This window comes from Akebia trifoliata, chromosome 7 (assembly GCF_017979445.1).
Source record: "Akebia trifoliata isolate Shusen 1 chromosome 7, ASM1797944v1, whole genome shotgun sequence".
NCBI classification, from domain to species: Eukaryota; Viridiplantae; Streptophyta; class Magnoliopsida; order Ranunculales; family Lardizabalaceae; genus Akebia; species Akebia trifoliata.
Window position 1 is genome coordinate 6,836,165 of NC_141381.1, and position 72,089 is coordinate 6,908,253.

General features: G+C 32.8%; 1 protein-coding gene across 1 annotated transcript; it reads right to left on the bottom strand.

The window, feature by feature from the left end:
* Positions 1 to 17,013: 17,013 nt before the first annotated feature.
* Positions 17,014 to 31,084, bottom strand: LOC147398139 (uncharacterized). Its single transcript, XM_086447293.1, has 2 exons — positions 30,809 to 31,084; positions 17,014 to 17,517 (listed from the first exon to the last, which is right to left on the bottom strand). The coding sequence occupies exons 1-2, from the start codon at positions 30,917 to 30,919 to the stop codon at positions 17,167 to 17,169; spliced, it is 462 nt and encodes a 153-aa protein (XP_086303419.1). The 5' UTR covers positions 30,920 to 31,084; the 3' UTR covers positions 17,014 to 17,166.
* Between the last annotated feature and the right edge of the window lie 41,005 nt (positions 31,085 to 72,089).

Sequence of the window (72,089 nt, forward strand, 5' to 3'; positions counted from 1 at the left end):
GTTATTACTAAAACTTAAGCGTAGATACTTAAAATAAAACTAACCAAAAATAATTTCAAAATATACCCTGAAAATCAATCAAACCAAGAAAATTTGAGCACGAACCACTGCAACACTAGGATATCTTATGATTTTATGGACCCCTAATAGAATAAAAAACACAAATAAGCAACAAAAACTTAAAACTTGCACTTTGTTTATGTCAAGACCATTGTAATAATGTGGTGCTAAGGAATGAGCCTAACTATATATATAATTATATCTCGCCATCCCATAATGTTCAAGTTATAGATGATGGTAAAATAAAGAACAAAAGAAAACCTTAACAAGTAAAGGTCGAACCACTAATACAATGTTAATCCAAAGCATTTTTACTTCCAATGTAATTCAAGTTTATGTAATCGATTAAAAATAATTTTCAAGAAAAATTTATCTAAAATAAATTATTGAAATAAAAATTTAAAAATATGAAAGAGAAGTATAAATCAATTGGATCCACCTTCATAAGCTTTATCAGTGAATTTTAATTCTCTTTTTATCTCAATCCACTAAACAAAGTTAATGTTTATGGATTGAAAAATCAAATAGTTATAACATAAACAAGATCAAAAGTATGTAATAAATTGGGTCAAAACTATTAGATAAACATTAACTATTCTCCGTATAGCATGATTCTTCTTGAACTAATCAAAAAAAGAAACCATCAAAACTTTGAGAAACATTCAACATTCAATCTAATAATAAATAGTTACACTATCACAATAAATCTATTAAGCCATTATAAGAATAGTAAAACATAACAAATCTTGCTCAGACTTCCTCAATCAATCTAACGGAGATTTAACCAACAATCATCATAAGAATAATAAAGTAAAATAAAATATATATTATGTAAAAGAGAAGAAAGTGAAAGAAAGAAATATCTTTATTGCTTTTCGATTTGAATCTGACAGTCTCCTTACCACTTTTGTAAAACTAAGAAAAATAAAATAAAAATCTAAAACTAAAATAATATAAAAAGAGATCTCTAGGGAGATAAGAAATGAGAGATCCCTCCGGGGGAGATGATCTTGAAGATGCGATGCCCTTTAGTCTAGTCTCCTATTTATAGAGAGATCAGATTAGGATTTTTTGGGTAATTAGAATTTTGAAAATATTCTGTTATTACAAAAATACCAAAGTCCTACTTCAATACGAATATTTTTCAGCTGCCAAGCTTTAGTACAAATTTCGAGGCTTGACTTTTTTCGTTGATCGTGTCGCTGTCATTGACTCTGGTGCCACAATATAATTTTGCTGAATTGACTTGAATTTTAGTCCACGTTCTTATTTTGGATCTTGGAACACAGTGGTAACTTCAGATTTTCTTGATTCGTCTTGAAATTTTGTGAATAATTCCTGTTACACGTAAATAACAATAATTACTTTCAAATTACATAATTTAATTGAAATCAATGATAAATATGGACTAACCATGCATTATGTCTAATGAAGGGATTTAGTGTTCAATTTATTGATAAAGTCTATATAATTAGGACTCTATAAACGACTTTCTAGACCCTAATCACACCCCCAAACCTAGATTTAGCTAGTTCCGAGTAAAAATAAAATAAAAATCACTTTTGTAGGCTACACGATTGCATTTAACGGATGCAGCAAGCCCTTAAACCCCTAGGTTACCCCCTAGTAGATGAGTTTGACTCATGAGGATTTGTAGAGAATATATTTACAAAATTCTAATACTTCACAAAAATATAAAAATTAAACTCAATGGATCTAAGGAAAACATAATGATATTTCACAAATCAGTCAAAGGTCCATACGTTTTAGCAAAGTTCTAGTTTCCACTTCTCAGTTTAGAAAATTTCAAGAGTAACTTGAGTACTTGTGCAATTTTTTTATATATTTTTTTGTGTAAAAGCAACAAGTTTAATAACAAAATTTTATCTCCTAACTGCTAAGAATGGTCGGTTCTACCTAAGTTTTAACTCAAAACTAAGCATCTTCTTTAGGATTATGAGAGGTGTGGATGTTCACTTTAATACCTCTAAGGGACTTTATTTGTGATGTTTAAGCTTACTCATATTTTTACCATTGATGACTTTTACCATATTGAAACTACTTTATTTGACTACATTGGACTCTTTTCTTTTTGTACTTTTTCAACTCAAGCATTTTTACTTTGATTTTGATCTTTTTACATATTTCTACTTTTTCTTTTCTCAATTTTTTCACATTTTCACATTTTTCTGATTTTATTTTCTCAACTTTTGCACACATCACCATTTTTCTAGTGTTCTTTTCACAAAAAATAGGTAGTCATTTTCAAGGTATCTAATCTAATCCTATGGTTGTCGTCAAAGTCATACTATCTCCAGTTCTATTTTTCTTCTAACCAATCAACCAAAGGACAAGGAAGTCATAGTTCACTAGATTTGGTTTCCCCTAACACTCTAGATAGAGAAGAGGGTCAACACCTGTTCCATAAAATCTTATTTTTGACTAATCAGAAGTGTCGTGAATTTTTAAAATATTCTTTTGATTTTTTTTATGAGGACTAATAAAAAAGAACTTATGATAAAAAATTAAGACATGAGCCTGAAATTTGAAATTCATATGTAAATAATACATAGAAAGAGTTTGAAGAAAATATTTTGCAAGTGTTAAATATTTTTCATTTTTTCACTTTTTTTCTAAAAACATGAATCTAAACTTCTTAAAACATAAATCTAAACTAGCAAAGAAATGTAATGTAATTGTGAGATAACTTAATACCCCTAAATCTAAATGACATATTATCCTCAATATGCAAGCAGTAAGGAAAAAAGAAAAAGATTAGATCACACCTGAAGCGAATTGGACATTAATGTGCAAAGTCTTATTACAACTAATTTAAAAGAGTTAAAGTTATAACAATGATAATTTCTGAAGTAATTTTTACATAAAAGAAATCCTACCTAAAATATAAAAAAAATAATCTAACTAAGAAATTAAAAATATCATAATCTAAAATTTAAACTCATCCTAATCTGAGTTTGAACTCTCAGCGGTCCGCACACTTGCATGTGTCTTCTTTTTCTCAATGTATGTCATTATCTATCTCTGCTACTCAATCAACAATTGATAACCAGTCTACAGTCTTAGTAACGCTAATTGATTGGTTTGGTTGAGAGTTGGCTTGGAGACGAAAATAAAGATATGTAGATTACGGTCTACGTGAAAACCTAAAATTAAAAGAAATCCTAACTACACTATTCAAAAATAAAAACACATGAGTTGCCTCCCAAGCAGCGTTAAGTTTAAAGTCTTTATCCAAACCTATAAAAAAGTTTGATTTCTTAAAAATTTCTTAACATCTAATCTAACAGATACAACGATTGATTTCCCACCCGAAATGATAGGCAGACAAATTTTGATCATCATTAGGACATGAAAATATTTTTTTTAAATGATCAACATCCCTTGTTTGTCCTCAGTTCTGAGTGTCATTATCTTTTTAAAATAATTTTCATCCATCATATTTCCAAAGAGAATGAAAGTTGTAAGATAGGGAATGTTATTACAATCTTGCGAAATGATAAGTTGGATGGGATACGATGTTGGATTGATAGTGGTTGGAATTGGTGTGACTAACAAATTAGAGTTCATCCTTAGTTCCTCCTCAATAACAGTCTCATCTGATGTGGATCAATTTCCTTAGTCAATTTTGTACAATCATCTTGCTCATTAAGAATTTAAAAAACAACTTGACTCTTGGAGATTATCTTATTTGAAATCTGATCATTCTTTTTTTCTTCTAAAGGCACAGTGAACGAATCTAATTAGACTTCTATCATTACTTTTGTTAGAATTGTAACCTCATTGGTTTGTATTTGAACTTCCATTGAGACGGTGTTATCAATTATTGATAGGCAATCATCGACATCCTCAAAAGATTGCTTTATAAAATCCATGAACACCCAATTGAAAATAATACCTAAAGGTTGAAAATGATTCAAGTTATTTACTAATGGATTGAACATCCTCCCATATTAATCATTCTTTTAATGGATGATATATGATGTGAGGTTTCCATGAAGATTGGATTTCCAATATTTTTAGAGTCACTACAAAATCGAGGGCTTTTAGAGGTAGTTTCATTGGAAACGCCTTTGAAGAACGAGGAGCATCTTCTTTAGTAGATCAATGGGAGACATTTCCGTTGGAAACACCTTTGACGAAGGAAGAAACAAGGCTCCTTTGAGTTAACTTTAATGAAAAAAATTTGAGGCACTTTTCATGAAGCGTCAAGATAAGCGATAAAAGGGAACAGTTTTGTTGGAAACACCTTTGAAGATCGATGAGCATCTAATACAGTAGATCGATGGGAGGCATTTCCGTTGGAAACACCTTTGAATAAAGAAACGAGGCTCCTTTGAACGGATTTTAATGGCAAAAATCTATGGCCATTTGGTGAACTGCCATAACAAATCCTAAATTGAGGCTCCTTCCAAAATGCCATTAAAGAGATAAAAAATCGAGGCGTTTTCAATTTGGCGCCTTCGCAATCTCCAATTTGGTGGTTATTTTTCGTTTCCTCTTATTTTCTCTCCCACTTCCACTATATATCTTCGTTCCATTCTCTAATGATCCCACTTTACCACGATTTCTCAAGGTTAAAAAAGAAGAAATGAGGGTTTTTGTTTAAAATCCAAATTTGTTAAGAGTTGGAACAAGTTTTTTTTTTCTTTTCTCTATATCAATTCCTTGCAATACAATTGGTTTTGAATGACTTTTTTATCATTAGGTTACAACGCTAATTCGAATTTAATTTTTTTCAGAAAATTTGATTTAGAATATTTGGTTGATCCCATGTAAGTAGTCACCCCTCTTCTGAAATCCTTTCTTATTCTATTTTTATTTTTTATTTATTTTTATATAAATTGTTTTAATTTGTTTCAGTTTGATTGCCTACTGTAAAAAAGTACGAAGTTTTGAATTCTAATTTTCCCTTTTCATGTTGTTTTTAGCATAATTTATAAGGTAATTTGTGTTGTTTTTTGAAGAAAAATTAGAGGTGTTGTTATTCATATTCCTCATTTAGTTTGTTGTTTGGTCTTAGTGGTGACATGAGGATTAATCTTTGTAATGTTTGAAGAATGTATTTGAATATTTAATTGTCATGTGATAAATAATTTAGGAAATTGGGGTGTAATAAGTTAATGTTGGGTACCAATAGTAGTTCTCTAAACGTATGAGTCCAACTAGCCTTACTAAGTTAATAAGGATTTCACTCTTACTAGGGGTCCTTGGGCTCACTTTGTGGCATCTAAAAACATGATCTGGTTTTCTAAGGTTAGAGATGACAAAATTTTATCAATTTTGAAAAAAATTCCAACATCATTATTTGGATCATCATCTAGCCAAGGCACCTCCTCATCCACAGATATCGAGGAGCTTATCACTTTAAAGAATAAAGTGAAAACTTTAGAGGATCGACTAGTTGAAATGGAGAAACAAAGAGAAGTTGATAGGTTGAGGTTGTACGACAAAAATAATCTGATAGGGAGGCGCATGAAGAGCTCGAACACTTTTATGGGAATGGAACGATTAGTAAGTATTTATTCTAATTATTTATGTTTTATAATAAAGTAATACAATATAATTCATAATTTTTTTTTTGCAATTCGAAAACTCATACTCAGCACCACTTGACTCTTCTACCCAACCTTCGGATGATGATTGATTTACCATAACTTTTAAGAGTTACTCTTTATTTTAATGTCTTTAGTAAACTTCTTTGTTTTAAATACTAAGTAACATATGTAATTTTTGGGATTTTTTGAACTATTTCATCATAGGTAAGAATTACTTTTTGCCCCCTTATCATACTCTTTATTTTGGAATGTGTAAGCTACACATACACTAGTATGTTGCTATAAGACTTCATACACTTTTCCTAACGCATATCATATTTTTTGCTTGTTAGTACCTCATATTTTTTTTTATTGTTAATATCTCATATCTCATATATTTTTATTTCTTACTATATCATTTTTTGTACTTGTTACTAACTCATTTTTTTTTTTCTTATTAGGTGAACCTTTTTTAACTCTGCCAATGTAAAATTAAACATTTTACATTGCCGATCCCTAACCTGGATAAAAGGAAAAGGAAAAAGGATGAAACAAGGAGTAGTTCGCTTGATGCATATGGCTAAGAGGTAATTCTTTTATATAATCTGAAATAAAAGCTACTTTACTATTAAAATAATGATGTTTTAGTAGGTTGACGCTTCTACTTATTACAAACTGCCCATTTATTTTTTATTTTTGCTTACTGAGGAGTTTGAGGAAAAGTTGACGAGAATGTCGAGTTGCAAAGAACACTGTCCTAGCTGTACTTGCCATAAAAGCTTTCGTTGGAGAGGCAATATTTACTCGTGTATGAGGTTCACTTTGATAAACTCTCTAAGTTACAATATTTGGATATGAATTCCAATTCTTTTATTTTGAAAGTAAATAAAGACTGGGTAAGAAGTTTTATTTCATCTTACTAAAAACTAAAGATGGTGTTTGTTAGGAAATTTGAGTGTTCCTTAACTTTGTATTAAGAGGTTTTACTTCAAAAGTACTAAGAATTTTGTGGATTTGTATCAATTAGAATTGATATTAGTAATTTTTTTTTTAAATGACCTAAATTAATTCTGACATTTTGCATATCTCTTGGGATCCATATATTTTCTTCCTTGTCTAATGTTGACATTGTTTTCTCAAACTAATATATGATTTTATCCACAGATTTGGACTTCAATTTTTTAGAGATGAATCCATTTACACTGGTGAATGGAGAGCCATACCCATTGGATATGAGGGGAGAATTGGATGACACTATTACTTTCAAGAACTTTAAGAAGTATATGTATAGTTTGTTTGATGATTCACTCCCAAAGTTTTTATCTTCATTAAATTGGATAGCGGATACCATTTTTAATAGATTGTGATACTGTGTATATGGGGTAATATATAATTTCCATTGCCTTTCGGTAGAGTTATGAACCCTACAGAAAGTTTTATTCATGTCTTGGATGAAAAGGTAGCTACATATATATACAAACTTGCGTTTTGATATTTTATCTAGTTTTCTTTTGATTGTATGCAGATCATATTGTTCAAGATATCTCTATTGTTAGATTATGAGAGATTTTCCTGTCACAAAGAACAGTTGATGACAAGATATGCATGGAATCAAAATAGTGCTCTAATGCATGAAAGTCAAGATTGTATTTAGTTTTTATGATGTTCTAGTAACTCCCAATGAGGTTTGTTCACTTGCTTCTCTTCCTTATTTCTGTTTAATCCTAGTTTTGATTTCTAATGAAGGCAAAGGAAGGTATGCTACTATATATACCCTTAATGATGGTTTGCATTACTATTGGCATAGGAAGGTATGTTTTATAATTTTTAGGTGCATATCCCTGATTCAAGCAGATATTGGATTGCACATTCTTATGAGGAGCACTTTAAGATTGGTCCGGAACTGGAAATGATGATAAGGTCTGTTTTTCCTGTTAAAATAGCACATTTTATACTTTTTTAATATGAATTATGGCTTAATGTAGGAAGTGTGGTTTGGTTGGAAGTTTGTGTTTTCTATGTGCTTTAGTTTTTTTGCTTTCTTAGTTGAGGGGAACCCTTGATGGGTTAGCAAGAAATTACTAACAAATGAATTGTGATCAGGAGTTTTTGAGGTTGTGCTTTAAATATCATTGCAATTCATACAAAGACGAGGTGACTCCTTAATTCTTGTACCATCTCAAGAAAAAACTATTAAGGTATGCAGTGATATTATTCTCATCTTCCATAGTTCTTATTGCCGGTTTCTATTGTATTTAACTTAAGACTATTATTTTCCTCATCCATCTCATTTGTTTTTCATGATGTAATTTTTTTTTTTTTGAAAGCTAACTCCGAAATTTGGGATAAGGCTTTGATGATGATGAATTTTGTTAAAAGGGATATTGTTCTCATCTTTCTTTGTTTCATGGTGTTATTACTTATTTTGCTTTATTTTATGCTTGCCTTACGATCTTTCTTAGGTACGATCGGGGTGCAAACCTCTCAATGCTCTTGGATTACACATGGTGAGCATACACTCAGGTGCCTTATTAGATCACTAGATTCATGAGTGAGTAATAGGATGTGAATTCTTTCCAATTGCTTTTTTTTTTTCCTTTGGAAAGCCAGACACATGTATGGAGAACTGATTAGAAACTTAATGAAGGTTCACATGGACGAAATTTTATATTACCCATATTATACTAATCAGGATTTTATTATTTTATCAAATACACATTGGTTCTTCAACTCATTAAATAATTGGAAACTCCTAGTTGATTCTAATTAAACAAGCTGGTTAATGGTGTTAGCTAATGAGCATGCCAATAGGTATATATATGATGCTAAACATTCTTCTTATACGTTCAATATGTTCCCTTTATGGAGAAACATAGGGAAATATACATGTATTTACATAAATACTATATATGTATGTGTGGCATTTCTTTCAGGCATGTGCTGTAGATGACTACCAAGCTAAAACATCAGTGCAGGAGTTTCTTCTTCTGCCCTTATTCTCCTTTTCTTTTCTTTTCTTCTCTCACTGATAACTATTTTTTATTCCTCCATCAAGTAAAAGAGTTGTGAACCTGAGTTCCATGTTTCCACACCTGAGAGACTTTTGGACCTTATTTCCTTAAAGGTAATTGATATATCCAAGCTATCCATATTGGTAAGGTTCTATCATAGTTTGTTGGCACTTGGTATTGATGCTCATGCAATTCATTAAGGTTCTACCATGACCTAAGATTGTTTTAAATGAAGTGCAACTATATTTAATACTTGAGTAGGAAGTGAAGTGTGTAGAAATTGTCCCATCCAACATACCATACATGACACAGACCTAAGCTTCATTGGACCTGCCTTCTGGTAAGCTCCACCAAATAGGTCTCCCGAATAAAAAACATGGCTCCCATCAGATTGTACTTGAAAAACCATGTTATTAACCATATTCTTTTGGGACATTTAGGCATACTCCTCCATGTTATGACGAATAGTGAGATACCCCTCTTCAAACAAACTTGATGGGAATTTTGGAAAAGTATAAGATGATTGCTTTTTGGGTAGAAAATTCAAGGATACATACAATAGGTTGAAGACAACGTCAAATAAGTTAAAAATAATTTATCCTAGAGGTTGAAGAGCATGAAGAAGTGGATTTTTTAGAGAAAAATCAAGGGTTTTTTTTCGCTAGAGGTTGAGAATGAGGACATTTATGTAGTTTTCTTGTAGTCTGTCATAGTAGACCAATGTTAAAAGGGAATGTGATCAATTTGAAAGTATGGGGTATCTCAAATATTCACAAAAATTGTGTGTGTGTGTGTCTTGGACAATCCAATAGAAGTATAGCAAACTTTCACAAAGAATCATAGATCTTATGGTGTCAAGCACAAATTCAGAAATTTTAATTGTAATTTTCACAACTGATTGAGATGGTGCATTTTTGTATATTTTTTTTATTTTCTTACAGCTTATCTTGGGTGCATTTTTGTTCAATTTGTGCAACTAGCATGAGTTGTTTTTCGTAGGCTAAATGAGGCACATGGAGTTCTCCATTTTGAGAAGTTCTAAACTGCTTCATATCTGCATTGATATTTTCTTGCCTTTGAATTATATTCTTTTTTCTAAGCGACGATTCAATCTTTTTTAGTTTTCATATACTTTTCAGATATTAAGAAAGCATTAAAACACTATTTTTTTAATTTTCAAATGTTTCTTCAGGCACAAATAATACTTGGTATTGTGCAGGCTTTGTAAGCCTCAATCATGCTAAAAAACTTGTATTTAGGTGAAAGTAAAGATTCTTGGGATTTTGAGATAAATGGTTTAAGATTCTAGGTTGAGGAGGCATTAAAATTTATTTTTGTTTGTTGGATATTATTTTTTTATATGCTTTTATTGTGAAATTGTTTGAACAGAGTGTGATAATGTTTTGTAGTGTGAATGTTGTGTTTTATTCTATTTATGGTGTGATAATTAATTGAAGAAATTAAAGTGTAATAAGTAAAATGTGGGGTGCCAATAGCCTTTCTAAAAAAATTGAAGTGTGATAAGAGAAATTTGGGGTGCCAATAGCAGCTCTCTTTCTTTAAATATGTGCAATTTTTTTTTAAATGAAAATTTATTAAAAATTTCTAACAACATTAGGAGCAGTTTTGAATCGCCTAAAATAATAGTCATTTCTTATTTTTTATTGAGCTTTGAATTCTTGGATTTGAGCATTCATCATTCTTCAAGATCACTAAGAAGAAAGCTCAAGTCCAACAAATAGACATCAATCAATCTAATCAAACTCGGATAAGTGAACACTTCCAAATTGATTCAAATGGATTTCGACATCAATATATGTAAATAAATAAAAAACCATGTCAAATTGAAATTTTGTCCAAGTTACCATGTCCATACATAGTTGCTTTATAAGATCTATCAACACCCAATTGAAAATAGTACCTAAAGGTTGAAGAGGATTCAAGTTATTTACTCATGGATTGAAATCCTCAAAAAGTGATATAGTTCCTTAATATTAGCGGTTAAAATTTTACATATTTATTTACTAATTACTACAATATATGGGTTTAATGACTAAAAAAATAAGCTCGTTAACTTCGACTAACTAAAAAGATTGTAACAAATTTACATAAAAATGGGACCATTTTCCCCAATTATTAATGAAAACTTCTCAAAAATCATTCCAATAAAGGATTAAAAAAAAATTGTGGTACAAACAAGTCTATATCACATTGAAAAAGTAGAAAAGTTCAAATAAAATAAAAAATCGATAGAAGAAAAATAATTTAAGATGGGTGAATCAGTACCTCTTTCTTTTTCAAATATGCTAAAGATGACCCTAGTAATCCGAGAGAGATCAAAATCCTAGAAAGTTTAAAGTCAAGTCTGTCTGAGAGAGAAGTTGAGAGATATTGAAACCATAGATAGGTGAAATCCGATTGAGTCTGAGAGAGAGTGATTTAGTTGAATATTAAAGAATTTACCCTTGAATAAGATAAAAACTAAATAATAAAGAGTCGAGTGAGAGATCGAAACCCTAGATCAATGATTTTGAAATTTGATTGCGTCTAACGAGAGACATCGACCTAATTATCTTTATTCAAAATCCAAAATTTTGTGAGTGAGGATCGAGTGAAGACCTTTCGTTCAAAATCTGATTGATTTTGTGAGAGAGAGAGAGAAAGTTGAACAAAATTGAGTATGTGAGTGAGTGAGAGAGTGAGTGAGTGATTTAGTTGAATATTAAAGAATCTAACCTTGAATAAGATCCAAAATAAAGAATAGAGAGTCGAGTGAGAGATTGAAACCCTAGATCAATGATTTTGAAATCTGATTGCGTCTGATGAGAGATATCGAAACCCTAATTATCTTTCTTCAAAATCCAAGATTTTGTGAGTGAGGATTGAGCGAAGACCTTTTGTTCAAAATCCAATTGATTTTGTAAAAAAAGAGAATCGAACAAAATCGAGTATGTGAATGAGAGAAAGAGAGAGAGTTGAACGAAATCAAGTCTGTGAGAGAGAGAGAGACTCGAGTATGAGAAGAAAAAACACCTGGAGATTGTGATTTGTGGATTTAGCAACGGTTAGAATCCATCGCTTAAAATGACCACATAAAACTGTGATTTTTTCCGCAAAAACATAATCACCTTTTGCCCCATTATGATGTAGTGAACCCTTAGAACAACCTTCCAATATAAACAACCTTCTCACTTGACCCTCTATTGCCCAATTTGGATACCTTTCAACTGCTTTAAGCTATCTTAGTACTACAACCTCTCGTCGTGATCACTTATTTTATTTCTTTTTCAAGTAAACACGTGAAATTATAAGATTGATCAAAAGAGATTGGCTTCAAAAAAAAAAAAAATTAATCTATAGGCCAAAATTATAACCAATTTCTTGCTCCCCCTTTCACTTTCTTGCTCTTTTTTATCTCAAAATTATAGATTTTTTTTTTTTTTTTATTCAGGCCCTATTTGATTCCATTGTAAATTTTTGCATGTTTGGTTGCCCTTTAGTAAATTAGGGCACATTTTTATTTGTGCTTGGTTGTCCTACACCTTCTACGAACATCCAAAGTTTTTGAAAACGCCTATGTTATTCAATCATAAATGAAAAATAAATAAAAAATTACAGTGCTAAAAGTAAAAAAAAAAAAAAAAAACACTTTGTGAATCTAAGACTTCTTGAATGCTACAAAACATAGCCTTAGTAAATAATTGTACCAGAAATTTGTACCACAATGTATTAATGTAGTTCATTTTAGATGTCATAAAGTATAAAGTGTTCATTTAATTTATCAACAACTCATGCTGCACTTTTTAGCTGTCAGTGCTGACTATGAAAAAGACCCATATGCCCTACTCACAAGGACTGTCAATGGATTGGATTGGGTCAATCTGGGACCAATCCAATAAGGACCCGATCAGCTTGAAACCAATCTGACAAAAATTGTTTCAGATCCCTATTGGATTAGGTTTATTGTTGGATCTCAATATTAGAATCCAAGTTCAATCCAATAACAATCGGACCGGTTCCTAATGTAAATAAAATTTATATATTTATTGGATCCAGACAATCTAGGATTAATCCAATAAGGATCGGATTAATTAGATTCAAACCGATCTAATTTTCATCAGACCCGTATTTGATTAGATTTTTTATATCGAATCTCAATATTAGGATCCAATAGCAATTGAATCAGGTCCTGATCGGATTAAATCCATTTATTTTTTCATATATGAAATAGAAATAAACTTCATACATACTCAAATATATAATATAATTTTCATAATTTATCACATTTTATTGAATTGGAACATGTTTGATCCAGCACTGATCCGTTAGGTTATCAAATTAGACCATTATCAGAACCCAGATCCATGATCCAAATCCGAATTTATCAAATAGGAATAGATCCGATCCGATCCGATTGACAGCTCTTCCACTTACCAACCCTTCTAGTCGTAGAGATTGAATAAAACCCACTCCTCCTACCTACTTAACTAAAAGAGAAAAGTAATTAAATAAATAAAAAAGCAGACTTTAACTTATTCTTATAAAGTGTAAAAGTAAAACAAAGTTTTAAAAGCATTTGTTCATGGAAGGTTCTATGCTATGAAGCATTTGTGCAGACTGTAATATTCTTTCTTTATCGATGTTCTTTTCCAGAAAAGGAACATCATTAGATAATAAATAAATAAATAAAAGGGAAAAAAATTATTCTTCCCTTTTGAGTTATATATGTCCATATTATTTAGGAGAAAGAAGAATGTTGTTTTAAGAGTTTATTATAACCAAACAGTGGTTGAAAGAGCATTACATCCACTCCTTTAACGTGAAGGACACCTAACAATAATTCCCAACTACCATTAATTAATGAATTTTGTAATGGTTTCAAGTGTTGATCTCCTCCTTTGGAAACAATGGAATATAAGACCCTTTCACCGGTTGAGAGAAACATGAACAATCGAATCAAGAAATGAATCAAAAAACAAAACACAAATGACACATATAAACATTGATTTTTACATGGTTCCCTCAAGATTGAGTTACATTCAATGATCACACTGATTCCATTATGAAGAGAAAACTCGCAGTTACAGATTAGAGCCTTTTACCAAAATGAGAAATATATATATTTCAGGAAATCTAAATAGGATTTTGCATAATATTAGTGAAATTAGAAAAATACCTTTGAAAATTTTCTTTCGGCGAGCTTACCACTGAGCTTGACCAGCGTGCAGGCATGACTTGATTTACAGTACCTCCTTGTTGACTAGTACTATCAAGCTCCACAAACCACAACAGGAAACAAGGAAATGCTACGTTGTATCCCAATGCAGTTGTCCTATCCAATATCCATGCATAGTAATTCTTTCGATAGTTCGTGAATTATATTCATATGCTCAAATGATACAAGAAACGATTAAGACTTGTGATCAATTTGAAACAATTGCGATTTTTAAAAAATTATTCACAATATATTTTTTTTCTCCTAATTAAACAAACCAAAAGAAAAAAAAAATTGTGTAGAAAGGGGGTAAATCACATTAACTTGTTTTTTTTTTTTTAATATATATAATTTCTTTTTATCTCAATCTTGATGGTAATATGTTCATTATTCTTCCTTTACACTTCAAGGCTTCACCATTTGATGATCCCTAACCTTTTTAATTTATTGTATGATATTTTAGAACTAGAATCAAAATGTCTAATAAATATGTCTAGAGGTATCTAAGTGCTCTTGATTTGTAGAAGTTTTAAGTTCTAAATATTTGACAACTATAAGTATAGAAATATTAAGTGTTCTTGATTTTTAAAGGAACTTTATTGGGTTTCACTTGTTCTCTAATGCTGATCGTATTCAAAAGATGTTTATTCATATCTCAATCATAATGATATAGTTCATCGGCTTGTGAGCGAAAGTAAAGTATTCTAGTCAGAGGAAATAGAATGATGATCCCATAATATCAATAAATCAACTTGCAAGGGCGAAGCCAGGATTTTTGGTCAATGGGAGCTAACTGTTGACGATGATGGATCTAATATTGGTTTTCATTTACTTGAATGTTTGGCTCGCCATCTTAAACGATGATTGTCCATAATCTTCATTAGAGTAATAGAAGATTCCCTCTGATTTATGATTTTGAGAGAGAGAATGGATGCTTAGAGAGACAAAGAGACGATATAATAACTACTTAATCTAAAAAAATTAGGGTATAAGCATTTAATCTTGAAACACACTTTCCTTAGTAAAATTTGATTAAGGGTTGTTGAGCTCAAATGAATTATCAAATTGACAATCCAACACTACAACCCTCTAGGTTTTATTAAAAAGTTAGATCCAAAAATAAAATAATTTTTATGGGCTTGATACAAGGTTTTGAAAATGGACGGTTAAGAAAATCCCACAAAACTCTCAAATTTAAAATTAAAATTTAACACGAAAAATATTCTTTTTTTTTTTTCTTCAAAGTTTATCGAATTTTGTCCTATACATATTTGTGGCATCAGATCAAATTTTAGTAAGATTTGAAATCTTACAAATTAGTAAGACTAGCCTTACTTTTTAATCTTTTAAGAGAGATTACTGATTGCTGCATTTTATCACAAAAACTCCCTTAGAGTTGTCAAAACTCCAAGGGAACCTTACTTTATAAAATTTATTACTCAGCAAAGCTTACTTTATTAGTTTGTTACCCAAAAAACCTTAGAGTAGGGGTCTGCATCATAAAATTCAAATTGATGTTGGTAATTTGTTACTCAAAAACCTTGGAGTGGATCCTAATTGCATCAATTTGTGGCATCCAAAAACATGATCTCATCTGATGCTATTGGGTCATACAGGACAAAATTCTAAGAAGTTTGAACAAAAATTCGATAAAATGTTAACTTTCACCATTGAATTTTAGTTTTAAATTTGGAAGTTCAATAACCATCCATTTTCAACACCATTGAATAAGGTCAAAAAGTGTTTTTTTATGAATTTTTTCTTTTTCTTTTGTATTTTTGGTTGAACTTTAAACAAACGGTTAAGTGTACATTTCAATTGCACTCACATTAATTTTTTTTGGGTACAATAATTGCTAACTTTGGTCCCATCTAGGGCCAACAAATTAATGGGTCAGGATGTATGTGACACGGTTCTAGTTTCGACCAGGATTTTGAGGACCAATTAGAATCGGATCATATATGGCCATGTCTCAAACCGATCCATATAAGTGGCAAAGCCCTCAATGAGCATTGAGCCAGAGTTCATTAACCCAAGCTCAACTTGAGCTTGAGCTTCTAAACTTAGGTTGAGCTCAGGTTAGTCCGAGTGAGACTTCGAGTTATGTAGTTTTGAGCGGATTGGGATCATTGAACGAGTTTAATTTTATTTTGATTAGTAAATAAATTTTATATCTTAAACCAAGAAATATAATTAATATACTAAATTTGTTTTACCTTAAATAAGAAATAATTAAAAAAGAGTTTTAAAATAAATATAATTAATATAAAAATATTTATATATTATTAAGAACCTCGGGGGTTGCTCGAATCCTCAACCCGAATTAAGGTTGGTTTGAGTTATTCTAACCGAGGCTCAACTCATGTTCTACATAACTTGTTCCAAGCCTGCCCATCAACTAGGTTTGACACCGGACCTATCCAGCCCAAGTTGCAGCCTTAGCCAATAGCCTTAGTAATGGGCTTTTAGTTCATTTTAATTCAAGCCCACAAAATATAAAATATAATAAAATAATAAGGTAATTTAGAAAGACCCTCCACATTTTGATGAATATTTGAGATAACCTGTTATTTCAAACTGAAGACATTACACCCCTTAACCCTGGTCTTCTGTACCCTACTCTAGTGGAATACTGAATAATGATCTAAACAACATAATTTTTTGATCAATAACATCATCTTCAACTTGTAGCCAAGAATTGTTTCTTAATTCCCAATAGCAGTCACATTCAAACTCTTGAGGGAAATCTTTTAATCTCAGCTTCAACCTTAAGATTTTGTTATAAGCTTCAAACCTTAAAGAACAATAAAGGATTTTTGGAGAAGTAGAAGGGGAATAGAATTTTGGGTAGAAAAATTAAGGATTATCTTACAAGAAGTTAAGACAACGTTGAATATGTGGCTTGAAGATAAGGTTGAATAAATTAAAAATAAGTTGCCATACATGCAGAAGAACTTGAAGATGACAGTATTTTGAAAGAAAAATAAAGTTTTTTCTTTTTAATAATAGAGGTTGAAGATGAGGGCATTCAAGTCATTTGCTATTAATCTATGAAAAAAGGCCGAGGTCGAGGTGGGCATGTCATCAGTTCGAAAACCATCAGACAGCCATATTGTTCATTGTGGAAAATTAACAACTTCTCATTGAGAAGTTATTATGAATGAAACCAAGGTGTCCCCAAATATGTCCTGTGTTCTAGAGACATTGTATTAGACCATAAAAACAGTGAATGTCATTGAAGATACATCAAAACATGATATCATTTGAAGTCGAGAGAGATTCGAATTTCAAATTCAGTTTAACATCACTTTATGAAAGGGTCTCACTACTGCCTATCATTTTGGGAAATGGTTGCTTCCACTAGCGGTCCTATTGGGCTATTTTGAAGATTTGGTGGTGGAAGTGGTGGTGTTTCTATTGGTGATTTCTCTTTATCAGCACCATCCTTGGTTTTTGATTTCGATAGTCCAGCTTTTTCCCTAAGAAGCTCGAGCTTCTCCATTATTTTTCTTCTGATCTCGGGATTCCTAATACGTGCCTCAGCTGGGGCAGCAGATAAGAGGGGAGTTGCAGTCAGAGACACAGCACTCATATAGAGCATAACGTCTCTGCGAGAAGTATTTTTGAGTGCTTTCGGTGGTGGCTGATGTTGTTCTTGAATCCCCTTGCATCTAACCTGAAAGAGTGGGAAAGAGAAAAGTTACAATGCAACAAAAAGAAACTGTAGGTGTATAATTACACATCATGACATGGACCAATTATAAAGAACCCACATGGCCACTACTGCATGGACGAGTTGAATCATGACAAACACATGTTAACCTCTAGGCGTAAGAATTGACTTGGCTGACAAGTAAGGCCGAGCGTTATGTGGCTAGAGCAGAGCACTTGGCTGAACATAACTCTAGCTGAGTGGTCTCCAATGAAGAAGAGAGCGTAGAGGCTTTTGAGCAGATCAGGACGAATCATAACGGAAGATCTTCCCAAGATTTTACAACTTTAGTTACAGGAAAGTTTAAGAAAAAGCGAGATCAATTAGGAAGAGGTCTTTTGGAACACAGAAATTATGGAAAGATTTGGAGGATCTTCACAAGGAAGGTTACCAAAAGAAGGAAGAGAAACACGAAATTTTTACATGCGGCGTATCCCCTTTGGCTATATAATCGTACAATTTCTGGTAATTTAAAACCCGATTTCCTCCATAAATTCTCCGAGACAAATGACAGAAGTTTCCATAGTTATACCTTTTCTTGTTGGAGTGGTGACCGTCTGTTAGTTGGGTATGGAATGAATTACTTGATTAAGAGTGACTCATTGCATAAATAAGGGATCCTCCTAAGGAAGTTGCTTCTTGGTTATGCCTAAGGAAGCCAGGACACAGGTAAAGCGACTTCGGACTCTTTCTCCAATTTTCTTATCTTTCGGATTTTTTTGCTAATTAAGCATTGGAGGGTCTCGATCTGGGAATCCTTCACAGTTCTGAGACTTTTTGCAGTGGAGGAGGATCAATGAGATACGATCTGGAGATGAGGTTAAAAATTTACCTACAAAAGCCATTTCAAAATGGTTTACCATCGATTCCTTTTCTCCATTCTAAAGCCAGATAGTAATAGTTGCAATCCACCAAAACATGATATTTTGTCTTAGGTTTTTTGCTTGACTTGATATTAATTTCGGAATTTTTTTATATGTAAAAATAATACATATAGAAAAAAAAAAAGAGGAGGTCAAGGAGACCACCCTACACAGAAAACAAAAAAAGAAAAAGTAGGAAAACCCAACAGCCAATAGAACCCCATCCAAATAAAAGGTCCATGAAGAACCATACTAATAACACAGCTTGTTTATGAGCTTGGCGAATCATCTTTTTCCATTAAAGGCAGGCCTAAGTTCTTTGTTGGAGAAAATATTGATGCTCAGCTTTCAGTAAATGCAAGTATAGTGTAGATGAATCTCCCTGTATTTTAGACAAATGACAAAAAAATTTAAAATTGACAAAAGCTAGAATTCTAGAAGTAATATAGGAGGCACCCAACTTGTAGGCCCCACCCTGGTTGAATGAATAGCCTGCATTGGAAACCAATTTGCTCCAATAGAACATTGAAGTTCATTGAAACAAAATCCTAATTTGCTCCATGACCGTCAGTGTCAAATCAGTACATATGGAGCACATGTCAAGATTTTGATGTGAGAGCTGATTTTGGGTGGTAATGCGTTCAGGCAAATGCAGTAGCTCCAATAGGTGATACATAAAGAGAATGACGGCTAAGATGGTTTGGGCATGTTCAATCAAGGTTGATCACAGCCCTCAAAAGAAAAATTCAAGTTGAAGGTCCTAAAAGAGTGAGTAGTCCCAAAAGAACTTGGACGGAGACCAAAAGACTTGGCCTTGGACAAAGTAGAATGGAGGAACAAAGGGCTTTGGCCTTCTGCTCCCAATTCAAAGGGGATCTCTGGTCTTATGAAAAATGAGAGAAATCTAATTTTTCAGTATTACTTTTTTAGGTTGGGGAAGGTCTACTTTTATCAAGGGAGCTGAACAAACACTTGACCTGATCAAACCTTATGGTGCCATCCAGGTCATCTTTTAGATTACACCATATGTGCTGCCTTCATCCTGACTGAGAATATTGAATCTTGGGGGCCAAAGACCAAAATTCTCTGAAGCATCACACATAGTAGGGATGGAGGGACAATTTTTTCCTAATGCATAAAACATGTGCTTCAGTCAACAAAAATCAAATAAGTTTTTCTTGATTTTCTGGTCTAATATTTTCGCGATTGATTGATTTCTAGCTACAGCATTGGATTGATTTGAATATGCATTTGGGGTATTTAAAAAAATTCGGAATATTTGACACTTCACATTGTGAGTATTTTGAAAAGCTTCCTCTAAAGAACGGGTGAAAGTTGAGTGTGCATAATTTTCTCCCTAAGGTTGTATACCAAACTACCTGAAACGATGATCAAATGATAGTCAGTTTACTCCATTGGAAGAAAAAAGTTTGCCGTGAGGGTGTCAATCATATGTTTGGGAAGGAAAGGACGAAGGTATAAAGACATAATGACTCCGACCTAGTGACATGCTTTGTACACCTTCCAATTAAAGATATGGTCAGGGAGGATTTTGTTGGTGTAAGCCAGAAGAGGTACTCATGAAGCAAACATCTTTCCTAAAGGAAATCATTTGGTTATTATCGCCTATTCTCTGTTTGAGACCTTTCACGAGGGCTTTCTTGTCATGAAGTAAGCTTATCCAACTCCAAGTGCAATTGAAAGTATACTTAAGCTTCAAGAAATGTGTAGTGTTTTGGCATATTTATGCTTGGAAACCTTGGTGCAAAGAGCCTCATTTTGGTGGACAAAACACTTGGCAGTTTCAACTAATAATGCGAGATTGAATTTTTTGAGGCGAAGGCATAGTGTCATTTAGGGGGTTAAACTTTCTCCATCTAACAATGTAAATCTTCATGGGGTTGGTAAGGCTTCAATAGTTAAGAATTTTGTTGTTGGCATGCGTAACAAGAGTAAAAATAATCGAAAATGCAATCACACAAAAAACAAAGGATTTTTATGTGATTCGGCAAATTGCCTACATTCACAGAGGTGAGGGAGATCAATCCACTATCAAGGATAAAGATTACAAGCTCCAAAACTTTGCCGCTCTCTCAGCCGCAAGGAACCTCACAGAGCAATCAAAAGAGTGAAAAACATCATAAAATCCTAGCCTGAAAAATACCTATACATATAATATATATATATATATGGGGAGCATTCGTCAAATAATCTTACTGGGAGACAAAATTTGTCCTATATGGCTTAAAAGTTTTGGATTGGGCTGATTTTCTGTGAGGATGATCTCTATAGTGAGGAAACCATCATCACAAAAAACCAGCCCAATCTGAAAATTCTATACTCATCAAAAGTGGTTTACAAAGTTGAAGAATTGTAGACGGTTGATTTTTATTGTTAATTTGTAAATTACTTTTGGTGGGGTTAAAAGTTTCAGATTGGGATGATTTTTTGTGAAGATGATCTCCTCACCATTGAGCTCATCCTCACAAACAATCAGCCCATTCCGAAACTTTTAGCCCATATAGGACAAAACACTTTGGCAGTGTTATTGGCTGTTGAACTCGACCCATATATATACACACACACACAATAATTTTTTCCTTGGGAAATATAAATGATAGTATTGAAGTTGTCTACACTCAACTATGAGAGTGCGAGCCAAGATACTTAAAAAACGAGAAGGATGCATTTTGCTAAAGCTGGGAAGGGATTTCAAAAAACTGGTTCGCTTGTTGACCCCCTAATAAAACTTGTCCAAAAGGGTTCGAGATTGAGAGTGGACTTGATTGTGGTGGAAATGTAAATAATACAATTATCTACAAATAAATAAGTGGGAGATTTTAAGACCACCCCAAGACACTGTTTACGTATAATTCGTGTTTGGGTGTTGGCCTAGTTAAGGGCTTTTGACTGAGTGAAGTCCTCAAATAGGATGGATATAATCCATGAGGAATCATTTATCAGGACATAGTGCGAGTGTATCGAAACTCCATAACATGATATTCTAATTTCTAAATGCCCTGAATCCTAAGTAAGAGATACTATTATCAACAAATGACCAATACAAGTGATCAAAGGCCTTTTCCAAACCGAGATTGGCACTTCTGACCGTGTTTGTTATCAATTTACGATATTCCCTAAAGCTTGGATAACATGAAACTAGACATATGCATCGGAACAGAACCAAAAACAAAATGTTTAAAATGGTTATCAACATTTAAAAGAAAAAGATAAATTCTACTCAAGTAAAACTGCGAGTGCTAGATGAAGAATAGAAAAACACTTCTCCTTTCCTGATGTTTTCTTTGGATATTTTTGGATACCTGCATTGCTGGTATTGCAGCAAATTTTTTTGAGCTTAAGCAAAACACTTCTCCTCTCCTGATGTTTTCTTTCCCTCAACCCCAAACACCATTAATGTGCGCTTTGATACACAATTTACCTTACTGTGATTAGGGGTTATGTTGTGAATTTTTTCTTATTTTTTTTGTATTTTTGTACTTTTATCTCCTTTTAGCCATCCAATTTTCAATTTTTGCCTCCAACTAACTTCTTTAGAGCTAGTCAGCTTTTGAAATTCAGACTTCAGATTGATACTTATGGCATTTTAAAGACAGATAGAGCCATGAATTCTTCCTTAAAATCCAGGGCTGTAACGACTATTGCAAAAATCTAATCCCTTGATTATAACTCATAAGTTGTCCATTGGTCGATTGGTTGATTCTTACAATTGTCAGGTTCTAGGCTAATTGCTATACCAAATAGAAGATTTGAACTAGACTTGCGTCACATCATTGTCGGTCTTAGAAGATCAGGATGATCAAACACCAAGTGCGTCAATATTGATAGACTGATCACATATATTTACACACCTTAGATTCTTAGGGTATATAATAAAATCCTTAGAGAATACCTCAAGCACTTGAAAGAGAATGACTTCAATCTATTGGGCTCTCTGCTCACAAAAGTCCTCAAAGGGATCCCTTTATATAGTGCATGTTAGAACTCTATAACGTGTGGCCCATTGGCCTCACAATTTTTTTTGGTTGTTTAATTGCACAAGGATTCTATATACATAATGGATATCAATATTAAAGAGTCCCAATATCATTAGAATTATAAATATTCTTTAAAGTTAGTAAGAGACCTTGATGGATAGGATGTTATAAAATTTATGCATTCAAATCTTCAACATGACTTACATTCTCCCAATAGAATCTAATCAACACGTATCTCAAACATACCATTCACGTTAAATTAAAACAAGGTTATAGTTACTTACATTGTGCCATCGTTAAAATCGTTGATTCAATATATTGTAGGCATATTATTCGATCCACGTTTCTTGTAGCCTTTGAAACCCCGATGAAGTTGATATTTTCTTACTAGACTCACCTTCCTCTTTCTCTCTATGTGGATCGGCTGGATTGGTGATTAATGGATATCACTCCTTTTATTATTCTCTTATTTTGGTGTTCTCCACAATTCGTTATCAATTCAACTTTTTCAATATGGTGTAGCCGATCCCTTTTATAAACAAAGGTTGAGGGCCTAGAATCATTCTTTTAGTAGGTTTCCTATCCATCAAGGTTTCCTACTAAACCTTAAAGAATATATTACTTCTAATTATATTGGGTTTCTATTAATATTGATATCCCATTATATTATAGAATCCTTGTGTGATTTGGAAACCAAAACCGTGGAGGTTAATTTGACCAAAGTCAATAAGGTCACACGTTACATGTGGGTTCTAACATTCTCCTACTTAACCCAGTAGACCGATTGTGCTAATAGTGAGTTTCAAAAACATTTTGATAAATGACTCAATTTTAGAATTATATAATCGAGAACATTTTATACGTGATCACGGCTTTTAAAATCATCAATATCCCTAATATGTAATTAGATTCCTTAATACCATATTTTGATTAAATATTAATGTAAGTCATGGCGGTTGTATGTTATCTATGTCATACTTCCTTCCATGAGCCACGTAATACCTTCTCTGATATAGCATTTAATTGTGTCATTTTCATTTGTCTTGTCAAGACATTCCTGTATCATTTAAATCCAAACAAAATATGCATAATATAATTGAAAACAAGAAATAAATAGAAACTAACTTTATTTAATACTAATGTTAATGTCAATTACATAACTTCTTTAAAGTAATTTATTCCATATACATAAAAGATTTCCCCAAAAAACCCATCCTGATAACATGTTCTCTATAGTCTGAATCAGCTATCATTTGCGTGGTACTAATACTTTCATGTGTTTCGCACCGTTTGAGTACTTTTTATTCTTAGAGAAAAACACGACTGCGGTATTATTACAATATATCTTTAGTGGCCTGGCTATAGAGCCGAAAACCCCAAGTCTTGAGATAAAATTCCACAACCAAAAAGCATGATTCATGGCCTCCAAACATGCCACGAATTCAGCCTCTATAGTGGATGAAGCAGTAATGCTCTGCTTCATGCTCCTCCACGAAATAACTCTTCCTACTAGCAGAACTATGAAACCTGATACAGACTTTCTACTATCGGAGCATCCGATAAAATCTGAATTCGAGTACCTAATCACATCTAGATGATCTGATCTCTTGTAAGTGAGCATATAGTCCTTCGTCCCTTGTAAATACCTCATAACCTTCTCTGTAGCTTTCCAATGATCCATCCCCGGGTTACTTTGATATCTACCTAACATTCCAACTGCAAAACTGATATCCGGTCTAGTATAAGTCTAAGCATACATCAAACTCCCAATAGCTGAAGCGTATGGAATATCCTTCATCTGCTTCCTTTTTAAATCATTCTGCGGACATTGCATCAAGTTGAACTTATTTCCTTTGCCGATAGGTGCGTCACTATTAGAACAAGATTGCATATTGTATTTTTTTAAAACTCTGTTAATATAACATTTCTAAGACAACTCTAATAATCCTTGAAATCGATTCCTAAGGATTTCTATGCCAATGACATATGTTGCTTCACGCATATTAACCATTTTAAAATTCTTAGTGAGATAATTCTTGGTTTTGTACAACAAACCAAGATCACTAGTAACTAATAGAATGTCATCTACATGTAGAACCAACATAATAAACTTGTTCCCACTGATCGTCAAATATATACACTAGTCAACAGTGTTTTCTTTAAATCCAAAAGAGGTAATGGTATCGTTAAACTTTATGCACCATTGCCTTGAAGCTTGTTTAAGTCCATAAATGGATTTCTTAAGTTTGCAAGCTAAATTTTCCTTTCCCTTTTTTGTGAACCCTTTACGTTGTTCCATGTAGATTTCTTCATCTAAATTCACATTCAAGAAAGCTATTTTCATATCCATCTGGTGTAACTCCAAATCATATGAGCCACCAATGCCATAATGATTCTAAGTCAGTCTTTCTTTGAAACTGGAGAGAGAGTCTCAATGTAATCAATACCTTCCTTCTGAATAAAACCTTTGGTCACAAGTCTGGTTTAAATCGTTCGACATTGCCTTTTACGTCGCACTTGGTCTTAAAGACCCACTTATAACCGGCTCTCTTACATTTAGGAGGCAATTCGACGAGATCCCAAATACTGTTCTAGTCCATAGATTTTAACTCTTCTTTCATGGCATCCATCTACTTGATAAAATCATTACTTTCCATTGCTTGTAAAAACGTAACCAAATCTTTATTTATCCTAATTTCAAAATCAGATTCTTGTAGATACACCATGTATTCATTTGAAATGATAGGTTTTCTCTCTTTAAGAGATCTTCTTAGAACTACCTGTGGTGAATCTTCAATTACAATGATTGAGTTTTGATGGAGTGGTAAACCAACTTGCTGTAACTGTTGTCCATTCTCCTCAAGTTGTTGAACATCTTGAGAACTAACAGTTTCATGAAGATTAAGAGGTGGTAGGATATCCACTCTTATTTCTTCAAGAGTTATTTTACGTGGTCCAACACTTCCACTAATTTCACCATTTTCCAAGAATCTGACGTTTTCGATTTCGACTATTCTTGTGCTGCAGTTAGGACAATAGAACTAGTATCATTTAGATTTTTATGGATAATCAATGAAATATCCAGATATGGTCTTGAGATCCAATTTCTTTTCCTATGAGTTATAGATTCTTGCTTCCGCTGAGCAATCCCAAACATGTGTCTTAAACTGAGTTTCCTACCAGTCCATAACTCAAATGGAGTTTTAGGAACTGTTTTACTAGGAACTCTATTTAAGATGTACATTACGGTCTTTAATGCTTCTCCCCATAAGAATTCTGGAACTGTTGAGTAACTCAACATTCTCTTAACTATGTCCATAAATGTACAATTACGTCTTTCACCTACATCATTTTGTTGAGGCGTTCCAGGCATTGTGTACTTTGCACAAATACCTAACCTTTCTAAAAGTTTAGCAAAAGGACCAGGGTTCTAACCTGATTCATTATCTACCATAGTATTCACCTCTTCTATCTAACCTAACTATTTTAACCTTCCTGTCTAACTGTCTTTTTACCTCAGTTATAAATATCTGAAGGATATCCACAGACTGAGATTTTTCATGAATTAAATAGATATATCCATATCTAGAGAGGTTATGTAATTGACATTAATATTAGTACTAAATAAAGTTTCTGCTTATTTCATGTTTTCAATTATATTATGCATATTTTGTTTGGATTTAAGTAATACAGGAAATGTCTTGACAAGATAAATGAAAGAGGCAAAATTAAAGATTATATTAGAAAGGATATTGATGGCATGGTACATGGAAGGAAGTATGACATATATGACATACAACCGCCATAACTCACATTAATATCTAATCGAAATATGGCATTAAAGAATCTAATTGTATATTGGGAATATTGATGATTTTAAAATTCGTGATCACGTATAAAATGATTTTTTATTAGAAAATCCTAAAGTTGAGTATTTTTCAAAATGTTTAGAAATTCACTATTAGCACAATCAATCTAATGGGCCAAGTGGGAGAATGTTAGAACTCTATAACGTGTGGTTTATTGACCTCACGATTTTTTTAGTTGATTAATTGCACATGGATTCTATATACATAATGGATATCAATATTAAAAAGTCTCAATATCGTTAGAGTTATAAATATTCTTTAAAGTTAGTAAGAGACCTTGATGGATAGGAAACTTACTAAAAGAATAACTCTAGGCCCTCAACCTTCATCTATAAAAGAGGATCAACAACCCCATATTAACAACATCTAGAGAACGTACTAATTGTGGAAAATGCACAAAGAAGAGAGTACACAAGAGTGATATCCATCAATCACTAAAATCCTAACCAATCCACATATAGAGAAGGGAGAAGGTGAGTCTAGAAAAAATGATCAATTTGATTGGGATTTTGACAGCTTCAAGGAACATGTGGATCGAAAGGCACACCTCCAACATCTTGAATCAACGATTTCACAATGGCACAAGGCAAGTACCCTTAATTCGTTTTACATTGAATGAATAGCGTGTTTGAAATATGTGATAGATTAGATCCTATTGGGAAAAATCATAGTATGTTAAAGTTATGTTTCAAGATTTGGAATGCGTAAAATCTAACAGTGTAAAGTTAGTTGTTGTATGCTTCTAGTGCAACCCCAATTCTTAACATCATAAGGATTTTAACTCACAATAGAATAAGTCCATTAAGGATGTGTGCCATCAGTGCGAAACCCAAATGGATACCCCAAAACACCACAAATATAAAATATCAAAATAGGGGGATCGTTTTGCAAGACAAATAAATTAGTAGCCCTTTGCTAATTCAAAAAAAGCCCTTTACCTATTAGAGCATTACTTTTGCGGCTGTGACCAAACAGTCCTTAAACTCCTTGGACAAACAAAAGTACATTTTTTAAAGCATATAAAAGCTTATAAATGATATAAGATTGGCATGTATTAAACCTAAATAAGGCTTTACCATTGAAAACCCTTTCCCAATTGGAAAATTGTTTTTCCTACAACCAAGATCCAATTTCTTGGTTAGGAGTGAAGACTTAAACTGGATAAGAAAGTTGTACCTTGGTTGATTTTAAGCATACTTGTTGATTATGCACAACGAAAGAGTAAAACTAGAGTCATGTCATATCATGGTCAATCACCAGAGATGCGGATGACCAAACACCCGAGTATGTTGATATTGAATGAAGTGATCACATATATTTCCACTCCGTAGATCCCTAGGGTATGCAATAAAAACTCAAGAGAATACTTCAAACACTCTTAACACTCTGTTTGGATTGAGAGAAGATAAAGGAATCAATTTTCTCTCCATTTCTCTTGTTTGGGAAGTTGAGTGAATATAGAAGAGAAAGTTGATGGAGAAGGTAGGAAAGAAAAATGTCAATTTTTGTTCTCCCCCAAATCAGAGAGAAAGTTACTATCTTCTCTTCTTTTCTCTCAATCCAAACAGAGTGTTAGGAGAAAGAGGAGAGAAACTCAAATATATTGGGTCTACTGCTTATACTAGTCCTCAATCCCTTAAGGTAAGGGTTGGTTCTTGCACACTTCTATAGCAACACCAACACCTAACATCTTTTACAAGACTATTTTTGTTGTGGAACACTTTTAATTTAAGCAAATCAAATCAAATAAATAGGCTAAGAAAACTAGGAGACAATAAACCTAAATGGTGTTTTACCTTTGAAAACCATTTCCCGGTCAAAAGATTATTTTTTTCTATGGTCAAGTACTGTTTTTCACTGGAGATGGGAAGGCCAAACATCCGACTACGTCGATACTGATTGCATGATAATGTATATTTCCATGGTTTAGATCCCTAGGGTATGTAACAGAAACCCTACATGACACCTTAAACACTCATAGGATAGAGAGGAAAAAACTCAAATCTATTGGGATCATTGCTAATATAACTCCTCGATCCCTTTACATAGTGTAATGCTTGTTGCACACTTCTAGTACACCAATTCCTAACATCATTAGAATTTAAAAACCTAATAGGGGAAGTCCATTCAGATGTGTGCAATCAATGTGAGGCACATGCACACAAAGACGACTGAATATACACTAAAATCATTGCATATCAAAAATAAGTTCTATTAGCACACCAACTTTAACTTTTTATTAGTCACATCAACTTTTACTTATAAAACACTGATTCATGAAATTGTTCATGGAACACCAAATAAGATAACAAATACCCCATTAAAAAAACCCTAGTTTTCAAAAACCATAAATAATAAAACTCCCCAATAAACTCATTTCTCACACACACTCTCTCCCTGGAGAATCATTTGGAAGAGAAGGAATTTTTCATAAAATTAAATTTATATCAATTGAATTTGTGACTTCAATCCACAAAAAGTTAGGATCATGCATCAATCTTTAGAAAGAAAAAATTAACATTAAAAGTATATATATATCTATTAAAGCCATCACACCCGGATAAAAAACTTTAGGAAGAAGACAATCCTTTGTCCTTTGGTCTTCTATTTTCTTCTCTCTTAGAAGCAAAGGAGGATTGACTCTCGTAAATGAAATTCAAGAGAAAAATAGGGACTAGGACTCTAATTTACAATGACTCGAAGGACCCTTTTTTTTCCCCTTATCGTGGGTATCCTCACACTTCGGGTGAGACAAATCCCACAGTCACATGCACCGCCCCCAAGGAAAGTCCTATGTGCAACTGGTTGAGTCAAGAATCAACCAGATGCTGTAGGGTGGCCCCAAGGAATTCATTGCTTTGTGGGGTTTCAATCACTTGACCTACGCTTCTTGAGGAGCTTATCAAGGCTCGGCTTGCCAATAGGCCAACCCCTTGAGGTTAACTCAAAGGACCCTAATCCATATCAAGGAGTACAAAAGTCACATCCCTGTACAATTAACTATCTCAACTTTCCAAGAAATACATTGCATGTTCAATGTATTAAGTGCACCGACGTCTCATGTCTTAATAATCACATTCAATGTATTAGGTCATATGACACAATCATCATCAAATCTAACAGTCCATTTGACTTGATTAATTTAGAAATATGATCTATGTAAACTCATACGTAAAAGAAAAAAAAATACTAACAACAATTTGTTTGGTTTGGAAGAGAAGGAAAGAGTGCAATTTCTAAGTCTCTTTAAAGAGAGCGTTTGACGAAGGAAAAAAAAAAAGTTTTGGTGGTTTTCTAGGTGAAGATTAAAAAAGAGGGTGCTACAAAAAAATATAAAGAATGGCTATCTACATCACAGTATCATTTAATTAAGGGTGAATCTACATTTCATGCACTGAATATAATGAAATTTTGAGTCTGGTACGCTATTCATTTTAATTCCCAAAATATATATATTATTTTCAATGAATCTGTCACTTTTATAATCAACGAATTTTTCGATAAAATACCAGCGATTTTGTCATATTAGCAATCTCGCTGGTAATTTATCAGCAAATTCATTGATTATAAAAGTGAAAATATGTTTTGGGAATTAAAGGAACTGGAATTTTTGTCACAAATTGCACACATATTGGGACGTGTTAAAGGCACCCCAATTATTACCTAGGGCACCCTGAACAATTGACTAATTTTTTTTTTGTCTTATATGGGTAAAAAGTCTCAGAATTAGGTAATTTTTGGTGAGGATGATCTCTATGGTGAGGAAATCATCCTCACCAAAATCAGCGCATTCCAAAACTTCTAACCCCATCAAACCAAGTTGAAGAATCATGGATCGTTCATTTTTTTTGTAAATCACTTTTGATGGGGTTACAAGTTTCGGAATAGACTGATTTTTGGTGAGGATCGTTCATTTTTTTGTAAATCACTTTTGATGGGGTTACAAGTTTCGGAATGGACTGATTTTTGGTGACGATGATCTCCTCACCATAGAGATCATCCTTACAAAAAATTAGCCCGTTCCGAAACTTTTAACCCATATAAGAAAAAACAAATTGGCTATGGATGGGGTGCCCGAGATAATAATTGGGGTGCCTTTAACATGTCCCTTTGAAAAATATCTCTTTAATTTGAAAATGATGTTTTGTTATAAGTAAACATTGGTGTGCCAATAGAATTTCTCAATGTCTGGACTCCTTTTGCAAGACGGAACATATCAAATCAAACAAAATGATATGAAAAAGTAACAAAATAAAAACTAGCGATTTTTTAGGCTTTGCATACGCACCGACAATTTGCCTTTAATGAGAGTATATAATTGAACATATGAAACCATATTAGTGGCAATTTCGTAAATTTATGAAGTAGATTTAGACAGAAATGACCCATGAAAATAAGATCAAACTTGAGCTCAAAAGAGAAAAAGAGACAGAGAGAGAGAGTTACTGAATACTAATCTAAGCTTTCGAAAACTAAACCAATAAAAAGAATAATGTAGGGAAAGAAAAGCAATTAACTAATATACCTGAAGAGCTCGAGTTGTCTCGCATACTATAAGCTCTGTCCGCCGTTTGATTGGTGATGATTCCGCCATGAGAGGAGGCGGGCCCACCAGTTTCAAAGATGAGAAAGCCATTACTCCTGCCGATTGATCCTTTCGATCTTTCACTGAGAGATTGATGGATCTGATGATTTGATCTGATCTGATCCCTTTTATATTTCTTTCTGAATTTCAAAGATCTGTCGGTGTGGGGAGACTGAAAATGCATAAAAAAGAAAGAGTACTATTCCATGACCTTGATGAGTGGTGAAATTACGAAAATAACTCATGGTTCTTGAATTTGATAGCAAAGTTCAAGCGTCTAATGATGTGGACACGAAGTGTCCGATGAACTAATGAGACTGCGACGTGTAAGAGGAAGATTACCCTGCATTTTTTGTTTTTCTTTGGTTACTTATATAGCTTGTCATTTTTCCATGTGTCACTATCTCATTTGTTCATAGACACTTTTGGAGATCTTTGAGGACCTATGAGTGACGGGTCCACGTTACTCCTTCAAATATGCTAGGTGCTGGAAAAAATGAGTGATTTTTTCTCAGAGGATTTGCTCATAGTAGGGTTGGCAACGGATCGGTTTGACATCAGATTAGTGCCACTTCAATCCGATCTGAATTTTTTTAAACATGTACCCCATCCAAACGAATTAATAATATGTGAACCAAATCCAATCCGTTTCATTTCATCCTTAATCTAAAATTGATCCGGTCTAATCTGAACACATGCCTTATTTTCAAATTGTCAATGTTCAAAAATTTTGAAAAATCTACTTTCCTAATACAAACATAGCGGGAAATCAAAAACATTTTATATGTACATATATGTATCAAATTAAGAATAAAAAAAAAAAAATTATAAAAATATGTTCGGATCGGATTGGGGTAGATTCGAATCTAATCTGAAAATTCAATTTTTCATGTTTTTTTTTATTTAATCGGACTGGTTCGAACATCAAGTATATTCTAAATCATTGCCAGCCTAGCTCACAACCCAACAATCATTTGACATGTGGCCCAAATGACATAAGCAATTAGAGAAAAATTTCTCTCATACCCACTGTGGAAACGAAAATTTAATTATAAATTTGATTGTTTGGTAACTGTTCATTTTCAATTCCTTGGATCAAACTAGAAAAAGTTTTTTTTTATATTTGAATATGAGTTGTAGAAGGCTGTGGTGTTTGATTGCCAATGTGATAATTCATATAGGCCAAACAACCCATTTTAAGATTTAAAATCTTAAAATTAAAATGTGAGGGCAGGAAAGAGAAATTTTATTTCTATTCCTAATGTCATTTGCACCATATGTCAAATGATTACCGGGCTGTGAGCAAAAAATACTTGAAAAAGTATTTACCTTGTATTTTGTAAAGGGGTAAACCTAATATCACAAATTTTACAGGGTGTGTTTCTAAAATACCCTAAAAAGTAAAAAATAAAATATATTTTCACAGTTAAATTTTAATTTTATATTTGGGAGTTTAATAATTATCCATTATCAAAACATTGGATCAAGTATAATAAAAAACAATTTTGATTTTTGATTTTTGATTTTTTTGGTTCCAAGTCTTTACATGAAATCTAGAGGGCTATGGTGTTGGATTGCCAATTTAATAATTCATTTCTCATTTTTTTAAATTAAATTAGAAGGTGGTTTGAATGACGGACATGTATCAAAATGGTCTATTTGTAATTTAAAATACTAATTAAAGTGTTTTTAGATATTATATAATAAAAAATGACATTTTTAGAGGTCCAAAAACTAACCATCGTGATTATAATAGAGTTATTGGTTGCAATTTTAATGATTTTTACCAAAATAACCTATCTTATGTCAAGTTTAAACTTAAAAAAATGAGGGCATTTATGAGATCCAAATTTAGTGCCATGGCAAATCATTTTCTTAGGGGGGAGGGGTGAGAAAAGATGTGCCATCTTAAGTGACAAATTTCATGTGTATGGCAAATCATTTATTTCACTTTTTATATTTGTTTTGCACTCGAACACCGTTAATTTTAAGGTTTTCATAACAAATTATTTTCTTTAGAATTTGTCGTGCAATCAAACATGCCTTTACTAATCATTTTGTTGGTATGTCCTCTAGCAATGTTGATAGTTTCATAAGAGAATTCCAATGAGAATGTTATATTTGTTTATCTCAATTTCATTTTTTGAAATAATAAAGTACAAAAATGTTATATTTGACACATGCCTCTCTAATACTTAATCTCGAAAAAATGTCATGGTATACTTTGCATGAAAATTTGATAAAAAATATATAACCAAAAGATACCTTTTATTTTTTTTGGATGGTATTTTGGTAAAAAAAAAAAAAAGATATATGTAGGGACTGGTTCCGCGGCCCTAAAGAGAACCCAGCTTCTTGCCAAGTTTTGTGGTCTATTAGATACCAATTAATCCGTCGGCAGAGCTTTAATTTACAGTTTTAAATTAAAATGTAACGTAATTACATTCGGCCCCCTCATCAATTTTTTTTTTTAAGAAATCCCTCTTAACATGTTTTTTTCTTATTCTTCGAACTCTGTCTGTAAACCAAGTTACAGACGTAACTTACGAGAACCTCTCTCTCTCTCAAGTTTCAGATCGAAACCCCCTTAGAACGAAACCCTTTCCCTCCCTCCCCCCCTCTCTCTTTCTCTCTCTCTCTCTCCCTCTCTCTTTATCTCTCTCTCTCGAGTATTCACACACTCTCGTCGTCTCTCTCTCTCTCTTTCTCTCAAGTTACAGGCCCTTAAAAAGAACAATTCGGCCTGCTTTCATCTATGGATGCTTGAATGTGGTGGGTCCCTGCATTTTTTTTCTAATGCTGCTATGTAAGCTTTCTACATAGTAGAATTGCGAACTATTGCGAACTGATGAGAGGCTTTTAATGGGGTATTTGGCTCTTATGGAAGATATAGTGCAGGGTTGTCTGTTTCTGCTTCTTTTATAAGAGATTCTATAAAGTATTGAGTGTATGAGAGGGTTGGAGACTTGGATTTAAATTACTTTCCTATTTAGGGTTCAAAATTAACAACTCCTAAAACAAAAAGTGAATTTGGGTTTCATTGAGAATTCTTCCAAAAAGTGAATTTGGACCTGAAATCAACACTATGGTTTGCAACCAACTTGATATATCACATCATCGAAAATATTATTCATAATTTTAACATAGGCCCTCTATTAACTATACTAAAACCTTTAAAATATAATTACAAAAAAAAGTTGGAAATAAAAACCATATTGCTGATTTCAGGTCCAAACAGTACAGACCTCTAGTGATTCAAGATGTATAGAAGATATTGCTGAACATGAACAAGTGGTGTACACATCATTGTGCAACTGTATGAAACTCGGCAGATTTATAACCATTTATCACTATAGAACCATGAGAGTGCGATGACGACGGCGAGAGTGTGTGAATACTTGAGAGAGAGAGAGAGAGAGAGGTTCTCGTAAGTTACGTCTGTAACTTGGTTTATAGACAGAGTTTGAAGAAGAAGGAACTTGTTAAGAGGGATTTTTTTAAAGAAATAAAAATTGATGAAGGGGCCGAAAGTAATTACGTTATGTTTTAACTTAAAACCATAAATTAAATCTCAGTCGACGGATTAGTTGATATCTAACGGACCATGAAACTTGGCAAGAAGTCGAGTTCTCTTTAGGGCCGCTGAACCGCTCCCATATATATATATATATATATATATATATATATATATATATATATATATATATATATATAATAAAAAGGACACTTCTTCTAGTCTAAAAGATAATTTAACAAATTTTTAGATATTTTAAAAATAATGCAAATTATAGCATTGATTTTAACATATTTCATGTATGAGAAAAAATTTAAAACTTGCATTGGATAACATTTATGAGCATCTCCAATGGTCAACTCATCCTTATCCTCAAATATAGGGTAGAAACACCATATGGGGAGCTTGACAAAATAAGGTGTTATTATGTGATTTTTTGCTCACAGCATCACAATCATTTAATATGTGGTCCCAAAAAAAAAAAATTTCTCCTACCCATAATGGAAAAAAAGAATTTTCTTGATTTCATCATCTTATGACATTCAATAACATGATCCGATGCCATAGGGTTCTAAACGAAGAAATTCTATGAATTTTAAAAATAAATTAAAAAAATATATTTTTCTTCATTGAATTTTAATTTTAAATTTGGGTATTTGATAGTCGTTCATTTTTAATATCTTGGCTCAAGTTCTTTTTACATTACTTTACAAGTTTTTAAGAAGAAAATAAGATAAAACAAGTTTTGGAGAAAATTTTGGGAAACACTCAAGAAAAAATCCCGAAAAACACATAATCCTAATATGAATGGATAAACAAATTAATGTATTACAAATAATACATATTTTAAATAAGTAAACAAAAACGAATAATACTTTAAACATGATAATCTTTAATAAAATAGTAACAAAATATTTTCATCTATTAATAAAATAAAATAAATATAAACATATCATAAGAATATCAATCCTAGTAGTGTATTTAATAAGAATAACGAGGTACATGACCGATACAAAAGTACCGATCTATATATCAATGATCTAGTACTTAACCAATGTAAAACTCACCGTTAGTTCTTGATTTTATCGGTCTGGCAATTTACCATATTAGTTGACCTTATTTTTCGATTCAAGTTGGTCGTTGATCCCTAACAGAGATCAATCATTTGCTTGCTATAGATTGTAAATAATCATTTCACAAGCCAACTTCATCGTACCTCTATAGTATGTATATGTCATCAATCAATCTAATCATCTACAAACCATCTTTATAGTACAATTTGTTATTTTCCAATAAAGATAAGATATGAATTTTTTGAATAGTAGGTATAATAATATTCTCAATTGGTATCCCATACTACCGGAGATAATATCAACTCCTATTATTTTAAATTAATTGATTACTTTTAGAAATATCTATCGATTAATCTTACAAGCATTCATTATCCTTTTAATGAATAAGAAAAATAATAATTATATTTTTTAAATTTTATTTGAAATAAATAAAAATAAATTTACAAGTGTGATGACATTTCCAAGTATTCTAGAATTATAAACCTGCAACAGTATATCGAAAATAATAAATCATAAAGTAGTAAACATACAAGTACACCGTCTCACGGTTATCATCCTAATTGCATCTCATATTCTATTACACAATGCTCAAAAGTACTTTAAACTTGAAAATTTCTCAACACAATTTGTTAAACAAATTGATTTTCTAATTACACTCACCCAAATTCATTTATTTTTATTTCACAATATTAAAATATCAGAGAAAAGATATAAAACGATTCAACAATTTAATACATGAATTTTGAATTTACATCATAATAAATTTAAAACTAATTATTAAAATTGAAATAAAATAGATTTTATTGAAAATTATACTACAAATTTGAAATTATAAGTTTTCTACCTTCGTAGTTGAGTTTTACGTGTCCCTATGACATTAAAATAATTTTTGTAGCTAATCTCTTCGGCAATTAGATCAAATAATTTGATGACTAAGTAGATCTCGATGCCATGAATATTATGTTCTTTAATGTCGGATCTTAATTCCCATTCGAAACATATTTAAATCTCGATCGAAAGTAATGTATACGAACCTACTATTAAAACCCATTTATCTTTGTTTCTGTTTCTCTCGCAGGAAATAAATGAACTTCAGGTAAGATAATAATATATAATAAGATAATATTATAATATATAAAATGAATACACTGGTTATTTAATCTGTTAACACATTAATAACTTATAATATATTATAATATTATATAAGGGAGTCGTTCGGAGGCCCTAAAATGCGACAAGGTTTGTGCCAAGTTTTTTGAGTTGTTAGATATCGTGAGATCTGGCGGTTGAGATTTAATAAACCAGCTGTAAATCACTTTTGCATATAGATTGTTTAAAATTAAAATTAAATCCCTGAAAGTTAAAACTAACCCCCTTTCTTGTTTTAACTCTTATATCTCACATTTACATTCATACACACAAACAGATAGGAACGTAGATTGCTCTTAATCGAATAATTTCTCTCTTCAAACTCTTGTTGTCTTTGCCCAAAGATTATTCTCAATCGAAGAACTAAGTTTTATCTCAATCGAAGAAACTCTCTACGATTTCTTACTCGATGGTGTAGATTTCTCTAGCATTCTACAGGTATCTCCCTCCCCTCTCTCTCAATCAAAATCCTAACCCCAACTCTAACTCTAAATTGAAAGCATAACCCCAACCTTGTTCTCTCTCAGTCGAAACCCCAACCTCAAACCTCCTGTTAGTTGCAGTTGAAATCCTAACCCTAATTCTTTTTCTTTCACTCACATTCGAAATCTCAGAATCTTAAACCTAACTTTTTTTTCTCTCTCTGTCTAAACCCTAACCTTTACTATTTTTCTCTCAATTCTAAACCCTTCAATTCATTGTTTTTAGATTTTTTTTGGTTTATTAGCTTAGATCTTCATGAGGTCGACCTATTTTGTATTGTTAACCTGGGTTGGATGCTATGATTATATGTATAGTTTAATAGAGTTGTATAATGATACAATAATTGTATTTCACAGAAGGTGAAATGGATTGTAAAATACAATGAGGTCTGTTGAAAATGTGTATTAATTTTCTTATAGAGATAACTTAATTAAATTTGCATAAATATATGTTCAACATTCTATTAAATTTGATAAGATTCGGAGCCAAGTCCTTATGACTTGCCTGTTTGCGCACTACACTATTTGCCACTCACCCATATACTTAGTAATACAATACAAATTTCTTTTCTTTTATGAAAATATTATGACCTTCCCCAATAATACTTGTGTTGATTAAAAATAGGGAGCGTACCTTCTTGTTCGCAGCGGAGATCCGAACCTTGTTTCGCGTCACGTTGAGTCGATCGTCGGAGATTAGAAGTCCAAAATACCGTCACGTTAACGCTACTAGAGCTGTCGATGTTTCCATGCCTTAAACCCTAGGGTCCTCTTGATAGAAACCCAGAAACTTGCAACTTAGAGAGAAGTTTTTGTTTTGGGAGAATATTGTATTTCGTTTTTTCTCTTGTTTTTTTTATTCACGTCCCATATCTATCTATTTATAGATAAAAGATAAGAAGTTAACCCTATTAGGACTCTGACTCCAAAAGGAGTCCTAATACGTGAATAATAATTGTTTGGGTCCACATGGATGCCCCAAAAAATAACTAACATCTCCCACTCGTCTATGGTAGGACTCAACAATCTCAAGTTCAAGTATTTTCCTCATACAAGGGAATAAGGTGTACGACCAATGGGAGTTTGACTTTCGGAGAAAGCATTACGCCAAGTTTCTATCTAACTGACAAAACACATCTCATCTCCTATAACTCACATATGCCCAGACTTATTTGGCCACATCGGATTGAACATTTTCCAAATCCTCATGAGCCTAAGCTCAGAACAATGATTAACCCTGTAGACAATGCATGAGCTTTCTTTCAAAAACAAAATAATTTGTAGAATTATATATTTTTTTGAATATACAATAGTATACATTAAAAAATTTGAAAGTAAAAATATCAGTGCCGGCACAAGCTCCAGTCATTGTGTACAATTTATCAAAAGAATGTGATGCCAAATAATCTTCCTCAAGCTCTCATGTTGCTTAGTTTTGATTAAGTTACTTTTCCAGTCATGTTCTATTAGACCTTATCAATCCTAATCATAGGTAACATACTAGAGTTAGTAAACATTAACCTCTACTTTACAACATAGTCATAAGTCACTAAAGGCACAAAAATTACCTAATTATTCAAAATACTCACACAATAAGGAAACAGGGAATCATTCACTTACTCGTATAGGTAATAATAAAGGTCAAAAATAAATAGCACATGTAGTATGACTTACATGCCATGGTGGAGCTCCTCAAGAGTTCGTCAACCTCAACACCATACGGATCTAAGTCTAGTCGCACCGTGAGTGCCTAACCTGAACTTCCCAATCCAATTGCTTACCAAAACACTTGATTAAAGTTCACATCCGACTTTCTCAGGCCTTATGATTCTACAAGTCTATGAATCATAATCGATTCTTATGAATCTCATCTCGACAATATTCGAGGTGACAATAATACAATTATCAAGCTCGCAATCATTGCGCCTTGTAAAATTGGTTCGACCCTTAAGGTTTAATTGTCTAAATAATACCTTCCTGCTTGCAGTCTATGCACCAGGGCGATCATTGTGTGAGTGAATGATCTTAGCCTGATGGCGAAAAAACAAGTCCATGTTAAAAAAAAACATAGAAGAAAAAAAATGTGTAGGCATAAGATAATCCAAAAATAAATTTGCAATATTATGATGATTTAAACGAATGGAAGGAACAAATATCTATATATAAAAATAAATATCCATTAAACACAAGAAGTTTATTACAATCACAAATCAAAACCTACGAAGTCCCAAACTCCTAACATGAGTATGATAAATGTCTCGTGAAATAGGTTTAGTCAGAGGATCTGCTACCATCTGACCCGAAGAAATATGTGATAAGACTACCTCCTTCTGTGTAACCATATCTCGAATGAAGTGATAGCGAATGTCGATGTGCTTCGATTTTCCGTGGTATTTAGGATCCTTGGCATATGCTAGTGCTGTCATGCTATCACAATACAATGATACAGGATGTGAGGTATTATGCACTATACTGAGTCGAATAAGGAACCTTCTCAACCACACAGCTTCTTGAACTGCAGCACTACATGCAATATATTCTGATTCCATCGTAGATAATGCAACACAAGACTGTTTCTTGCTAAACCAAGAACTAACACCACCTCCAAGTAATAATGCATAACCTGAAGTAGATATACGCTTATCTAGATCACTAGCCCAATCTGCATCACTATAGCCTTGTAATCGTAAATCTGTTCCCTAGTAAAAAAGTGAATAGTCTGCAGTCCCACGCAAGCATCGAAAAATTCTTTTTACTACCTTCCAATGAGCAATTCCTGGATTACTTTGATAGTGACTGACCAATCCTACTACAAAAAAAATATTCGGTCGAGTACACATCATAGCATACATCAGACTCCCAATTGCATTTGCATAGGGCACTTGTGCCATCTTATCCTTCTCTGCATCTGTCATAAGGCAAAGGCCAAGATGTAAATAATGTCCCTTCTGGACTGGAGTGTCTATGGGTTTACAATTTTGCATACAGAAATGCTTGAGCACTCTATTAATGTAAGTCTCCTGAGACAAACAAAGAAGTCTCTTAGAGCGATCACGAGTGATCTTAATTCCAAGTACAAAATTCGCTTCACCCATATCCTTCATTTCAAAATTTGAGGATAACCACTTTTGAGTGGCGACAATCAACTCCATATCATTTCCAGCCAGCAAAATGTCATCAACATACAGAGATAATATTAAGAAATTTGTTCCACTCCGTTTAACATACACATAATGGTCCTCTTCCATATCGTAAACCTATTTGTAGTAATGGCTCGATGAAAACGAAAGTACCATTGCCTGGATGATTGCTTCAAATCATAGATAGACTTTTTAATCTTGCAAACTTTGCGCTCATGTCCTTCTATTTTGAAGCCTACAGGTTGATCCATATAGATCTCCTCATCCAAATCTCCATTGAGAAATGCTGTCTTAATGTCCATCTGGAAAAGTTCTAAGTCTAAATGTGCGACAATGACTAAAATGAGACGAACGGATGTGAGTCTTACTACTGGTGAGAAAGTCTCATCATAGTCAATACCCTATATTTGGGTATATCCTTTCACAACCAGACGGGCTTTATACTTATCAATAGTTCCATCGACTTTTCGCTTGACTTTTAGAATCCATTTGTTTCCAACAGTCTTACATCTAGGCGGAAGATCAACAAGTTCCCAAACTTGATTCTTTATCATAGAACTAATTTCATCTTGCATAGCAGTCATCCATTCTTTAGAAGCAGATGATGACAATGCCTCCCAGTCATTCCTAGGTTCATCATCATCAAGTAGAGCAAACATGAATGATTCCCCTTCAATTTCAAATCGATGACAGGGTATTGTTTCACGTTTACTCCTACATAACTCAAGATCATCATCAATAACATCTAGTAGTATACTCCCATTGATTGGTACACTCCCACTATCCTCGATGATCATCGGATCATCAGAAGGTCTAGTTACCCCACCCTCGTTGAGAATAGGTGGAGGTTCCTCTTCTGATTCCGGAGTTGGTTCTATCAATTCATAGAACTCATGTGATGTCTGAGTTTTCTTTTTTGCTTGAAAAATCATTCTCAATGAAATCCACATCTCGCGACTAAATCTCTACTATTCCATCATTGTCTCGTTCATATATAAACACAAAGCCCTTAGAATTCTCAGAATATCCTATAAACATGCATTTCTTAGCTCTCATGTTTAACTTCCCAACCTGATGGGAAGGAATATGAACAAAACCAGATGATCCCCATGAACGTAGATGACCCAAATCGATTTTTCTACCTGTCAATAACTCATAAGGGGTGGATGTAACAGATTTGGAGGGTACCCTATTGAGGATGTAGGCTGTAGTCAAAAGAGCATCTTCATAGAAAGAAATAGGAAGGTTTGCTTGCGCCATCATCAATCTTACCATGTCTAAAAGGGTTATATTCCTTCTTTCTACGACGCCATTTTGTTGTAGAGTAGAAGAAATTGTTAATTGTCTACGGATACATTTTTCTTCACAGAACCTCTTCATAGTCTCTGATAAATATTCGCGTCATCAATCAGTTCTGAGAGTTTTAATTTTCCTCTCTAATTGATTTTCAACTTCTAACATAATTTCTTAAAGCAATCTGATGCTTTAGATTTATGTGAAATCAAATAAACATATCCAAATCGCGAATAATCATCAATAAATGTGATGAAATAGGTCTTTCCATGGCGTACCCTCACATTAAGTGGTCCGTAGATGTCATAATGGACTAACTCTAAAGGAATTCATGCACGTACCGCCTTTCCAAATGGTTTCCTACTCGACTTTCCGACTAGCTAGTGTTCACAAACCAAAAGATCGACTTTAGAAAGTGAACCTAATAATCCATCCTTTATAAGTCTTTTCATCTTATCTTGCCCAATATGGCCTAATGTAACATGCCATTTCACAGAATTAGAAACAACATCATTGAAAATCAAATAAGCAACAGGGTTTAAATTACTAAAAACAATATCTTATTTAAACAAACCATTTGAGTTAAAAGCGTATCCATAAACAACTGAATCTAAAGAAATGCTAACTATTTTTAACGAAAAATAGAAATCAAAACCTAAATCTAATAGTGATGAAACTGAAAGCAAACTACGTCGAACTCCTAACATATAAAGAACATCGTGGAACAATAATGTGCATCCTGTGCACATCCGTAGTTGGTATGTTCCCACTCTCACTACGTCTTCACTAGAACTATTTTCCATAAAAATCTTCATGCTACCATGCGGGACTCGACGAAACTTTACGAACCCTGCTCTATCCCTTGCTATATGTTTGGTTGCTCCAGAATCTACAATCCAATCAGGATCACAAGAATCAACAACAAGCACCTCTGTGCAAACAAAACAATGAAAGGGGGTTTTAGAGTTGGTTATTACCTTCTTCTGCTCAGTGTATTCACGAGCGAAGTGTCCCAGTTTTATACAGTTGTGGCATGCCATTTTAGATTTGTCTTTCTTTCCACTACGTTTTCCTCTGTGGCGTTTGAAATTCAAGTTCTTCTTAGGAGTAATTTCATTAGTCTGAGTTCTTTTCATTGGTTTGCGTTTGGATATGAAGTTCTTGCGCTTACCAGATTCAACACTGAAAGTGACACTATTAGTCCTTGCAGACTGACGTTCAGCTTCTAATTCAAGATGTCGCGACAATTGAGAGAAGTTGGTGATACTCTCATTGTGCGTCATATTCAGTTTCATCTGCTCTTAAGAATCTGGTAAAGATCTCAAGATAGCAAGAATTTGCTGCTCATCTGTCAGAACATTTTCAGCAACTTTCAGATCGCGTATCATTTGAAACATTTTCCTAATATGCTCAACCATGGTGTCATTGGGAGCCTTCTTATACGAGTCAAATTTCAGCCTCAAAGCGCGCAATCTGGTTGCTGAAGTACCTGTAAATGATAGTTTCAAAGCATCCCACATATCTTTGGCAGTCTGATAATCCTCAAATTCGTCAATAAGATCATTGTGCATGCTACTCAGCATAGTAAACCGAGCGCACCGATCTTGTTTTTGTCAATTCAAGTATGTGTCCATACTACGACGGTGTTGTGCAGAAATCCCTTATTTTGGTTTGTCTATAACTACGGTCAAAGTATCTAGGACCCTTGCTCATCTAATAGATACTGGATCTTACGATGCCATATGTCATAATTATTACCATCCAGTTTCTCTCCCTTATTTAAATCTGCTACTACATTTTTAGATGCCATTGTTATTATTATCTATCAATTATGCAACACACAAAAAAATTTGCTCAATTCCTCAGATTGACCAATCAAGATCAATATTATGACATTAGATCGAAAAACTAAATATTGACGATTGTTAAAGTTAGCAATCATCTCTTTTGATCATAATTTTGATCTCAATTGTTAAATCCGTGACGCAAAATTTTTTGAAGAGGAACCCCAAAGGTTACCACTCTAAATTGTAATAATTTAAAAAATATCTAAATTTGATCACAAAAAATAATTGTTGATGTCAAGTTCTACAAACAACTATAATCAAGCAATTAAACATGAATGTATCATAAATATTCATTTTCATGGTATGTGTTACTTTATCAACAAGCAATTTTAGTTATCGTAAAGTGTAACCATACAAACTTTGAAGAGTGATGTTCATAAAAATAATCTTAAAATTTAAATATTGTTTCAAGGCTACACCAAATAAATAGTCCAATTTAGATGAAGTTGGTGAGCATTTTTTATAACCGGTATTGTTAAACTATACAACCTAGTGTTGTACAAAAAAAAAATTCTGGAGCAATATAATTATATAACTACTATTGTATAAAAAAATAACTTAATTCAATGCATTATATCAAGAATTATTGAGTTCAGTTGAACTCAAAGTAGGCTAGTTATACAGCTACAATTGTATAAAAACAAAACTCAAAGCAATGCATTATATCAAGAAAAATTAAGTTCTGTTGTGGTTTAGTTATACAACCACTGATGTATTCTAAAAAATAATTAAACAATGTCTTTTACCTGTACAAACAGTGTTGTATATTAAATAGATTTTAAATGAATGTAATTTACTTATGTAACTACCGATGTATATTATATATAAAAAAAACTCAAAACAATTTGTAAATTAGGAAAGAGTTCTATTGAACTCTTTCTTCTCCATTTCTCCATACAGAACCTAACCACAGGGAAAAAATTACCTCTCTCGTTAAGGCTAAGGAAGAAGGAGGAAACTAAGCCATCTTAGATCACTCAAGAACGACTTTTAAAGAAGTGAAGAAGAAGAAGATAATAGAAAGGACCAAGCAGCAACCTATGCCACGTAGGGGTTTCGATCTAATAGACGAACTGAGTGAATCGGCGGCCATAACATGGATCTGAGGCAACCTAGGAACGATTGAATCCAGATCAGAAGGTCGTACGCACACGATCCATGCTTGCCGCACAAAAAAAAAATGACTGATCAGGTGAGTCTGATCTGTTTTGTTTTCTCATGTTCTTCGTCTTTGATTCTTCCTCTTTCTTCCCCTTTTTCGATTTTTTTTTATTATGAACTTCAAAAATAGGGTATTAGGAATGTCCGACTAGTGTTCGACGAAAAACCCCCAAATTTCTTGGTTCAAAATCAATTAAAAAAAAATCCGATTTAGGTTTTATTCGAACAACATAACGTAGCACGAAACATATTCGGCTCTGATACCAATGTTGATTAAAATTAGGGAGCGTACCTTCTTGTTCGCAGCGGAGATCCGAACCTTGTTTCGCGTCACGTTGAGTCGATCACCGGAGATCGGAAGTCCAAAATACTGTCACGTTGACGCTACTAGAGCTGTCGATGTTTCCCCGCCTTAAACCCCAGAAACTTACAACTTAGAGAGAAGCTTCTATTTTGGGAGAATATTGTATTTTATTTTTTCTCTTGTTTTTTATTCACCTCCCTCATCTATCTATTTATAGATAAAAGATAAGAAGTTAACCCTATTAGGACTCTGACTCCAAAAGGAGTCCTAATACGTGAATAATAATTGTTTGGGTCCACATGGACGCCCCCAAAAAATAACTAACAACTTGAATGACTATAACTCTAGATATATTTCAAACCTAGTATTACAAAATTATTAATTAGATTTGATCTAATTTATAATTTATATTTTTTAGATGATTGATTCAATACTAAAATGAATTCGATTTGATCAATTCTTAAGTTTAAATCAGTTGTCCCCAAAATTATATTTGTTTGACAAAAACCTTAGATTTCATGTGGTGGGGAAAATAGTGAGAATGAAGCAATAATTTTTTCTTTGTTGAATTTTATTTATTTGATTAATCATTTATCTAATGTATTATATTTTTTACAAGCTTTTAGGATTCTAAAGTTTTATGTTGTTTTTGTGGGGTGTAGACTAGGGATTAACATGATATGGAGGGATTTTCATAGATAGATGGATATAGAAATTCTTGTCATAAAGCATTTAGAACACTTGAAGAAGTTGAGAAATATTTTTTGGAATATTGTTAATTTCACTTTGGAATTCCAATAAAATTCCCTAAAGAAAGGCGAGGGCCAACGATCCTTAAAGAAAAGCAACGGCCAACGTAAAAACTACGTTACTACAAATGTCTCTTGATTTTTACAATTTTCATTTTTACTATGTTTTTGTTTGTATTAATAATGTATAAACTCATCACTTAGAAGTTTGTCTCGTGGTAGTGTGGCTACTTTATAAAGAATGTACTTACAGCTCTAATATATTCTGCCTACAATTCAATCTAGGTTTATATTTGTGGGTTTGCACTTGGCCTTTTACTTGATTATATCTTACTGAAGTCTCAATGGATGGATTGATATTGATTTTTGATTGATAGTTTTTCTGAAATCAATTCAATTATATCTTGAATGTAAGGTTTTATTTTGAATTTACTTTAGTTAGTATTTTGAAATGCAAAATTTTGATTCCAATTTTAGTGCATACTATTTTGAAAATAAACCACTTATTTATTCTATATCAAGTTTAATTTCAAAATTCAGTCTAGTCATCACTATTTACTACTCCATTGAAAAGTATCAACTATTTCAAAAAGTCATGGCATGCTAAAATTTAATGACTCAAAAATCATCTAAAAGTTTTTTTTGTGTCTTGGGGGGGTTAAGAAATGAGATTATCCTTACGACAAATAAAAATTTAAAAGCTTCCCAAATGTGAAAGAATATATAATCATTCAACTTATAAAGTAAGTTCCATTGGACTAAATATAAAAATGGGTTAATTTATTTAGGAAATAATTTCCATGATGAAAATACTCAACAAATTCATTCATTGTCTATGTAGAAGTCATTGTTTTGACCCGTATTTTTACCATTTAAAAGGATTAAAATTTTGTACTTGAAAATGACTTTTTAAAACATTCACAATAGATATGTTAACTCACTTGTTAATGTTAGACGCTAGAATCTAGGTAGTCAACTCCACTCCAATGGACACACTAACTCACCTTGTTAGTATCAAATGTTAAATTGTTTGCTAATTGTTTTTTGCTGTTTGGTTATCCATATCAACATATGAGAAATAATTTTTTTTTCAATCAAACGGTTATTTCTTTAAAATAACAGTAATTTCAAATTTTGTTAATAATTTAACGTGTTAATAAAGATGTCCATTAGAGGGAAAAGGTATTAACTAAAACTTCACTCGTAAAAATCACTAACAAGTGAAATTTTTGCCTACTTGGCACCTTTAACATATGATGCTTTAGCTAGTCCGTTGTGGATGCTTTTAGGGAGGGTGGGAAAGGCCAGAGTTTTAGACAAGGTAACATCTATCTATCATCTCAACATGTATAGATGAATGCTTATGATGGTGTGGAAGTAGAAGGTTTCAATCAATCTGCCATATCAACCAACCAGGCTTAACCCACCATAAATATTTCAAAATCTAGAACCATGAAATATAAAACAATACAAATGTATCATTTTAAAATAAAGAACATGGTTATACCTAATATATCCAATTCATACCCAACTTCACATACTAAAATAAAAAATGGTACAATTATTCTAGTATCCTACCAAAGGAAGAAACTCAATATATATAACTCATATATAATGCAATAATGCCATTCAAGAAGCATATATAGCTTCAGACCCAAAAACAATTATAAGGTTCTTCCCAGGAATTCTTTTGAGTGAAAGACATTAACAATGAGAAAAATAGAGAATCTGCCATAGAATGTTAGCAACTAAAGGAACAACAAATAGCCATGTCCACAAGTAAGATTTGTCTTCTACATAAGGCCAAGAAGTTCTATGACCAGCATTCCCATTGGGGTGTATGTGGCTTCAAATGTTGTTACATCCAACCATCGAATAATGAAGAAAACAATTCTTGCAATGAAGCAACCCTTTGTTAGTTACTAAACAAATCTACTAAGTGGCACAAAAGTATAGGAAAAAGATAGTTGGAAAGTCACTCATGAAAATTTCCGCACCAAACATCCTCCAAAATTTGATCAACCTAAAGAAACACATTAAATACATCCCATTTGTGAAGTGATTTAAATGATTAACACATCGAAGGAACTAAGTATTCAGCTATCATTAAGTTTGATAATAATAAGCTGTAATTAACAAAGTGATCCTCAAGATATCATTTCATATAATATTGTATGAAAAAATAAGATTCATGATAATGTTGTATACATCTACATATATGTTATAAAAGGGGATATGATATAGGTTAAGAGTTTTTTCACAATATTCCCAGACAGCATTCCATGGAAAGAAAATAAGTATACATACTAAGATCTTAAGCATCTTCAAAAGAAAGAGAAATAGTTTAGATTAACATATTCTGTTAGTATTCTTCCATGGTTAAAAGTAATACTATTCTATAGTTAAAATAGAAAGTATCGTCCCATCTCAAAATTTCTTCATTGTTATTATTTTTCTATTTTTAAAGAGATCATCATTTCCGATAACAAAGAGGAATGATGTGCTTTATAGATGTATCTCTCCTCATGATAATGTGTAAATTAAACCCTATATTATTATGATGAGTTCCTGAATTCTATCTTTTGATGGTGGCTGATAATGGCGTTTGATAAAGCCTTTATTACAAGAAATGATGAGGTTTACTCAAGATTCTTCAATTTTCAAAACTTAGATGGCATAACCGTTAATAGAAGAATCACATACTAACATTGAATTTGAAGTCCAGATAGATCTTACAGATTATTGAAACTTAAAACAATTGAAACTAAACCCTCAAACATAATCACTAATAATAGAGCCAAAATATAATACCATCATCAACATTAACCTACTTATCAACAAACAAATGGGCATGTTTGACACCATACAATGGAAAGAGACAGAGAGGGTTAGGTTTAGGGAAAAGAGAAAGATATAGAACTATGTTTCTACTATCGATCAACAGAGATTGAAAGAGAGGGATCTTGACTAAGAGAGAGTTAGGGTTTCGACTGAGAGTGAGAAAGAGAGTTGCGGTTGGGGTTAAAAGGAGATTCTTGAAGAGTACGAGATAGCAAAAGAGAAATTTTTTGCGATTGTTTCTAGTTGGTGCCTTCGAGTTCGAAATCATATAGTTTAAACCTTTTCAATCAATACAACACTTGGTTCTTCGATTGAAACTGATCTTCGCTCAAGAGAGAAGATGAGAGAAAAAAAAGAGATCAAGATAGAGATGTGAGAGAGGTTTCGTTCAAGAGATATGTAGAAAATGCTATATGTTCTTGCATAAATGGGATTGAGTACGAACTACGAAGAGAACCTTAAACAAGGGAAAGGGTTAGCTTTAATTTTTAAGGGTCTTGTTTTAATTTTAAACAATCAATACCCAAAAGTGATTTACAGCTAGTTTATTAAATCTCAATCACCAGATTGTATAATATCTAACGGCTCAAAAAACTTGGCAAAAACCTTGGCGTACTTTTGGGCCTCTAAACGACTCCCATTATATAATGATATTTATATTTATATTAATTACATCTTACCCTTTTAACACTTCAATAATTTTAAATCTATCCCTCTTATATAAATACTTATAATTAAACTCAATTTTTATAAAAAATAATTTATTTTTAATATTTTAATAATATAAAAAATAATTAAATAATATATTTCTTTCATATATTTTTTTTCTTCATTATGTTTGTTACATTAGACTAATTCAAATTGTGTACCTTGAATTTTTGAAATTCCTTACTTATTTTTTTATTGACCAAAATACCCTTTACGTCCTAAGTTTTCTTGAAAAATTAATATTTTCATAATTTATCATATTAAATTTGTATTTAAGCATGTTGACGGTCTAAACTATATTTTTTGATATTTTTGAACTTAACGATAATGTCTGTTTGATCAAAAGAGCTTCATATAAAATTTTGAGTTTTATCTACTTCGATTAAATATTTTAATTCTTCAATCATAGTCATGATAAGGTTCCGAATTATACATTTCATTTTATGAAATTTTCCTTCTACAAAATCCTTATTTTAGATCAACAACATCACAATTTATTTTTAATATTTTTTAAAATTAAAAAAGAAAACAAGTCAACATAATTGACTTAATTTCTTAATATACGTAATGGTGTTACACTACCATTGCTTGTATTTTCGATAAAAATAAAATGTATATATGCAACAAAATAAAATAATTTTAGTTATCGATAAAGGATCGTAGAAAGCTTAAAAAGAATGATGCATTGTTATATTTTCAAAAATAGCGGGTCAATATAGGATAACACTCAATATTTTATATTCTTTGGTAGTATGGGATACCTTAGAATATAATACAGCCTATGAGATATGAGAATTTTTTATCTTATTTTTCGATGAACATTTAGGTGTAAAGACAGTCTTTGTATAGTATAAAGATAATTGAGGTTCACATGTATTGCCTCTTGATAGGCTTAGACGTGGGGAGTTGTCTCTTGAGCTAGTTAGCGATTAATGTTAGTCTATAGCCATCAAATGAATGACCAACATAAGTAGTTCAAATATTTGGAACTTGCTCAAGGATCAATTTTGAGTCGGATAAATGGTCATCCAACCGTGATAGCTATGATTGACCACAAAATCAAATGAAAATAGTGGGATTCCTCACTAGAGATTAAGTATTGGAATATCAATTTTCTATAGCAAGGCAATTATATTAGTGTATTTCTCAACTCTCTTATCGATTACACAGTCGTGTTCGTATTATATATTTTCTTTATTATGTGATGATAAGTAGATGTTTTTAAAATTTGAAGATATGATATATTATTTTCATGATAGAAATGATAGATTGATGAATATTACAATTGCTTACTATTTTTTATTTAGTTATTATTTAAATGCTATGTTATTGATAAAACATGCATTATCTAAATATTCAACATGATTATACATTGTATGTTGTGACTAGATGTTAGAAAGGTATATTTCATACTGAGTAACGGGGCATTACTCACTCACCCTACCTTTCACAATTTCATATTACACAACTATTGATGAGTCATTTTATGAGAAGTCGTACAAAAAAGTTCCTGAGGAGACTTATAATGATAAGTCATAACATCCATGTACTTTAGGATTGTCATAGGGTTTAACAGTTGATTATGTTTTATATTTTAAGAATCTTGTATTTGTTTGGAGAGATTATGTCTTTTGAGATTTGAATATGGATTAAGATTATGATTGGTGTTAGTCTTCGCAAACTCCGATTATTGTTTGTTAGTTATAATTTTCCGCTGTGTTATAACTGTTAAATAAAAATTGTTATGTATTATTATATGTTAAACTGAGTTGGTTAATTATATCTTGAGATTGTAACACTTAAATCATGAGGATACGTATTTTGGGGCGTGATAGAGGCGCATCCCATAGACATGAACACTAAATCTAAAAACCCATTTTCTACACACGCACAAAAAAAAAAAAATAATAATAATAATAAAATAAAAAGAGGCCTAACTTGGAATCTCTGATGAACTAATTGGGTCCACATCGAGTCCACACTCATTCATTTTTCTTCTCAACCTAATAATACTTCCTCCTATGCCTAAGTCGTTTCAGTCCATTTGAGATGTCATGTTCAAAGTTGGGTTCCCCATATTTAGTCCCTAAAACCCATTTTCTTATCGAGCCTCCATCAGGCCCATCTTTACTCCCATTGTCCATTATTCCATATTTATCACAATACCTTGACCTAAAAAGGTTTAATTCATACCATCCACTTGAGGCCCATAAAAGAAAGGCCTCATGGCGATTTGGCCTAAGATAGGTCCTTCATCATTCGCTAAATCACTTGACTTATCGAGTCCATATCAAATCCAGGATATTATTGCCCTCTTGTGAACCTAAACTAAGTTCTTCATCATCTTGGACCTAAAGTGGGTCCATCAATCATCCATTCTTTGCCCAATTTCAATACTAATCAAATCCATCGACCATGTTAGACCCCAATCGGATTTACTATCTAATTTTAACCTGGTGATCAGTGTTTCAAATCATTGATTTATATATATTTTTCTCAGATATTTATCACGATTTAGACCCTAATCTTATCTTTGTTAGCAAATAATCATGTTATGTCTCATATTATTTCCTTACATGATTTATCATCTTAATTAGACATAATTGCATGAAATTATATATTTGTCGAAAAATTGATTATGCGTAATGTGCAAGTCAAAGATTATAAAGAATTTTGGATCACTTGAGTTCTTCCTTCATCTCTTTTGTCTTAGATGAAACTCTTATTTATAAGATTTTGGGAGATTTTTGGGGATAAAACTTGTCTTAAATCATATGATTCCCAATATTTTCAATAAAGTCTCTAGAGAAAACTCAAATTACCTCTCCTCTCCTTAGAATTGATGGTCTTTCACTCACCTATAGGTCTCACCATTCATGATGATCAAAGGATAGGATTGTAAAATATCATAGTTTCTAGAGAATTCTTTGAGGGGGGTAAAAGAGTCTTAGGTCATTGGCTTTGAGTCAAATCCTAGAGAACTAGGTTAGATGACATGTAAATATGGACATAAGTTTTGGACATTAAAGTCATCTAACATAACTAATCCTTTAACAACCTAGGGTTAAGAATGCCTTTGCTCACAAGTTCTAGAGAATTCTATGGGTTGGGCAAATGTTTCAAAACATTTTAAATTTGGTCTAATTACATTTACCCTTCTAAGATTGAGGATAGACTTGGGGACATAAGAATAATCTACCTTAGTTTAGTTTTAACAATATGGGATTAGGGTAATAATTACACTTATGTGGAGACTAATTTGATCAAAAAGACCATGGTGGTGAGTTTATTGAAGAATATGAAAATTAGAAGAAGACCATGATGGTGGGTTTATTGAAGAATTAAATGATTGGCAAACGAGTAAAATAGATGGACTTTCTTGGGGAAAAATTCATTAAGGAGTGGATTAAGGGTAATTATCCCTAATCAAATTTAAACACACATGAGTTTGTAACAGAATTCACCGAAGGCCTAAACAAAAATTATGCTTGGCCATGAGTCTCCTTTAGACCAAATAAAGATTTCTCCTGGTCGTAGGTTACCCTTAGCCAAACAAAGAATTAAGCGCGACTAAGGGAGAGGTACGACCAGGCTTAAATTTAAGCTTATGACTAGGCTTAAATTTAAACTTGGCGAAGGCTAGGTGCGATCAGGTTTAAATCAAGAATTTTTACAAAATGGCTATCAGGCCTTGTGGTTGTTTGAAAATGGGGTTTTGAATGCCTTGAAAATTTCCTTAGGTCAAATCCCTTCTTGGAAGATTTTTAGTGCTCTCGAGTTCAACATAGGCAAAAATGGGGGTGTCTACAAAAGGCATTTTAATTTTTAGATTTAAATGTTTTAGTTGCAGTAAATGCAATTAATGCTAGTAACACTTTTATAAATATATCTATAAGATTTATTATATTTACTACAATATCATCACACAAAGACCAACATGCTCTTGTCTTTTCACTAACGAATAAAATGGATAGGGATTTGACGCTACTCGAAGTCATTTGTGATGATTTTTTATGTGACATCCGCTTATGTACATTAAACACCCATCGACATGATCAGTTCATCATTATCATTATTAAAGTTTTATCCTTAAAAGTTGGATTAACTAAAGGAATCAAGTTCCTCCATTTAATATTCTCAAGAACCAACTACCAACTTGACATAACCAATTTACCATTTAAAAATATGCCGATTCCAAGTACATAGCATGCGCTTTGCTTTGAAGTCTTTTGAGTTCTTTTCTTGGTGCCAAAAAAAAGCAAAGCTAAGACTAAAGGAAAGAGCTTCACCAATCCAATTTGAATATCCATGAAAAAAAAAAAATATTGATTTTCACAAACCTAGTTGAGATTTTAATAAGGTAGGCCGACTAATTTAAAATATATATCAAATCCATTCTTTCCTTGCAAGCTTACCATCCCACCAACTCGTGGGTCAGACTGGCTGACCAGCTGCTTAGAGAAATGTCAGATTAACATCTTTTCCATGGTTTTTGAGAACATAAACACTTTCCTGACTAGCTGGCCTAGGTCCAACTCACCGAGTCAACTTGGGCTGGACCTAGTTTTAAAACTCTATCTTAAACTCGGAAATGTAAGGGCCACATTTCAGAGGTCAAGAGTCAAGAGTCATGAGTCAAGACAACTTTAGTCAGTCTGCTGGCCCCATAAACCGCGTTGCGTCGTAGTCAATAATTCTTTTACCTATTATAAAATTGTCAATTACAAAAATACCCTTTAAATATACATTGGAGGATGGATTTATTTATTTATTGTGTTTGTTAAGTTCATTTTTTCAAATAAATTTCAACCTCATCAATAAAAAATTTATTGGTTCACTTTTTAGCTGTGGCCAATGTTTTGAAACTCAGAAAACTAAAACTCTGAGTCAAGTCAACTCAAGGACTCACAATGGATTTGGTTAGAACAATTTAAATACATAGCTATATTTTTTTGAAAAATTAAAATTTTGAGTTACATTTCTTTATTGTTTTTGAATTAAATTTTAATAGATATCATCTAAGACATACAACTTGAAAGCTTCCAATTCAATTCTTTCAATAGACTTTTTCAAAGAGAAATTTATCGACTCAACGGCCGGAGATTTTGCAATTCTCAGGACATCATGTCTTTCAAAATATGAGTTGGGCTCAGATGACTAATGAGAAAACACACGGTCCTAACTGTTTAGACACAAAATCCAATGGTTGAGATTTATGCATATCTTGACAACATATATCTCAGACATATCACAAGGATAAATCTCAACCATTGAATTTTGTGTTTAAAGGGTTGGGATCATCATGTATTTTTTCATGAATCATTCTTCACCCGTTAAGCGAACCTGACCTCAAAATATTAACCAAATCATTTTTTTTTCACTCGTGAAATATTTAATATTTTAAAACATTATGCTCTACACTAAAATACCCCTTACCTCTGTGCATTTAGAGTAGGGGAAAACTTGGTATTTCATCCAATAAGCTTTAACCATTTAAAAAAATATATTTACCAAAATCACTTTTTTTTACAGATTTTCTGGATTGTTTGAAATGTGTGTTGTACCAGTAAATAAGATGATTTCTTCCCATGATTAGGTAAGTTTGCCTTCTTTTAAGAATCAATATATCGAGTTACCTTATAAGTTCATCTAGTTTAGTTGACTCGACTATAAATTATCTTGGCATCTCTAATGGATGAACCAAAAAAACCACTTGAGATTACTAAAGTTACTAAATTTAGGTATTAGGATCCGGGTCAACTCAATTCAACCCAAAACAATACGGGCTGGGTCAAGCATTTAATAGGTAAGCCCCAAGGCTGAAACCTCAATCCAACGTGCGCATACTAGGTGGTTCGGCCACCTCGGCCGACCCCTTAATCCAATGTGCCCACCACTAGGTGGTTCGACAACTTTGGCCAACCCCTCAAATCAATGTGCCATTTTACTATGAGGTTCGACCAATGAGCCCCTTGACTATGATGTTTGGCCAATGGGCCGCTTCACTATAAGATTCAGCCAAACACACCCCACTACTTATAAGAGATACAAACAACAAGTCCCTTCACACTAGTTGGTACAACCACCAAACCAAGGAGAAACTTATGCTGAAACTAAAGATATATTCTTATATTAAATTAACTAAGTAGCATAAATCACACATGGTTCCTAAAGGAACCACCGTTGCATGACTTGAGTGAGTCACCACCGAGTCAAGACGGTTACACATTTGAGGCCACTCCTCATATATATTACAATAATCACGAGGAGTGTGCCTTCATTGTTATCAATGCATCATGGACATTAACTTCCATAAATCCTAGACAATAGGGGAGAGAAGTTACAATTAAGTTTTCTACTTCTTTAAATGAGTCCAACCTATAAATAGGAAGACTTCTCTCACTCAAGGCACAAGGTATAAAACAAAAGCAATACAAAATTCTCTCATACTTGTTATATTCCTTTTTGCTCTGTAATTTAACTAAGATGTCTTGATCATCAGATATTATTTGGTCGGCATCCCACAAGTGTCTTTTCAACTTAAGATGACACAAGATTGCAATTGGAAACTTAAAAGTTTTATCGGATAAGACGATCGGAACTCAGAAACTTCTTCGAAGAAGATGATCTATGTTGTTCGTTTATTGTAATTTGTATTCCGAGTAGGATTAATCATTCATTGTAACATGTATCTCAAGAAAGAGTTGATCATCTATTATAACATGTATCTCAAGGAGAGGGAGATCCAAATTTTTTTTCCCACATTTGACGAGAAAATTTTGTTTAATGAGTAAAAAGAAGAAGAAGAATCGATATCTTGTTCATGAATTATGTTTATTGAGTATTTTGTAAAATTACTAAACCAATCATTTCGTTGATAGTACAAAAATGGACATATACATTATATATCGCGTTTGGTATTGTTTTTTTGCGCTTAAACTCAACTGAAAAGTATAAATGAATAATCAATTTTTTTTAAAATTGATTAAAATTTGGAAATCAAGTAATTGACAGTTTTTGTAAACGAGAAGGTGGCATGTGCAAACACACACGTAGCTGAAGGGGGTTTATTTGTAATTAAAAGTAGTCATGATCTTGATCGGTGTCCCGTTCCTATAGCAATAAACGGTGCCTACATGGCACATTTTGGAAGGATTTAAAGCACATAGGGCTGCATGCTTGTTTAGTAGCACAATGTGTTTTAAACACCAACTAAATCCTGTCACTTAGACACCACTCCTGTTCATTAGGAATGCGACACAGTTATGTATCCTGATTCTTTAAAAGGTGGTTTTGAAGATTGCATGATAAAAAGAAATTTTTTTTGTAATTTTCAAAAACTAACTCACCTAATTATCGGGAGGTGGGATTGCAATTTTCTTGATTTTTGATCAAAATGACCCTTATTATACTAAGTTTAAATGTTAAGACGGAAAAAATTTTAGAATCCAAATTTTGGTGTCAAAACTCTTCTACTTCCATTTTCTCTCATTATAATAGTAAGGGTGAATTACTATTTCGTGAGTTGAATTTGACGAATTTATGATTTTGGCTCACTATTCATTTTATTTACCAAAACGTGATCGGTTGAAATCGTAGATTTTTCAAGTGATGAGATCGTAAGTTTAAAATGACAAACTTGCTGGTTTTTACGCCCGAAGTGACAATTTCACTAACTTTTACAGTGAAACCTGCGAGATATAACCATTTTAAACCTGCGAAATTGTCACTTTTAAACTTTTGATATTGTTATCGTTTAACTTCTGGTAATTAAAATGAATAGTGGGTCAGAATCATAAATTCATTAAAAGTTGATCACATTTTTGTAAATATCTCTAATAGTATAGATATTTAAAAGGGTGAATTATCATTTCGTGATGAGCTGAATTTGACAAATTTACGATTTTGGCTCAATGTTCATTTTAATTACAAAAACGTGAACGATAACGAATTCAGAGATTTAAAAGTGACTAATTTTCAGGTTTAAAGTGACTATCTCGCAAAATATAGCTAAACCTGAAAGAAAATCACTTTAAGCCAATGAAATTATCACTTTAAAACTTTTGAATTCGTTACGATTCACATTTTGGCAATTAAAAAAAACAATGAGCTAGAATTGTAGATTTGTCAAAAAGTTAATCACATTTTTGTAAATATCTCCATTTAAAACAACATGACTGGTTCAGTAATTTTGGTAAAATAAATAGTTATTTTAGTAATTTTCTCTCCTCACGTTGTTTTCACTTTCCAGGCATAAAAGTTCCAAGTCTAAAGACGACTTCTCTAGTCAACTTGCCCGGAAAAATACGGTCCTCAACAAAGAATTCCCATATGGTAGTAATTTACCAGAATGCCCCAAAAACATAATTAACTTTAGAGATTATAACAGAGCACAAAAAACCCCTTTACCATTTTAGCTGATCTTTAATCACTATGCACTAAGATAGCTTTAGATGGTGGGTATTTTCGTAATTGCAGCTTTACCATTCAGACCCACTATTCAGTCATGGAAAATGCTGGAGTGACAATTAAACTTGACATCGTTTCACACGTTACTGATGTGGATATGTACAGAACCATTGATGTTTTTCATCGAGATACAAGTGAGAAACATCTATGGTTCTATGCACACCTCCACGTCAGTAGTGTGTGAATCTAAGTCAATTTTAATGTCACTTCCTCATGACTTCTTCAATCATTCCTCAATTCGTTTTCCTTATAAAGGACTCATTGGTGCAACTACAATCTTCACCCTTAATACAAGCATCACTGAAACTCAATCTTATTCTTCATGGCAAGGCTTCTACCATTTTCTCCCTTAGAAAATTTTACGTTCTCATCTACAACGATGACTATCCTCTTTGTCGTGTCTGCTATCTTATCCATATCTTCTGCCATTGTATTTCTTTGTAGTTCTCATAAAAATTTAAAATCACAGATACAAGAAGAAGACACCAAAGCTACTTATAGACGTAGTACTCCTCAAAAGATTTCTTCGAGATTAAGCAGCGATGTCGGTAATAAGGCTTTGTTGATGGTGAAGATGATTTCTTGGAGGAAAGTCAGGGAAGAGGAGGAGGAGGAGGAGGAGGAAGAGGAGGAGGAAGAAGTGGTCTGGAAGAAGACAATTTTGAAGGGAGAAAGATGTCGACCACTCGATTTTTCAGGTAAAATATTATATGACTCAACAGGGAACCTCATGCAGGAATCTCCTTGATAGCTCTGATGATCTTGATTCTTCAGGAAACAATCTTGATCTATGATCAGTGACTGAGTGGTATTGACTTGTATCATAGGGTGTCCCAAGTCCTAATATTTGAAAGTTGGACCTTCTTTTTGGATTAAATTTTTTCTTTTTTTTTTCTCAATGAAGAGAAAGGAAGATAAAGAGAAGTGTTCACTTTGATTCCTAAGACATATGCATTTTAGTGAGATCGTGACTTTTAAATATAATTGAGATCCTCATTTTTAGAATAAATATCAACTTCAATTTTATAAAACAGCTAAATTGTCACTTTTCAAATAAATATCAATAATGTCACTACCTTATATCACCGAGATTGTCATCATTCTAAATTCCTTGTGATCTCACTGTTCATGTTTTGGAAATTAAAATTAATGACCACTGAGTCAAAATGGAAATTTTGTCAAAAGTTGAACACATTTTGAGAGTTATCTAAAAAATTAATTGATGGAATGGAAGGGAAGTTGTTAGAATTTAATTAAAATCCACTCCGTTTCACATTTTGCTGATGTGGATGTGCCCACTAAACCATAGATGTTTTTCACTTGTATCTAGATGAAAAACAACAGCTCCATACACACATCCATATCAGTAAAGTTTGAATTTTAAAGTCACTCTAGCATTTTCCTTTTTTTTTTCTAAGAAACTTACCTAACGAAAGGATCAAAACATAAAAGGGGAAAATTACTTAAAGGACCCTCATCGAAGGGTTTTTTTTCTAAATAGTCCCTAAGTTTTGCACGGTAGTTTGATGGGACATTTAATAAAAATTTTCTTTCTTAACGGTCTCTTGTTGGCAAACTCACTGCTTTTTTATTTACTGTCGAGTTCACCACTTTTTATTATTGGCAAACTCAACATCTTTTTATCTAGTGTCGAGTTCACAATTTTTATTGTATAACTCACCACTTGACGCTAGTAAAACCCACCCATTTTCAATTTTTGAGATAACGACTTGTTTAGATGATTTCAACCCTAAAGAACAATATTTTTTTTAAATCGATTTTCATTCAAAAGTTAAGAAAAAAAAAAGTGAAAAAACACTACTTTTTTTTTTTTTTACATACATCTTCATAATGTCTGGCTTCTTCTCTTTCTTAAATCCTTTCCAACAAAATGGAGTCTCCAAAAAATGATTGAGGTGTCAATAATCTAATTTTTGTATGAAAACAAGGAGTTCAAATTGTTAGGACATTCAATCGTGAGAAATGTGGGAGATGAGATCCAAGGATCATTTAGAAACAAAAAGTTTACTAAATGTCCTGCCAAACCATCATTGACAACTTAAGGACTATTTAAAAAGAAATCCTTCCGCAAGGGTATTTTAAGTAATTTTCCATAAAAAAGAGTTCAGGACAACCCTACACTAATGCTGTCAAAGGATAGGATCACACTTGATATCTAATTGTTTCAATTTAATAAATTTGTATACGGATCAAGGATTTGATTTCTCATAAGGATTGGATTGGACAGGTCAAGGACTTGATTTAATAACCTAATGGATCAGTCCTTGATCAACCATGTCCAAATCCGATAGGATTCCAACTAGATAAAATGTGAGAAATTATATCATATATATAGGGCATCTTTGGCACCCAACTATTTACCCTACGTGTTTTTTCCTACATGGGTTAGAAGTTTTGGAATTGGCTGATTTTTGGTAAGGATGATCTCTATGGTTAGGATATTATCCTCACAAAAAATCAGTTCATTTTGAAACTTCTAACAACATAAAAAATGGTATACGATTCTTCAACTTGTAAACATTGTAAAGATCATCCTTACCAAAAATCAGCTCATTCTGAAACTTCTTACACCATAAAAAACGGTCTATGATTCTTCAACTTGTAAACATGGGGCTAGAAGTTTCAGAATGGGCTGATTTTTTGTGAGGATGATCTTCTCACCATAGAGATCATCATCACCAAAAATCAGCCCATTCCAAAACTTCTAACCCTTGTAGGAAAAAACCCGTAAGGCAAAACATAGAGCAAATAGTAGGGTGCCAAACATTTTCATATATATATATATATGCTATTGGCACCTCAACTTTTATTTTATTATAGCTCAATTTCTTAAATTATTTATCACAACCCAATTAAAGATTAAAACACACTCTTCAAACATTATAAAGGTTTGGATCAAATTATAATCTCAACCTTACAAAACGTTATAACACTTGTTCAAACAATTTTAGTAATTGTTTACAATTATAATTAAGCTCATATAAAAATTAAAAAGTTGGGGGTGCCAACATCCACTACGTCATAATTGGAAAAAGGCGATGCATTTTTTTCAGATAAAACGACAGTTTTAAGCCGTCGTTTTAAGTGATGGATTCTAGCAGTTGCTAAATCCGCCTCAAACTTATTTTTCCGCCTCAAACTCAACTCAACTCAAACTCTTTTTCGTTCGACTCGACTTGACTCATTATTATTGCCTCAGACTCGACTCACACACTTGATTTTATTCGATCGACTCTCTCTCTTTCACTCACACTGGTTTTTGTTCAATCAAATCTCTATCTCTTTTACTCACCAATTTTGTTCAATCGAATCTTTCTCTTTCACTCATTGGTTTTCGTTCGATTGACTCTCTCTCTCTTTCACTCATACTGGTTTTCATTCGATTAATTCTCTTTTTTTTCCCTCACACTAGATTTCATTCAATCAACTCTCTTTCTCTTTCTCTCACTCACATAATCCATCAAACTTTGAATATTAATTCTTCGCTCAATCTCTCACACATAGAATCTCGGATTTTGAAGAAAGATAACTAGGGTTTCCAGACGCAATCAGATTTCAAAATCATTGATCTAGGGTTTTGATCTCTCACTTGACTTTATCAAATTACAAGGGTCATCTTTAGTAGATTTGAAGAAGAAAGAGGTACGGATTCATCCATCTTAAATTATTTCTTATGTTTGAAGGCATTAAAGATTTTTAATTGATATTATGTTGGAAAATACCCTTATTTGAATCGTCATTTCCTGATTTCTAATTGTAGCAATTCATATCATGCTCATAGAATCGACTAAGATCCACCAACAAATCCCTAGCCAAGATTGAGTTTTTTAACACTATTGTGACTAAATAACTATAACTAAATTTAAAACTAATACTTGAAAGAATTGAGTAGTTATAATGTATTCATTTCTGGGGGAATATTTTGGAAAACTTGTAAAATGAGAATAACTGGGGAAGTATACAATTTAAGTATACAATTGATCTACTCTTGTTGAAATTATTTATTTAATCTAATATGTTCACATTGCCAAATTATTTGTTAAAATTGGAAAATCTACTCTTGTTAAGATTGTTGTTTCACATCTAATCAAGTGAGAGATATTGCTAAATTACTTGTAGGAGAAATTGGGAAATTTACTATTGTTAAGCTTGTTATCTCACATTTAATTAAGTGAGAAATAAAGCTAAATTATTTGTAAAAATTGGGAAATCTACTATTTATTAAGTTTGTTTGTATGATCAGGATCATATTTGAAATGGCTTTAGAGATATACTCTTGTTAAAGCTTTTACTTACATATGTTTTATGATTTCTTTTTTAACTACTTTTTTTGTTTAACTAACCCATTCTTAACTCCGTCAATATAAAATTATATGTTTTACATTGCCAGTCCCAAGCCTGGATAATAGGTATTGTTTTTCTTCACCTTTTTTGGTTATTACTTCTTTGCTTGTTATATTTACATATATTAGATAGTACTAGTACCTTAATTTCTCTAACAAATAGATGTCAAGTTTGCTAAGGAAGTAGCACTAGTTTAAAATCTTTGTTCCACTTATTTTATATGACAATTTTGTCTCTTAACTTGTCATTGGACTTAGAAGGAGATGACATTGCAAGTGCCAATTTAAGGCCCTCCCTTTGGGAATTATGATGAAATTTGATATTTGAATATCTTGGATCTCATTTCATAGAAAGCCAAGTCAGAGCAACCATCTCAAGAACTTGTCAAAAAGAAATCTTGTAGACACCCCAATTTGAATGGACCCTCACTCGAAAGGGCTCAAAAACAGTGATTCTCCGATAAATTTGGTTAACGGGCCTCGAATGCCCAAAGCATTAAAAATTTGACATTTTTTGACAAATCAAAGCCTCTAACACCTCTCAATGGGTTAGTAGGTCCACCAAACGGATTCGGCATGCTCCCATCTACCCCGTTTCATTCGAAATACCGACTTTCCAACAAAATAGGCCAACGGGCCTCAAAGGTCCAAAAAGTTAAAATGTGGCAATTCAATTGAACCGAGGCCTCTAAGACCTCCCAATGGTCTAGGGGACCTACGAAAAGGGTTGTGACCTGTCCTACACGTGTTCAACATCACCACTCCGCCTTTATATTTAAGAATAACAGAACGCTTGATGAAATTCTCCAACGGGCCTAAAAAACCTGATTCGCCAACACGTGGCATTTTAATCGATTTAATAATTTCTAAAAATCATAAAAAGATAAAAAATGAAAAAATGTGAGACTTGGGACGCCTATCCTTCATCTACTTTCCACCGCTCCACCTCTAAATCTACAAATACCTTAAAAATTCCAAAACCCACAAACACTCAACCCTTTTCTAAATTAATTCCTCACATTAACCCTAACCTAAAAATCAATCCCACATCATCTAAAATCCAAAATCACCCTACCTTCTCAAAACCATTCCTAAAAATAATCTCAATCAATTCTTAAAATCCAAACCCACTCCCAAAACCCAAGCCCAACACCTCAAGGCCCATAAAATCCTACCCATATCCAACTCTTTATCCAACCCACAATCTTAACCCATTATCCATTACCGACATCAACCAATCACCTTCCTAAACATCAAAAGATGACACATGTCATCACCACCCTTCACCTCCCTCATCCAATCACCTACCCCCATCACCATTCTCCAAACAACCCATCTAACCCACATCATTTCCCTCCAAAATCACCTCAATCCATACCCTACCCTAACTTAACCTATCCCCATTCTCCAACCAACCACATCACAACCCATACCCAACACACCCTAATCTATCATCCTTTTCTAACATCAACAACCACCCACATCACAATCCATCATTTTCCTGAAAACACTCCAACAAAGTCACCTCAACCCATACTTCTCTCTCTAATCAAACAACCACCATCAACCAATCAACCAATCTCATCACCACACTCTCTCATCATATATGCCACATGGCATTATCCCTTTCCTCCTCCTAAAAATCAATCTACCAACCTCTTACACAACCCATTCTCCTAAATCTAAATACCTCACCTCTTCAACCAACTTAACACTCCTTCTCTAAACAACCCCCTTACACCCCCATTCCTCCCATCAACCATCACTCATCTCACCCCACCAAACACTCTACCCAAATGAATTTGGGTAAGATCCAAACCATTTGGGTTAAAACACAACCCATTTTTCTCATTACATAACCACCCTCACTTACACTCAAAATTTCATACCTTTCACTTCAAAAACCCATGCCATTCTCTATTATCCCAATTCTTCACCCCATTATACCCTCAAACACCCCCAAACACCTATAAATACCCCTCCCCTCCTTTCAAAAAAGGTTACCAAGTCTTATACAAAAAAAAAACTAAAATCTCCCCTCAAATCTCATACTAATCTTCTACAAAAATAAAAAATACATTTTCTCATATGTCACTAAGGACCTAAGAAGCATAGAAGAAAAAGAACAAAGAAAGAAAGAAGAGTGAGCTTGAAGACTTAAGGTGGGTTCAAAGCACCCCCCTCTCTCTCTATCATCTCCTCCTCCCTCTTCTAAAATCCCCTCATTCTTTTATTTTTCATTTTGTTTTAAATGAATGGTCCTTAAGGCTTAGATCTACAAGGATCATCTCCATCAATGAGATGACCCTATGATCAAGCCAAAAGCAAATCCCTACTTAGGGTATAAACGCACAAACGTGACACATTATTTTTTAAATTTCTTTAAAATCAAAATGATCGAATTGTATTGAGGTTACCGCCACTTGGAGGGTAGAAAAGGGTGCCTAACACCTTCCCTTTTCTCCAACCGAGCCGCTTACCCGAATCTCTATGTTCGATTAGTTCCCTATCCATTGCGAGTCACTAATGTCAAAAATGTCACTTTAAAAAAAATGTACATCAAGTGACCATTCACACCCACTTACAACATGAATGATGACGACTCCAAACCATCGTAGATGTGGCCGTCGTAATGACGAAAACCACATATCTACAAATCCGTTACGCCAAAATGGCTTAAAAGGTAATATAACCCACTATATGTGAATGATATATGCTCTTGCTGAACCCAATTATTGTAATTCCTCTTTATTTCAACTCTTTTGGGTGCATTGGATTGAACACATCAATGTTTACTTGATCTCCTTATTTAAGCTTAAAACCCATTTCTAAGAAAAAAAATTAAAAAATCTGAGGAAGTGTTTGAAAAATATGTATCGTATATATTTTTGTTGGAAATAACTTCATCAGTGCAATATGAGTGCATCCCTCAAGCTATCTTGGGGATGGATGTTATCTGTCAGGCCAAATCTAGGATGGGGAAAACTGTCGTATTTGTCTTATCGACTTTGCAGCAAATTGAGCCTGTCGCAAGACAAGTTGCTGCACTTGTTTTGTGCCATACAAGGGAATTAGCTTACCAGGTTTGTTTATTAGGTGGATCTTCATCTAGTGCTTATCATTTATGGGTGTTTTGTCAATAGATTTGTTGGAATTATTAAGTTACTTTCCTCCCTTTTCTCATTACTTGGCAGATTTGTCATAAGTTCTAGAGGTTTAGTACTTACTTTCCTGATATTAAGTTGTTGTTTTCTATGGTGGAGTTCACATAAAAAATCACAAGGATTTGCTTAAAAATGAGTGCCCACGTATTGTTGTTGGAACACCTGGGAGGATATTAGTACTGGCAGGAGATAAGGACCTCTCGTTCCTTGAAGAATGTATGGCAAAACATATTTTGTCTTATATGGGAAAAAAGTTTCAGAATAGGCTGATTTTTTGTGAGGATGATCTCTATGGTGAGGGGACTATCCTTGCAAAAAATCAACCCATTTTGAAATTGCTAGTCCCAGCTTACAAGATAATAAATTGCGGACCATTCATTTTAATCGTTAGTTTGTAACCCCTTTTCATAGTGTTAGAAGTTTTAAAATCAACTGATTTTTTGTGAGGATGATCTACTCACCATAGAGATCATCATCACAAAAAATCAGCTTATTCCAAAACTGTTTTGCCATATAGGACAAAACGTTGGCTATGGAACGCTGCCCAAATGGATATATATATATATATATATATATATATATCCATTTGTAATTACTCCCCAATTTTACTCCCTGAATTACACTCTTATGCTACCTTTCAATGTGTAAAATCCATAGTCTAAAATAATGATGATGTGGCAGCTATATAACTTGCTTTTTTACACGGCTTGAATGGAACCTAGCCATTTTATATATAGATCCAATAAATGAGTTGTGCTAGAGTGACCTTAACGGGTACACCTTGACGTGGTGGCGCACACATGTCCGTAAATGCATTTTACTCATATCTCGGAGAAAATGCATCCCCCACCACAATAACAACAACAACAACAAGAACTTGTAACAAACGTTAAAGTGCGTTTTAATGAAACAAATATCCATCATGTCATGCTTTCCACCAACTTGTAACAAACTGGTACAATGAGTTTTACATTTTTAAGATCTGAACAAACTTGGGGGCCTATATGTTGTGATCATTAAGAGTTGGATTTAGTTTTAGTAAAAAAATAAAATAAAAAAATAATATATATTAATTGGTCATCAAAATAATGGATATTAATTTTTTTTATTTTTTATTAAAAAATAATCATTCGGAATGCAATTACCTCTGCAACTAAGTCCTTCAGTTCTTGTGCTAAAAGAAAACAAAAAAATAAAAACAAAAAATCATCTATAGATAGTTCTAGTTCTCTTACCTCAAAAGATCAAATATCAACAACATCCATCCTCCAGAAACTATTATTTTCTGATTATGATATGCAAAGGATTCTTAAGGAGCTTGATTTGTTGTATGACCTAAATACAACAAGCTTATAGGTGGCTTCATGTTATTGGACTAAATAATTTTTTCGATAAATTGAAACTTTTCTCATTATGATCATTGATTTAAGAATTTTTTTTTAAATTTTACATTCAAAGGTTTATGAGGAGGTATACCAAGGCATTTAAAAGTTCAGAACATTATTTTTTTTAAAGAGCATCAATTGTTTGATGTATAAGGCTACAACGATTTTTTGCAAATTTGATGATGTGTCAAATATGAGCATCTGTGCCACTCATTTGGGAAAGGTAAGGTGTAAAACCCAAGTTTTCGATTTGTATCTCGAGGAAAAATAAATAATAGAATTTTGAGAAAATCTTGAAAGTGGGACTTAGGGGTAAAACTTTAGGATATTTCTAATCATTTTTAATAGAATCTGACCTCACCATTGGATTCAAAATGATCAAAAAATATACTTTAGCCTATAAACATGCTCAAAGGTGAATTCAAATTGAAAAGTTACAAATCCTCGATTACCGAGTTGGATAAGGCTAAAATAATAATTTTTTGTTAAAGAAATAATTTTTAAAATTTGATCATACCATTAGATTCGTAATGAAAAATTATAGAAAATGTACTATTTATTTGTTATTTTTGGAGATCAAAAAGTTGAATTATCGTCAAAAACGAAAATGACGTCAATTTTAGGGTCATATCGGGCCAAAAATATAAATTTTTGTTAGAGATAGAATTTGTAGAAATTGACCACACAATTAGATTCAGAACAAAAAATTAGACGAAATAAAATATTCATTCGTCACTTTTGGAGTCTGGACAATTAACTTATCGTCGATCGAAATAATAGGCGAAATACCGATTTCGTCTCAAGACTTTATATAAATAAATTTTTTAATTTTTTTCACTATTTATCTTCCATATTCACCAAAAACCAGCCAACGAATTTTTTTTCCGAAAAAAATTAGTTTTCTTTTCAATTTTCAAATTTCGATTCACCGCGAACGATTTGTCTTCGACTGTCAACGTAGAGGGGAGAAACGTTCACAGCCTCGTTCTCTACAAAATCCACCCAAGTTCCTTCTGTTTTCTCGTCTTTTTCACCCCGTATCTTCAAAAATCAGTCGTATATATATACGGGAGTTTCGTAATTTCGACCTCAGATTTCATTCGTTTCGAAATCAAATTGTCCTCCGTCGTAGAAGGGAGAAAGGACGACGGTGTCGAGATATTTGAAATCACTGGGTTAGATTCAAAAATCAACTGTATCAAAGTTCGAATTACCTCGATTTCCATGCTGATCGTCTCGATTTTTGCGCACATGCTTCAATCCTTTCGCACGGAGATAGTAAGGAACTCTCAATTTCTATTAGTAATCGTACATTGTGAAAATTGCATTTAGGATTTTATTAAAAATTTGTAATGTGTTTCAAAAAATATAGAATTCAATTGGTTATTTCATATTCACGCCAGAACTTACATATTTGTTATGTTTAATTGTATTTTATAACAAATTATACGTGGGTAGGATATTTCACCAGGTTATTTTCGTCAGTTAGGTCATGTGCACCGTTTGGACCCTGTTTTGATATAAATTTTGTATTTTTTTTAATGTCATTGAAAAAATAAATTTTATACTGGAAAAATGATTTAATATTCAATAAATTCATATTGAGTTGATAAATATCAGAAAATGAATATTTTGTTTGAGATATTAAAAATTGTAAAAATTGAAAAAAGGGAAAAAATGGTATGAAACGGTAAAATGTTAGAGTCACACCCGAGGGGTGATGCCTGCATTTTACATTGTGATGTTGTGTGTAGGTTGGTGAATGGTTATCTATGGATAATGTTACTGGTTGCATGTTTATTTACTTTCTGCTAGCGCGAGACGCTATTTACTTTTCCGTTCCATTATTTATTTTAGGCCGGGTGGCTACAATTGCATGATAGGAAACTGAATATTCATTCTTAACCTTGTATTGCTAATTTTTTTTTTGTTTTCAAATGAAAATAATATATATGTAGCTAGTTTGTGAGCTGTTAAAGAGTCTATGAATGCTTGAAAGGATAGTATGTCATATCATCCAGAGTGGTGTACTATCTTAGGATGTACAAGAGAGACCACCAAGCTTATATATGGTATGAGACGCGTATGAGAGTGGAGTCACAACTGGAATCCAGGTTTAGTCCTCTCTATCTTTATTAGTGAACTTGTAATATAAAGGTGGTCGTATACGAATGGATTGTATATTTGAGAATCACATACACGTCTGATAGGCATAGACGAAGATGATCAGTCAGTGATCACTAAAAATCTATAGTAGTCGAACGTTCTGACACATCGAAAAGAGACCCATTGCTTACGGTCACGTCAAACGGCCAGCCTAAGCCGGATAAATGGTCAATCAAATGTGGTAAGTGCAGCGACCAACTACAAAATCAGGAACTAAAAGCTAGTAAATAATATGAAATATCATGTCCCGATTAAAAATAAACTAGTCATGAATCTTAACTCTCTAATTCACTAATCCACCATTGTGTATTATGTATATGTTGCCTTATTTTGATATATAAAATGAAGTACATGTTTAATGTTTCCATTTGATCAATTAGATTTGTATATAAAGAAAATGCTATAGTAAGTACTATTGATTGATATAATATCAATTTTAAAATGTTTAGTTGTTCATCCCTGGTTATATGTATCAGTTTGTTGTAGTTTCTTCTGTAAAACTTTGTATTATTAAAATTCAGTATGCTTATTTGTTCATGTTAGGAGAGGTTATTGGTAGAAATTATTTGTTTCCTTATTAGATAACCATTGTTATTCACCCATTCCTTTCTATTTTTTTTTAGTTTCAGAGCCTATAGTTGGCGAGACGGGAGTAGAACCAGCGAGTGGGAACTATCTGGTGGGTCAGATAGATGATCAGAGTCTATTACCTGGTGAGTACTGGGGCTATATCCCCTAGTGGTGTCAATTCGTCTAGAGGTATTTTGGATTTTGTATTAACTGTTAGGAATTTTGTTAGAGTGAGAAATTTTTATATAATTCTGTATATAAATTTTTTCTTCCACACTTTGATCTATCGTACGTTATTAGATGTATATAGGCTTCCACTAGTATTATATTTTGTATGTATATATACATGATTGTATGTCGTTTATCAGGTGCAGGTTGAACGCCTTGGAATGCTAACATAAACAGAGGAGACCATGCTGAAATTTCGAGGCGTGTGTCTCGAGATCTGACATGGGGCTTTGTGTTAGCGTTTCGCGGGGTGCCACATAGGGAAATCAATCAATGCTTCCACGTAAAGTCCCTTTTCTACGCTGTTTGGAAAAATTGTATGTAAAGTTGCTGATGCTGAATTAAGTTGCTGAAGTTGAGAGAAGGTTGCTGTTGCTGTTACTGAAGCAACTTATTGAATTGAATATATTGTTTGATTATATGTTGTCTAATTGTGCTGTTAAGATATTGAACTATTTGGTAATCTACTATCTAGAAATTGCTGGATGAAATTAAAAATAATATTAAAAAAAGAGATTATTTATCTGATATAAGTCCTAGTATGTTAATAATAAGTATAAACAAAGGATTTAATATTAAAAAATAAAACAAAAGAATGTAAGGAAAAAAAATAAGAGTTTCTATTGGTACCCCAACTTTTACTTATTCTCAACCATTCACCTATTTTCTTTATTTATTACTAAGGTTTGCCTCTAATTACAATCTCAACATAATAAAATATTATACCACTCATTCAAACAATTTCAATAGTTTTTTACAATTAAAAAAAAAGGTTCATATAAAATTTTAAACGTAAAACAAAAGAAAGAAAAAAAAAATGAGAGTTTGTATTGGCACCCCAACTTTTACTTATTCTTAACCATTCACCTATTTTCTTTATTTATTACTAAGGTTTGCCTCTAATTACAATCTCAACAGAATAAAATATTATACCACTCATTCAAACAATTTCAATAATTTTTTACAATTAAAAAAAAAGGTTTATATAAAATTTTAAACCTAAAACAAAAGAATGAAAAAAAAATTAGAGTTTCTATTAGCACCCCAACTTTTACTTATTCTCAACCACTCACCTATTTTCTTTATTTATTACAAAGGTTTGCTTCTAATTACAATATCAACATAATAAAATATTATAGCACTCAATCAAACAATTTCAATAGCTTTTTAAAATAAAAAAAAAGTTCATATAAAATTTTAAACATAAGGATGTCCATTAAATAAATGGTTGAGATGGGTGAATAGTCTCAAGGATTTTCAGAAAATTGTTAATCTAAACTAATTCCTAAAAAATAAGAACTCATCTTTGAAAAATTTTAATCTCTCCACTTATCTTAACCACCCTTTAATGGAGATCCTGGGCTTAGTAATGAATCGAATTTTTTTTTTCGATACCCAATCCAATCTGATAAATATCTGAACTGTCGTGTAAGATCCTTCTCAATCCAACGGTTGTGATGTCAAGGAAAAAAATAGGTTACACCAACAATTACTAATTGCACACTAATTCATATATAAATCACTAAAGAATTGCTACAATTGGTGTAGCGTTAACAAAAGTTGGTGTGGCAATATAACTGTCTTTTTAAACTCTATTTCTAACCCACATGTTTCTGTGGTTGTGGGAGTTCTATTGATCTCAAATTCGATTCAGATTCAGAGTTGTGTTGGTGTTGTCGAGGGTCCAAAGGTGAGTTGAGTGCGATGAAGGTGGGTTCCTTGGGTGTGTTGTGAGTGAGAGAGGGTGTTGAGAGAGTTGGCCATTAATGGATGGCTGTGGTGCTGCTGTGTAGCTGAGCTAGGTGTTAAAGAAGATGAGATGATGAAGGTTTGTGAGTGATGGGTGAGAAGACAAGGATGTTGGTGCATTAATGGCGAATATGAATGAGTGAGGGAGATGAATATGATGCTCTTGAAGGTGTTGGGATGAAGATAATGAGGGTGGGATTGGGTTCGATTAAGTTGTTGGAGAAGATGACAATGGTGATAAAATGATAGTGGTGGTGCTTAGGAGATGAGAATGAATGGTGAAAGCAAATGAGGGCAACTGAAACCGAAGGTCTGTGGATGAGGATGAGGGTTGAGACCTAAGGTTTGTGGGTGAATGAAGATTGAAATCGATGGGTGAGTGGAGGTATTTTTATCTTACTTTTTTTTTTTCTCTTTCACTTCTAGATTCTCTTGAATTTTTGATAATTAACATTGGGTGAAGGATTGCTGAAAACACGAACATTGAAAAAAAAAAATAAAAAAAAGAAGAACAGTTGCTTACCTGAGAGAGTTGCTGAGATGAAGATGGAAAGAGAGATTGTTGATTGTAAGATTAGAGAGAGAGAGAGAGAGAGAGAGAGATGGCACCAAGTTTTTTTTACTCTCTCTTTGCGGAACCGTGTGATTTTTTGAAGGCTCGATGAAGTGTTGGTAGTCAAGAGAATCGACTGATTTTATCTGAACAAATCGGCAATTAAAAAGAGTTCTTATCCATCCCAAACACTGAAGTTCCAAAAATGGAACGTATTCGGATGAATTTAGCCTTTAGTTACATTCCAGTTGAGCCAAGCCGAGTTGTGTAAGAAGCAAGCTATATAACTACCATGTCATCATTATTTTAGAC

What these genes read in the sequence shown, in the direction of transcription:
- LOC147398139 (XM_086447293.1), bottom strand. Translation starts at nt 30,919, where the DNA reads ATGGCTTTCTCATCTTTGAAACTGGTGGGCCCGCCTCCTCTCATGGCG. An exon ending in AGACAACTCGAGCTCTTCAG is followed by an intron (nt 17,518 to 30,808) that starts GTATATTAGTTA and finishes CCACTCTTTCAG; the next exon opens with GTTAGATGCAAGGGGATTCA.